The 56,225-nt window shown below is 42.9% G+C and overlaps 1 protein-coding gene across 1 annotated transcript; it reads left to right on the top strand.

The window, feature by feature from the left end:
* The first annotated feature begins 4,421 nt into the window (after positions 1-4,421).
* On the top strand, positions 4,422-54,792 carry LOC134302925 (integrin beta-1-like). Its single transcript, XM_062988184.1, has 16 exons — positions 4,422-4,713; positions 29,580-29,646; positions 30,354-30,439; positions 32,682-32,904; positions 33,183-33,353; positions 35,502-35,740; positions 37,858-38,013; positions 38,102-38,197; positions 39,827-39,916; positions 40,676-40,816; positions 43,185-43,387; positions 44,477-44,715; positions 45,841-46,063; positions 46,144-46,373; positions 47,317-47,483; positions 51,675-54,792. The coding sequence occupies exons 2-16, from the start codon at positions 29,580-29,582 to the stop codon at positions 51,738-51,740; spliced, it is 2,397 nt and encodes a 798-aa protein (XP_062844254.1). The 5' UTR covers positions 4,422-4,713; the 3' UTR covers positions 51,741-54,792.
* The last annotated feature ends 1,433 nt before the right edge of the window (positions 54,793-56,225 follow it).

Below are 56,225 nucleotides of genomic sequence, written 5' to 3'. Positions count from 1 at the left end.
AGACATAGGGTCATACGAAGCACTCAACACCCTCCAGATCTCTAAGTTTTCTCACAGACCATGCTATGTAGCTTTTGCGCAGTAAGGGTGTTGGTAGGTATCGTTGTTTTTTTTTTAATTAGCACTTGGCCGATGAGTCAATAACAGGAAGCTTACCAGACATTCATAGTTCACAAGAAGGGGGTGCTTCGCCAACCCTGAATGCTGCCTCGACAAATGACTTACAAATACGAAAGGAATTAAGGGTCAGAGACCAGGGTCAGACATCTATATGGCACCCATGGAACGATTATAGGGTTCTTGTTTAAGAGCCCAGCTGTTGTGGGACACTATGTTAGTACCAGCTCACTCCCACTAACTCATGCCATTCGAGCTGTGGAATTTGGACGCAGCCTTTGGGTAACTGGCACTGTTCCTCAGACTCTTAGTCTCTTAGTCTTAGCCCCTGTACATTAAACTGGGGTTTGCTCAAAATAAATAGGCCACTAGTATTCAACTTTAGTCTAGACCCATGTTTAGTCTGGACCAACATTCAGCTCTGTTTACATTATTTACTTAGGAACCAGGCGTGATCTCAGAACCAGAATACACGTCTGGAGACACAATGGGAGTAACTGAACCAGGAAATCACATAGATGTATCTATAAACATGTTCCGACTACCAACCATACCAGGGGGACTCACAGCAATAATACAAAGGATTAGAAATGTGATGGTGAAGGAATTAGCAGCTCAATAGTGGGCGATTAGACCCCAGAGTATTTAATGCATTTCCAAGAAAGTTTTAAGGTTGTTTTGCTTGTATTATGGCTAATATACACCGATCAGGCATAACATTATGACCGAAACAGCCCTGACCCATCAAGGCATGGACTCCACTAGACCCCTAAAGGTGTGCTGTAGTATCTGGCACCAAGATGTCAGCAGCAGATCCTTTAACTTCTCGATAAATCCTTTAAGTTGTGAGGACTTGTTTGTCCAGCACATCCCACAGATGCTCGATTGGATTGAGATCTGGGGAATCTGGAGGCCAAGGCAACACCTCAAACTCATTGTTGCTTCGCTTTGTGGCAGGGCGCATCATATATCGTTTCCATGACAGGGTGTACATGGTAGGCAACAATGCTTAAGTAGGTGGTACGTGGCAAAGTAACATCCATATGGATGGCAGGACCCAAGGTTTCCCAGCAGAACACTGCCCAAAGCATCACACTGTCTTGTCGGTTTACCACTGTTCCTTCCTTGGACCACTTTTGATAGATACTGACCACTGCAGACTGGGAACACCCCACAAGAGCTGCAGTTTTGGAGATGCTCTGACCCAGTCGTCAAGCCATCACAACTTGGCCCTTGGTTGAACTCAAATCCTTACGCTTGCCCATTTCTCCTGGTTCTAACACATCAACTTTGAGGATCAAATGTTTACTTGCTGGCTAATAAATCCCTGTCAGAGGTCATAACGTTACACCTAGTCGGTGTATCTTTTTTATTTTTTTCAGCATTTAGCAGACGCTTTTATCCAAAGCGACTTAGTTATGACTGAACACAATTTTGAGCAATTGAGGGTTAAGGGTCTTGCTCAGGGGCCCAACAATGGCAACTTGGCGGTGGTGGGGCTTGAACCGGCAACCTTTTCATTACTAGTCCAGTACCTTAACCACTGAGCTATCACTGCCCTTGAAACTATCACTTCACTGCCCTTGAAACTATCACTTGTATTTTGAAACATTACTAGTAAACATACAACAGTATCATAAAGTGAAAGTCTGTGGGTGTAGCCTGTACTTCCTTTTGAAAGTCATTTTCCAGATGGTGTATTCATGTTACAGGTTAGTCTCTTAGTCCTAAGACATGAACGAACCAGCAGTGAGGTGTAGTAATTTAGCTATATGCTTACATATTAGCTTGAGAAGGATTAAATGTGACCACATTAGTCAGAGCTAGATCAGCAAATGGTCTGACCAAGCTAAGATCACCTAAATGCAAGAAGTACCACAAGCGTTTGGTGTTATTCAGGGTTAGTAGGCTGATCCTTCAGACGGCACTGCATCAAAAAACATCATTCATCAATAGCTAATATGCTGTAACAACATGGGCCAGGGATTACTTTGGCAAACCTTTATCAAGTACTACAATACGCAGTTACGTGCACAAATTCTGCTTAAAACATTACGCGGCGTTAAGTTCTCTGGGCTCAGAGGCATCTGGGATGGACCATCACACACTGAAAATGTGTATTGTGGTCAGATGGATCGATGTCCTAGATTTTTTTTTGGAAGAAATGAGGTGAGGGGCTTTTGTTTTTACAGCACTGTATTATTCACATTAGTGCTGCAAATTTAAAACATAATTTTACACCAGTTGCACCTTAAAAGTAAAAATGCCACCTTGCAAAAAGGGTAAATGTAACAAATCTAGCAGTTTAATTGTCTGCCCATTAGCCGGGTCTACCCTAGAACACAATAACAACCAACCTGGAAGAGTTCGGGCTTCCTCTAAGCAGAATAGTACACATACAAACACAAACAACACACCCTGACAATGGAACTCAAGATCTTAGCAATAATGTAGGTGATGAAGGTAGGTTTGAACATCAGCATATAGACCCCACATGGTGCTTAAGCACCTAGCCCTAGCACCTGGTCATAGATTTGATGTCTGCAGGACCCTCATGGACCCTGGAGCAGGGCCCTTGTGCACATGGTGGGAACACAACCTGGACAGGGGTGTTTCTTCTCACTCATACCCATTTCCCTAGAGGAAAGTGGAGTACCTGTGTAGGGCAGTGGTAACTCAGCGAACTTAGTTAAGCTAATAAACTAAAGTACTGAGCAGTTTCAAGCCCCGATACTGCCCGGTTGCCACAACTGGGTCCCTGAGCCGGGCACATAACCCTTAATTGCTTTCAAAAGCCGCTTGTTACAATTCTGAAACCATAAATCTAACGATTAAAACCCTAGGATACGGTGAGAACATGACAAACTCCTTATCCACCCACATGAGTGACTTGTGGACGGACTCACAAGACGAGGAAGACCTAGAATAAGCTGGATTGAAAACATCACAATGTGGTGACAGACTGCACTGGAGAAAGTTGACCCACGGTGTGGCCAACCATCGCAAAGAGATGACTGTGTATTGTGTAATGACGTGATGTGACTGCATTCAAGTTCCACTTGATTACTGGGCTGTATTCTAAATGTCTCGTTGCTGTTTTTGTAAGTGCACTATGTTTGTACTTTTGCTGCAAATAGTGCGTTTCACAGCAGCTTGAGGTAACAAGTAGTCAAGTCAGATTTATTTGTATAGCGCTTTTTACAGTGGACATTGTGTCAAAGCAACTTTACACAATACACAGACATCCCAAGTCTCCCAGAAATTCCGGGAGTCTCCCGCATATACATAGCGGCTCCCTGATGCCCGCAAGTCAGATCAAATCTCCCGGAATCTAGAATGAGCGGCCAAGAGCGACACATCCGTATTAAATCCGTTATCTGATACACAATCTAGCGCACTGTGTAGGGAACATAAATCAATTGTCTAATAACTAAACTATGTGGGAAACATAATTAATTATGTAATACACTATCTAGTGCACTATGTAAGGAACACAAATCATCATCTAGTTTCTTTCTAGTGCACTATGTAGTGAACATGAATGCGTTATCTAATACACTATCTAGTGCACTATGTAGGGAACATAAATCCGTGATCTGAAATACAATCTAGTGCACTGTGTAGGGAACATAAACCAATTGTCTAATTCACTATCTAGTGCACTACGTATGGAACATAAATTCATATCTAAAATACAATTTAGTGCACTATGTAGGGAACCTAAATCCGTTAACTAATAACGCTACCTAAAGCATTATGTAAGAAACATAAGTCTTATTATCTAGTACACTATCTAGTGCACTAAGTAAGGAACATAATTTTTTTTCTAATATACAATCTAGTGCACTATGTAGGAAACATAAATCTATTATCTTTCACACTATCTAGTGCACTATGTAGTACACATCAATGTGTTTGTGATGCGAACAGTTAGCTTAGTAGCTCAGTTAGCAGCTCCTAAAAGTTCTGTTATCACCCATATACTGGTGTGTGCGAGAGGTTTTTTTTAGCTTTTCTTTCTTTCTTTTTTTTTTTGGGCTTGGGGGGTCCGTAGGTACCTCCCTGAAATGAGTTTTTGCACCTTGGGATGTCTGCAATACAAGACCGACAGACGGAAAAACCTTGCTGAGCAAGCCGAGGCCGACTGAGGCAGGAAAAAGCTCCCTTAACAAGTAGGCTAATATAGCACACTAGTGTATTAAGTGGACAGTTGTATTAGGACGCGCCTGGTTCCCTGTGTGGGCGGAGCTAAGAACCGAGAGGATGGAACTAATGATCCACGTCCTCTAGCCGGGACACAGGCTGTTCATTCACGGCGCAGTTGGATTAGCTGGGCTCGCCGTTTCTCCATTTTTCTTCCCTTTTTGTTTGTTTAATTAAGTCTTTTTATAAACGTCAAGCTGTAATTTGAAGTGGAATGTTAGTTTGTGGTAGTTTTAAAGCGTTTTATGACAACAGTTTCAAGGAACGGGAAACCGTGTGAAGCTCGAGCGCTGAATGAGACTCTGAGGTGATATCAATCCGGGATATTTTAACCCACAAATGTGGCTTTGAAAACGCGGCCAGGTGCTGAGTTGTGTCTGAACACGGTGTGAGGTAAGTTACATTCAATAATTCAATAAATAACGTGTTAAAACACTTGTTACTTGTTACACAGAGCGAGCAGTTTGAGAAACGTTATCCGGTGCTGCAGGCATTTTATAGCTTTTCTATTGTTGGCTGTGGGGTCGAGATAACTTGGGTGCGGTGTTCACTGGACCTCAGAAATAGAAGCACAACTGTTGTCGAGCGTGACGCTCACAAGTGTTAAAACGTTGTTAAATCTTTTGCTCGTTTTATAAAGTGGTATTTATTTGTTGAGGGGTTGATTCAACTGTAGTTTAATAGTTGTTGGTGGTGTTTGAGTGTTGAACAATGCTTTATTTGGTAGTAACTCGCTCTCCAACGTAAATACAACTCGGTCCAAAGGTAACACGCCCCGCTCAGTTATTCATACCCGCGGGCCTCAGGTTTTGTTTGGAAACGTTGGAAGCACCGCTATTACATTTACAAACACATTATTAATCAGGAATATTTGCCATTTTTTAGTTTAATTTACTTTAACTGAAAAATTTCACGGTGGCCCTGAGAGGGTCTCAGTGTAGCTGCATAATATCGCGATACTTGCAGACTGTTTAATAGTAAGTACAATATATCGCGAGATTTAGATTTCACGTTTTGCTAATGATGTACCTAAAGAATAGAAGTTAATTTTTTTATTAATTATAAACTAAACTAATTATTTATTACAATTACACACATTTCATTGTGCATTGTAGTTTGTTTAATTTAAAAAGAACAATTAAAGACAACCAGTGTCCACTTGCTGAACACTGTTACTAGTAACAGTAAGCCATACAGTAAGTCTCACAACTAGGGGTGTAACGATACACTCTACCCATGGTTCACGATACGACTTTTATTCTTTCTCTTTAAAAAATACAATATAATCTTTTATTTACCTAAATAATGAATGCCATTTTATTTCTGTGGTAGGTACAAACTATGCAAAACAAAACTTAAATGAAAATTTAAAACAAATCCCAAATTATATATATATATATATATATATATATATATATATATAAATATATATATATAAATGAATAATACAAATAAAGTAGAGGTGTCCTCACAAATAAATTTGGCTGGAAAATCTTGTACAACTGTGTGGTGACGTCAACCAGGCGAGGTACATAGCGCCAGTGCCCTCTGCTGTTCAATGTTGCACATGAATTACTGATTCAAATCGTGGCACATGTGCACTGATTTTTAACTGCCTTGTGGTGCATCGTTACATCCCTACCACTTCTGCATACCACACTTCCATTTACATGTACGACTGACCCCTTTAGCAGACCATTTTTAAATAGCTAATAACAAGCAATACAATACAACATAAACAAGACACAGGCCCGTTGTATGTCCATAAAGTCACGTATTCTCATGTTACAAACATAATGTGGGCGGTACGGTGGCTAAGTGGGTAGCACCGTCGCCTCACAGCAAGAAGGTCCTGGGTTCGATCCCTAGGTGGGGCGGTCCGGGTCCTTTCTGTGTGGAGTTTGCACGTTCTCCCCGTGTCCGTGTGGGTTTCCTCCGGGTGCTCTGGTTTTCTCCCACAGTCCAAAGACATGCAAGTGAGGTGAACTGAAGACACTAAATTGTCCATGACTGTGTTCGATATAACCTTGTGAACTGATGAACTTTGTGTAATGACATTTCCTGTCATGAATGTAACCAAAGTGTAAAACACGATGTTAAAATCCTAATAAATAAACAAACAAACATAACGTGATACAAGGCTGCGGTTCTTTATTTTCCTGGTTAGAAATTGAAATGGTGAAAGACAGTTAGGTTATGACTTTTATAGAAGGCAGTTGTATCCTAGTGGTTAAGGAATTGGACTAGTAATTGAAAGGTCACTGGTTTAAGCCCCACCACTGCCAGAATGCCACTGTTGGACCCTTGAGCCAAAGCCCTTAACCCTCAATTGCTAAGACAGTATATTGTCACAGTACGCTTTGGATAAAAGCATCTGCTAAAGCACTTACAACTGTGACAAAATATATTGCAAGCAATTGAGCATTAATGGCTTGGCCAGGAGCCCAACAGTGGTAACTTTGTGACGGTGGCACTCAAACCAGCAATCTTCCAGTGAACTGTTCTGTAGTGTGTCGGGAATCGATGCAAATAATACAACAAGATATATTTTGAGCATTGCTGCTCCAGTGGTACACCAGTGCTTCCCAAACTTTTTCTGTAGTGCCCTCCTTTTTCATGCCCCCCCCCCCCCCCCCACACACAGACTCACACATACACACTTTTGCTGCCACTTAGTTTAACTTCTTATTGACGTGATGAATCACATTTACAGTGGAATTATTACAGCTAATACTCATTATGTATCTTAAATTACTGTGTAACTCTCACAAACTTCTCACTTCCATCTTATGCTAGCAGGGCCCCCCATTTCGGGAACCAATGTGCTACGCTGTGCTTTGGTGTGCCCTTGTATTCCCTACACTTTTATTCGGAGGGCATAGTGTAAACGTCGGTGCGTCATGTTGACGGCAATCTTTGACCGTTCTGTTTTCTAAACGTACTAAGAAACCAATAAACCGCAGCCATGTATCACATTATGTTTGTAATATGGGAATAAACAAGATTTTATGGACATACAGCAGATTCGTGTTGTATTGCTTGTTATTAGCTAAGTAAAATTAACAAGCTACATTTGTTATCTGGCGGCTCGTGCAGCCTTCAACCAACTATCATTGGTAGTTCTCAGCAAGGAATAATGAAACATTAGACATAATCCTAACGCAATTCCTCTCGTACCGTTTGCTGCTCTCAGATAATGCACCAGCTGCCTTAACACACAAGATACACAATGACCACTGGGTACATTTTATTGTCAACTTCCTGTGTAGTGATGAACCGTTACTCGCCACTCCCTACTCAGTTTAAAGTTCCCTTCACATCCTGGTACTCAAAATGTTTGTATTCCCTGTGTAGTCGACTTCGCTAGATAGCACCTCTTTACTGTCATGCTTGTACTATTATGCATCAGATTCTACTTGCACTAGTATGAGGTTTATTTTTAAAAACCGTGTCCTATTTTCCATATCTGGAATCCCAAACTGCATGCCTGTTTTGTGTCGTAACTACTGACTCATTCTTCCCTTCCCCCTTAGTTTAGGGTATTCTCTTTCAGCCCTGACTAATTCTATTAGCTCATCAAACAGCACCGCGTTCTTCAACTCAACCCTATTTGACCATATACGTACAAGTGAAGTTAGATGTGGTAACATATTTAATTTGTTTTACTATTTTATTTACGCATTTTCTCTCTTTTTCTTTTAATTCAGAGCAGCCAATTTTAGAGTCTTTCATTGCTGGGGACTCCGATCGCATCCGAGGAGGGTATATTTGCCCACCGACCCCCTCTTATTTACCCGTACTTTGGTGGATTTGCGCATGGGACCAGTCTCACACACGGAGAGTTGCACATTGATCTCCACATTCCTTCATCTCTGTACAGGCGCCTGGGGCTACTGACCAGGGTCCTTACACAGTGTTGAAAACCTCACTCACTTTTTAAAGCTGGTCTTTTCCCACCCAGCAGACTAGTGGCCAGTTTGTCTGCTGCAGGCCTGCTAGGCGGCGCCCATCCGACTTGGAGAGTTCCGAATCCCAGCACTGGTGTGCTAGCAGGATATCCCGCTGCTCCACCTGGGTGCCCCATGTTGTCTTTTTAAGCTTTTAAACACTGAGCACTTGGTCTACTTGAGGCACCTGGGTTGTATGTTCTAGGCTTATCGTTTGCACTTGTGGTGTGGTACAGTGAGCACATTGAAAAAGGTATTGATCACATCTTATCTCCAAACGTGGTTTTGCCCACTGTTGTGGCTGCTTGATTGAAAGCAAGACAGACGTATGTTGTCCAAACAGGTCACACATATAAATGGCGACGCCCTATATATACATGAATTAAGAGCTTTTTTAAATTATTTTTTCCAGTACAGGAAACAGTCAACTGTAGTCTGTGGGTAATGCGTGCACTCTGTACAGCAAAGGTTTAAGTCAGGAAATGTTCTTGTAGGGTGAGCAGAACACACGTATCATGTGGACTGATGGTTTTACACAGACGAATTACGCTTCGTCTTTCATGCTCAGGCTTCTGTCGCTGTTGTAGTTTATTGCGACTGTGGACTGCACAGTGTGTTTATCACTGCTGGAGATACGAGGCTCGTCCCACAGAGACAAATTGTTGTTGTGTAGCTGAACAAACATGGCCGGGAATTCAACTCAGGGGGACAAAAGATTCCCTTTTACAGATGTATCATGTTTCACTGTTCCTTGATCGACTACTAGAGTCTGGGATGCTCATGATGAGTGAGGATAGTGTGCTTAATTCACGACAGACAGACAGACAGACAGATAGATATAGTGCAATGCCTATACAACTAATGCCTTTATTCTAATCCTTATACAGATAGATTGTATACATTCTTTTGTATAGAATAGACTGATAGACATATAGATGGATGGAGTAGATAGACAGACAGACAGATAGATAGATAGATAGAAAAAAGTTTAATAATCCTGAGGGTAATTGTTGTGTTACAACATCAGGAACATAAAGTAAGTTCACTTTTTTAAGCGCACTTTATAATAAATATCATGTGGTTTGGGACACAGCTCCCCAACTGGCTGGCTGAAGCATCCTCTTCTCTGGTCTGTGTGCAGCCTGCTCTGTTCGATTTACTGCACGCACCCATTAAAAACATTCCCCATATTATTAGCCTTTGCTTGGTCAGGTCAGGCACTGTTTTAAACATTTGATTTTATTTATGTTTTACCAACATTCAGGGTCGTGGTGGGTTCAGTTTTTCCTGAAACTCTGTGATCAATGCAGTAACACACACAGACAGAACGGCAAAACGTTGTTGCGCCTCAGTCTTCTCCAGGCGTAGCCAGTTGTGTTTGTATGTAGATGGCCGATAGCACAGCCGGTGGTCGGGAGCTTGGGACCCCAACTGTATTAGGCATTCTTTGTCATTGAAGTGTCCGTGGTGGGGCTTGAACCAGCGACTTTCTGATTACCAGTCCAGTACCTTAACCACTAGGCCTCACTGGTTCAAGCCCTACTACTGCCAGGTTGCTGCTGTTGGGCCCTTGAGCAAGGCCCTTAACCATCGATTGCTCAGACTACTGTAACTAATGTAAGTAGCTTTGGATGGAAAGCGACTTACATTGAAAATGAACATGTAAATCATAACCATTGGCAAGCCCCCCAAAACATTGGTGTAGTGTAATGTGCACTGTATAACGATTTTAAACCTGTGTAGTCGGCCACACCAGAGTAACACCTGATAAAAGGAGAAACCCCTGGACCAGTAAAATCGATAAAACACATCGATCGAATGCCCCAAATACACAAAGCAAAGACAACAAGCACACATGCCTAAAACCACAAACCACACTAGAACAGTTTTAACCTACCTCGCATCCATAAAAAAAAAATCTGACCAAAATATAAAGACAAGATAAAATAGACAGAAACATGATACCAATTTTGCCATTAAATGACATGTGTTAAACATGGGGTTAAAACCTGTGTAGTGTGTAGTTTCCTGTGACTTAGACCTAAGATGCTCAGGGTGTTTGTGTAGTTGCTGGGAAATGCACTGACTAACAGCAACACTCTGTCTCATACCTTTAATACAGCAGCATTAATTACAGTCAGACGCCCTCATCTACTCTGTAATTCTTTTCTGGCTTGACGTCTCAGCTGTATGGTTTCTCGGTTCCATGAATCATTTATCACCCGTTATTTACAGGTCCAGCTGAGTAAGCACTGTATTTTAATTATTAGAATCTGCGAGCTATCCGTACGAGATCATCGAAGTTCCACCACAGAGTTTTGCTATTGCAGTGGTTAAAAAGCCTTGTTCCACCATGTCTGCAGCATTTTTACTTTGTCAAGGTATATGTGCCACTTTTAGTAGAAGTAGAAGAAAACCCAGTTCTCTTACATTACTCTTGTAGGACGGACACGGGTAGGATGCCCAACATGCCCAACCACTTTATAATTTATACCAACTTTACATTACTGGCATTGAGCAAACTTACAGTACTGTGACTATACTGTCTAAGCAATTGAAGGTTAAGGGTCTTGTTTAAGGGCTCAACAGTGGCAGCTTGGCAGTGATGAGGCTTGAACTGGCAACCTTTCAATTACTACTCCAGTACCTTAATCACTAGACTACAACTGCCTTTTACAGTGTATATCAAAGGACATCGTCATATGTTATTATGCTGGTATTTGATTGTATACTGTGAATTCTGTGTTTTATTACTGTTGATGTATGTAACTAGCTACTGAGGTCGTAATTTCCTTTGAGATTAGTAAAGTATCTGTCTAATCTATCTATCTTATCTATCTAATCTACCTATCTATCTTATCTATCTATCTACCTACCTACCTATCTTCCTACCTATCTATCTATCTAATCTTTCTATATCTATCTATCTACCTATCTATCTACCTATCTATCTACCTATCTATCTACCTATCTATCTTATCTATCTATCTTATCTATCTACCTACCTATCTATCTATCTATCTTATCTATCTATCTAATCTTTCTATATCTATCTACCTATCTATCTACCTATCTATCTAATCTTTCTATATCTATCTATCTATCTATCTATCTATCTATCTATCTATCTATCTATCTATCTATCTATCTATCTATCTATCTATCTATCTATCTATCTATCTATCTATCTATCTATGATTGCCAAGCAGTGTTAAAGTACACAAACCTTGCACTACAAGTGTTATATAGAGGTGTGCATTAGGGTTGGGCGGTATTGCCGATTTTCATACCATGTTCAGAAAATACCGCGGTATACGGTATTACCGCGGGGGGGGGGAGAGGTGGGTTGGACAAACTTTACAGTGTAATCACAGTATTCAAATGTTTTATTTAAAAAAAATTAAACAATCAGAACGTCAAACATTGCTTATCCTATCTGATCTATAATAAATATTTCACGCGTAAGTGTAAATGCGTCTCTTTATATATTTTTTTTATTTCTTCGCAGTTCTTATCGGCTGTAATCCACCCATTCAGCTTGGCATCACTAGAAGGAATCAGTCAGTCATAATAAGAGCTGTTTATTGTCGAAATTTAAATCCGAAAACACTTTTAATATCGCAGAGAGCGAGACACACACACACACAGAGAGAGAGAGAGAGCGAGAGCCGTAACCAAGCTACAGAGAGAACATACAGAAAACGAGCACAAATAACTAAGAAATAAATTTGTTTAATTATGTTAAATCTGATTATTTCATGGTGCGTATGTTTTAAAGCAGAAATAAACACAGGCACATCTCTGCACAAGAGAGGATTGTTCTTAAACTTAATGCGATGCAACCACAGCATGTCTCTTCTCTGTAGTTTTTTCTCTTCTTTTAAAATAAATATTTTTTTCTCATTTAAGTGTTGTTTGAATTAGGCCTACATTTTTGGCAAGGTAGCAAAATGTTCATGATTGTTCATCATTGATATTAATATCGGGGCGGTCTTATAGTTTACCCAGTAGCGCTTCCCGAGGAACGAAGAGTCATATTTTTAAACGGCTCTTTAAAAGGAACCAAGCCAAAAGATCCGGCTCCCTTCAAGGAATAATAATTCCCATCACTACAACCAATCAGCGAGCTCCAACTGCCTACCCCTCCCTTTCTGTGGATGCGCGAATGTCTTAAAGTCTCAGTTTTCAAGGTAAACCTGAAGCAGAAATTTGGCGCTTCACATTTTTTAAAATACCGTCAACATTTTTAAATACCGCGGTATACCGTAATACCGTCATACCGCCCAACCCTAGTGTGCATCCCTGACCACATCCGAATTTCGTTGCACTAATTCGGTCTCAGAAGATGTGTTTGAACCCTTGAGGAACTTATAAGAGGTTTTAACACTACTGCACCTACATCCTGTTTTCAAGCGGATGTGTGAAAGTCGTCTCTCATCTCATAAAGGTCGAACTTTACATATAGTGCCATCAATGACAACAAAATAACTTCACAGTGCTCTTTATTATTTATTAGTCAAAAACAGGCTGCGCGTGGTTAAACCTGCACTTGCAACTAGGGACGGTTAACACAGAAATGGATTAAATATGAATAATATCCGAAACATGATAGACAGACAGACAGACTTGAAAGTGGCAAAACAACTATGTTTGAGTTGTTGATTCGGTTTAACGACCCCGTCGTTGTGTGGTGTTAAAAAGTCTGCATTAGGTGGCACATGAAGCAGAGTGATGCTGCTTCAGCCGACAAGCTGAAGTCCTGGGTGTCAAATCACACACTATTTATTATACACTGTACTCAAAATAGTATCCCCATCAGTAGCTGACACACTAGCCCACTATACAGGGTGGGCCATTTATATGGATACACCTAAATAAAATGGGAATGGTTGGTGATATTAACTTCCTGTTTGTGGCACATTAGTATATGGGAGGGGGGAAACTTTTCAAGATGGGTGGTGACCATGGCGGCCATTTTGAAGTCGGCCATTTTGGATCCAACTTTAGTTTTTTCAATGGGAAGAGGGTCATGTGACACATCAAACTTATCGAGAATTTCACAAGAGTTAAAAAGTTGGTTTTAACGTAACTTTATTCTTTCATGAGTTATTTACAAGTTTCCGACCACTTATAAAATGTGTTCAAAGTGCTGCCCATTGTGTTGGATTGTCAATGCAACCCTCTTCTCCCACTCTTCACACACTGAAAGCAACACTGCAGAAGAAATGCTAGCACAGGCTTCCAGTATCCGTAGTTTCAGGTGCTGCACATCTCGTATCTTCACAGCATAGACAATTGCCTTCAGATGACCCCAAAGATAAAAGTCTAAGGGGGTCAGATCGGGAGACCTTGGGGGCCATTCAACTGGCCCACGACGACCAATCCACTTTCCAGGAAACTGTTCATCTAGGAATGCTCAGACCTGACACCCATAATGTGGTGGTGCACCATCTTGCTGGAAAAACTCAGGGAACGTGCCAGCTTCAGTGCATAAAGAGGGAAACACATCATCATGTAGCAATTTCAAATATCCAGTGGCCTTAAGGTTTCCATTGATGAAGAATGGCCCCACTATCTTTGTACCCCATATACCACACCATACCATCAATTTTTGTGTTCCAACAGTCTTGGAGGGATCTATCCAATGTGGGTTAGTGTCAGACCAATAGCGGTGGTTTTGTTTGTTAACTTCACCATTCACATAAAAGTTTGCCTCATCACTGAACAAAATGTTCTGTGTAAACTGAGGGTCCTGTTCCAATTTTTGTTTTGCCCATTCTGCAAATTCAGTGCGCCGATCTGGGTCATCCTCGTTGAGATGCTGCAGCAGCTGGAGTTTGTAAGGGTGCCATTTGTGAGTAGCTAATATCCGCCGAAGGGATGTTCGACTGATGCCACTCTCCAGTGACATGCGGCGAGTGCTACGCTGTGGGCTCTTGCTGAATGAAGCTAGGACAGCCACTGATGTTTCTTCATTAGTTTTCATGCGTCCACATTTTGGCAAATCCAACACTGAACCAGTTTCACGAAACTTGGCAAGCAGTATGCTAACTGTAGCATGGGAGATGGGTGGTCTCGTAGGGTGTCTTGCATTGAAATCTGCTGCAATGACCCGGGTACTGCGTTCACCAGACATCAACACAATTTTTATCCGCTCCTCACGTGTTAACCTCTGCGACATGTCAATGGCTGTAAACAAAGAGAAGCTTGTAAATAACTCATGAAAGAATAAAGTTACGTTAAAACCAAGCACACCATTGTTTTTCTTGTGAAATTCTCAATAAGTTTGATGTCACATGACCCTCTTCCCATTGAAAAAACTAAAGTTGGATCCAAAATGGCCAACTTCAAAATGGCCGCCATGGTCACCACCCATCTTGAAAAGTTTCCCCCCTCCCATATACTAATGTGCCACAAACAGGAAGTTAATATCACCAACCATTCCCATTTTATTTAGCTGTATCCATATAAATGGCCCACCCTGTATAAGTAGATCATGTGGTATTCGGGACACATGGACTCATTTGCTTATGTGCAGCCTGATGTGCGCTACATACAGACAGGCATCAATTTTTTTTGCTCTTGCTTGAATCGCTGATCACTCGTCACCCTGCATTTACGCCCTGTGCGTCATCACCCATAGGCCTAACAAAAAGTACAGCGTACTTTACTGGGTGGTATCTACAGAGCGTATAGAAAAAAGGTATTTGATCACAAATCAGATGTGTTTGTTCTTTGCGCTCGCTGCCATCGATTTGGGGAAGTTTTATACCGTGACTTAAGTTTCTCTTCCATCTCTAGTAGGAACAATTATCTGGGGACCATAACGGAGAGTACAGTTTTACAGCGGCAACAATAATGCACTTATCGTAATGGTGATTGCACATTGCTTCTAATTTGCTCAAAGTTAACTTTTTTGCGATGGGGCGGCACATTGGCTAAGTGGGTAGCACTGTCGCCTCACAGCAAGAAGGTCCTGGGTTCGATCCCCAGATGTGGCGGCCCGGGTCCTTTCTGTGTGGAGTTTGCATGTTCTCCCCGTCTGCGTGGGTTTCCTCCGGGTGCTCCGGTTTCCTCCCACATTCCAAAGACATGCAAGTGAGGTGAATTGGAGATACAAAATTGTCCAAGACTGTTCGAACTACCGTTCCTGTCATGAATGTAACCAAAGTGTAAAACATGACGTTAAAATCCTAATAAACAAACAAACATGCAGGCTCCGCCCACTTAGAGCCACAATGTTCACGCTGCCTCCTGTTGCCAGGTGTTTCGACTCGTTAAGTGAAACGGCTATAATTTTGTGCTATAATAAGATATATAAATCTACCGAGATGTGCTACCAATAGTTTATAATAAGATACGCATCTATCAAGATGTGCTGCCCGTAGTCTAGTTTTAATAAGAATAAATCGATAAAACGTACAAATATTTACCATATCTACAAATCTGTGCCACGGTAATTCTGACAGCTCTGATTAAAAATGAACGGCAGTCGGTCGCTTTGTTACGTGTGCACCTTCACAGTTGATATTGTCCCTTGGTCTTTATTTCTAGTCAGATTAAAGCGCACCCATGTATAAATGTATTTAACAAATAAATTACATAGTTAAAGGTAGACGAATCCGCCGTGGGTCATGTGAACGATGCGTGTTCCAAGCAGTTTACAGCTAAGGTCATGGTTGCTGGATGAGAGGAAGAGCTTGAAAGCCTCACACAGTCTTTAAACCCAGTATATGGGAGCATACCGACAAAATCGTTACAGTATGTAGGCTCTGTAGCATGAGCGAGCCGTATGACCATGGAAATACGTCGAGCATGGTTACACATTTAAAGCAGCATCAGCGTTGTGAGTCGGGAGCCGAGACACAAACACTTGACTGAACAATAATGGGTATTAAGTATTAAATTGATATTAACCCCGCTGTGGTACCATGGTCACCTTTGACATATTCCTAACAATGTGACACATTCACACGTTTTTGTGTCTTTGTTTATTTTTTTGTTTATTTCCCTTTGGGGTCAAATGGACCCATAGTACCTTCTATGTAATAGAGGTATTTTTCTTCTATTTTGAGCTTCTGTGACATGCGCAGTGTAACACCATGGGGAAATGACAGGGTTTGTCGCTCGAAGCTCTACCGTTTTTAGGTTACTTAAGTGACATCGACAGGAACACCAAATTCATCTGTAACTAGTGCAATAAGGTTGCATAAAAGCCAGCAGTAAAAGTTCGGCCTACAGTGATGTAAAATAATCAGAAACTCACACGAAGTGTTGCACAATATCATTTGGATTTTGTAATACTGCTTCTATTTAGGCTATTTGAAAGTTCCTAAGACACATACGCCTCTGTTTGTCGATAGTTAATCTGTCTTCCGCTGCTGGGGATCCCCGATTGCATTCCTTTCTTTTTCACCCATGCATTCTGCACAAGCGGGGTCCTTGCGATAGTCCGGTCATCCCGCCCTAGCAGACACGGTGGCCAATTAGTGTTCGCTGCAGGCACTGCCTATTATGCCCTCTAGATGATTCCCAGCCGACCGGCGGCCATGCCAAGTTTCGAACCGAGACCTACATTGTTAACCTGAACCCTAATGAGTGATTGGCACTTTTGGCTAAGCTCTGCATCCAGCACAAATACCAGATACGCCTTACCTGCCGGCTAAAAACCGTGGTGCTATGCGCCACCAGTTCCAATTTAAAATCTGGTGAAGTTTTAGTGTTTCAACATGCCAGTACCCTTTCTTTACAGAGGTTGCCAAATACTCCAGCTTGTTAAACCTGTCAAGACTAGTGTCCTGGTATCAAGTTAGATTTTCACCATCCTTTGGCGTCTGGAATGCTGTTTAAAAACATCTACTGTTGTTGAAATTGGGGACAGGAAGAACTGACCAGCAATACGAACTGCTCAGTAGGAACATACCCCCTGCATTGTGTTCTGACAGTGTGACTCACTTTCTGTCGTCGCCTTATGACACATTAACAATGGACAGGACGGGAGGGGCCCAGCAGAGTCCGGTGTAGTCGATGGGTCACACTTAGTCCATCACACATCTGTTGACTGACTGCTATAGATATCAAAATCAATAAAGGAGATACACCAATCAACCATAACATCAAAACCACCTCCTTGTTTCTACACTCACTGTTCATTTTATCAGCTCACTTACCATATAGAAGCACTTTGTAGTTCTACAATTACTGACTGTAGTCCATCTGTTTCTCTACATAACTTTTTTAACCTGCTTTCACCCTGTTCTATAATGGTCAGGACCCCCACAGGACCACTACAGGGCAGGTATTATTTAGGTGGTGGATCATTCTATGAGTGGATCAGACACAGCAGCGCTGCTGAAGTTTTTAATTACCGTGTCCACTCACTGTCCACTCTATTAGACACTCCTACCTAGCTGGTCCACCTTGTAGATGTAAAGTCAGAGACAGTCGCGCATCTATTGCTGCTGTTTGAGTTGGTCATCTTCTAGACCTTCATCAGTGGTCACAGGGCGCTGTTGGCTGGATATATTTTTGGTTGGTGGACTATTCTTAATCCAGCTGTGACAGTGAGGTGTATAAAAACTCCATCATACCAGCACAACACACACTAACACACCACCACATTGTCACTGCAGTGCTGAGAATGATCCACCACCTAAATAATACCTGCTCTGTAGTGGTCCTGGGAGAGTCCTGACCATTAAAGAACAGCATGAAGGGAGGCTAAAAAGTATGTAGCGAAACAGATGGACTACAGTCAGTAACTGTAGAACTACAAAGTGCTCCTATATGGTAAGTGGAGCTGATAACATGGACAGTGTGTGTAGAAACAAGGTGGTTTTATGTTATGGTTGATTGGTGTACAGTATATTAAGACTACAAGACTGACTTGATTATAACGCCAGGGCACTAGCTTTATTTAGGGTGCAGTCTGCACACCAAGGTGTGACCCCAGTGCGGAGGATTAGGGTATCCAGTCTTCTGCTTGCTTGACTCATGTCAGGAATTCCAGACAGACCACGGTATGAATGAGTGTTTCCAGACCTGGAAACAAATGTACCCTGTGTACCCACTGCTTTGCTCATCTGAGAAATGAGCTGGAACACGGCGTCTGACTTATTACCATGTCTATAATTTAAAAAAAGCTAGTTCATGTGTCATAAGGGCAGCGGTAGCTCAGTGGTTATGGTGCCTTTTGTTGGTTAGAGTTTGAATCAAGAAGGTCCTGGGTTCAATCCCCAGGCGGGGCGGTCCGGTCCCAGTCCTCTGGGAGCTCCGGTTTCCTCCCACTGTCCAAACATGTCATGACGTGCAGTCAGGTTAATTGGAGACACTGAACTGCCCTATAGGTGAATGGGTGTGTGTATGTGTGTCTGCCCTGCGATGGACTGGCGCCCCATCCAGGGTGTTACTGTGTGCCTTGCGCCCATTGAAAAGCTGGGATAGGCTCCTGCAGAGACCCTAAATTCCAGCCCCACCAAGCAGCCACTGTTGGACCCATGCGCAAAGCTCCAGTGCCATTGTATAATTGTCGAATGGCCCACCCTGTTCTCTGACCCCTGTCTTCCAAAGAATTTCTTAGTACTGTCCATGTCAGTAATCAGAAGGTTGCTGGTTCAAGGCCCTTAACCATCAATTGCTCAAAATGCATTCAGTTATAATTGTAACTTTATTGTTATAATAAACTGACCATGCCTCCCATTGTTCCACCAGTACTAACATGTGCCAATGAGAGAGCCCCACCTCCACCAGATGAGGGCAGGTAGATGAGCTGAGGCTCGTCTGGTTCCAGTTGGACAGTGACGTGATGCCACCTTGGTCATCTCTTTGACGGCGACACTGCTCTCTTCGGAAGTCGCTTTGGATAATAGCGTCTGCTAAATGCTGCAAATATAAATATAGATATAATATGTGCATACTCGACAATAACAGGGCTCAAGCCATCTTCACGAGTATTTTTTCCAAGCTAGTATCATTGTCGGAGTATTTACAAAGTCCCTAACATCTGTATCCTGGAAAGAGAATACATGTGCACGAGGATGTGTATTTTTTTATCTCTAGGTGAGGCTTTTCCTGTGCCATCTCTGTCGACCCCCCAGGTCCTGCTCTTCCTGATCGCCTATCGTCACATATGTGTGTGCGCGCCATCAGAAGTACCGCAGCAGACTTTAATTAAGGAAATGGCTTAGGCGTTTCAAGGGGACGCTTAATTGCATGGGGGGAGGGAGTGGGACCGCCACTTTAGAAGATAGAGATCAGCAGTTTTGTCTGCGTTTTCCCATGGCGGAATTTCTCTTAAAGGAACAAGCATGGAACAGCTCAGTCCTTCCAGTGGATCCACCCGCAGCGAATGCAGTCCGTGTTTAGTCATTGTAATGCAGCGATGATTTCATTACCCCTCCTTCTCTACAGGAAACTGATCTAGTTGCAAATAAGTGCTGCATTTTTGTTATTGATTGAACGCCTTGATTGGTCATACACTTATCAGCCATAACATTAAAACCATTTTATCAGCTCCACTTACCATATAAAAGCAGTTTGTAGGTCTACAATTACTGACTGTAGTCCATCTGTTTCTCTACATGCTTTGTTAGCCCCCTTTCGTGCTGTTCTTCAATGGTCAGGACTCTTCCAGGACCCAGGGCTCTAGACTAACGTTTTGCACTGGTTGCACTGGTGCACCTAACTTTTTTTCTTAGGTGCACCAGCACAAAAGTTAGGTGCACCCAAATTTTCGACCGCATCGCATTTAACACCGCAGTTTTACAGGTTCACTTTTCTTTTTTCTTTTTTTTATCACTGTCCATACAGGCAATATTGACTTGGAAATAACTAACAATCTGGTCAACATGGCCTCGTCTGATGATCTGTTTGCTGCTGCCTGACAATGAAGGGCAGAGGGGAGAGGGGACACTTGGGCAGTGCATTTATCGCGGCATGTAATGTGTTTTATAGATGCATTGTGCTTTTTCAGCCTTTCAATTCGAAATGTATTAGAACCAGTCACAAATATACTATTGCCGGCCACTGTCTTCTTTACAGTTAATTATAGTATTACAGACTAATTATAGCACACTTATAAAAATAATAGAGTAAATGTGTATGTATGTGTGTATATCTATTTATATGTGTGTGTATATTTAAAATTATATGTACAGTGTATCACAAAAGTGAGTACACCCCTCACATTTCTGCAAATATTTCATTATATCTTTTCATGGGACAACACTATAGACATGAAACTTGGATATAACTTAGAGTAGTCAGTGTACAGCTTGTATAGCAGTGTAGATTTACTCTCTTCTGAAAATAACTCAACACACAGCCATTAATGTCTAAATAGCTGGCAACATAAGTGAGTACACCCCACAGTGAACATGTCCAAATTGTGCCCAAATGTGTCGTTGTCCCTCCCTGGTGTCATGTGTCAAGGTCCCAGGTGTAAATGGGGAGCAGGGCTGTTAAATTTGGTGTTTTGGGTACAATTCTCTCATACTGGCCACTGGATATTCAACATGGCACCTCATGGCAAAGAACTCTCTGAGGATGTGAGAAATAGAATTGTTGCTCTCCACAAAGATGGCCTGGGCTATAAGAAGATTGCTAACACCCTGAAACTGAGCTACAGCATGGTGGCCAAGGTCATACAGCGGTTTTCCAGGACAGGTTCCACTCGGAACAGGCTTCGCCAGGGTCGACCAAAGAAGTTGAGTCCATGTGTTCGGCGTCATATCCAGAGGTTGGCTTTAAAAAATAGACACATGAGTGCTGCCAGCATTGCTGCAGAGGTTGAAGACGTGGGAGGTCAGCCTGTCAGTGCTCAGACCATACGCCGCACACTGCATCAACTCGGTCTGCATGGTCGTCATCCCAGAAGGAAGCTGACGCACAAGAAAGCCCGCAAACAGTTCGCTGAAGACAAGCAGTCCAAGAACATGGATTACTGGAATGCCCTGTGGTCTGACGAGGCCAAGATAAACTTGTTTGGCTCAGATGGTGTCCAGCATGTGTGGCGGCGCCCTGGTGAGAAGTACCAAGACAACTGTATCTTGCCTACAGTCAAGCATGGTGGTGGTAGCATCATGGTCTTGGGCTGCATGAGTGTTGCTGGCACTGGGGAGCTGCAGTTCATTGAGGGAAACATGAATTACAACATGTACTGTGACATTCTGAAACAGAGCATGATCCCCTCCCTTCGAAAACTGGGCCTCATGGCAGTTTTCCAACAGGATAACGACCCCAAACACAACCTCCAAGATGACAACTGCCTTGCTGAGGAAGCTGAAGGTAAAGGTGATGGACTAAACCCAATTGAGCACCTGTGGCGCATCCTCAAGTGGAAGGTGGAGGAGTTCAAGGTGTCTAACATCCACCAGCTCCGTGATGTCATCATGGAGGAGTGGAAGAGGATTCCAGTAGCAACCTGTGCAGCTCTGGTGAATTCCATGCCCAGGAGGGTTAAGGCAGTGCTGGATAATAATGGTGGTCACACAAAATATTGACACTTTGGGCACAATTTGGACATGTTCACTGTGGGGTGTATTCACTTATGTTGCCAGCCATTTAGACATTAATGGCTGTGTGTTGAGTTATTTTCAGAAGACAGTAAATCTACACTGCTATACAAGCTGTACACTGACTACTCTAAGTTATATCCAAGTTTCATGTCTATAGTGTTGTCCCATGAAAAGATATAATGAAATATTTGCAGAAATGTGAGGGGTGTACTCACTTTTGTGATACACTGTATATGTTTGTGTGTGTGTTAGTGTAATCTTAAATGCAGTGCATTATATTATCGGCTTTACTGAATCTTTTACACAGATTCCCAAAATCGCTTGCGGTGCACTCACTGCGTATTTTGACTACATGTATTGTAATATATTTTGGTATTTTAGTTATTTTTATATTTTACTTAACGAAAATATTGTCGTGTTTTTACTTTCACTATCGTCGCACTTTACCGCTAGCATTAGCCCCTTGCTACTGTAGAGGGTCGGCTCACCTAGCCGCTGTCCGGTGGGGATGCTGCGGGTATTTTGCTGTGCGGTGGTGGAGGTGTGGGAATAAAGGCACACGACAGGGTCGAGTCACTTTAACTGTTTAGTCAGGACTTAAGTGAGCGTTACGACACTTTACACCGCCGAGCTCCAGAACCCGAACTTCCATCCTGGTGACATCCGGCGAGTCTCATATACAAAACTAAACTTACTGCAGAACATCCGCACGTGTATAAACCTGGTGCTGCATTCTGATTGGCTGAGCTGAATGTCGCTCACATATCACCGCTACAATATTGTCCCGCCCTTCACTATCTCTGATTGGTTTAGACCATGTTATTGGCCTAATGTGTATCTGTTGTTATTTTTTTCTCCCTCGGACGCCTGGTCGCACCGGTGCGACCTGAGATTTTTTTTAGTCACACCATTGAGAAATTAGGTCGCATGTGCGACCAAATTGGTCGCACTCTAGAGCCCTGCCAGGACCACTACAGAGCAGGTATTATTTAGGTGGTGGATCATTCTCAGCACTGCAGTGACAATGACAGGGTGGTGGTGTGTTAGTGTGTGTTCTGCTAGTATGAGTGGATAACACACAGCAATGCTGCTGGAGTTTTTAAATACTGTGTCTCTCACTGTCGACTCTATTAGACACTCCTACCTAGTTGGTTTTAAATACCTCACTGTCACTACTGGACTGAGGATAGTCCACCAACCAAAAAGCGTCCTGTGACCACTGATGAAGGTCTAGAAGATGACCAACTCAAACAGCAGCAATTTAATGAGCGATCGTCTCGGACTTTACATCTACAAGGTGGATTAGAGTGGACAGTGAGTGGACACGGTATTTAAAAACTCCAGCAGCGCTGCTGTCTGATCCACTCATACCAGCACAACACACACTAACACACCACCACCATGTCAGTGTCACTGCAGTGCTGAGAATGATCCACCACCTAAATAATACCTGCTCTGTGGTGGTCCTGTGGGGGTCCTGACCATTGAAGAACAGTGTGAAATGGGGCTAACAAAGCATGCAGAGAAACAGATGGACTACAGTCAGTAATTGTAGAACTACAAAGTGCTTCTATATGGACAGTAAGTGTAGAAACAAGGCAGTGCTTTTAATGTTATGGCTGATTAGTGTATGTATTCTCCAGGCCATCCAGGGAGGATGGAGGTTCCTGCTGAGTCTGGTTCCTCTCAAGGCTGCTTCCTGTAATTTTAAGCTGTCGCCCTTGTCGAACCTGGATCCTGTAACGTTGCTTTGAGACAATGTCTATTGTCAAAAGCGCTGTACAAATAAATTTGACTTTACTTGATGTATGTACATCTACACGTGTTCGGTACAATTAAATTCTATGTCCGAATATACCAGCTTGTTGATTGACACCCCTGGAGCTGTGAGGTTCAAGGACATTGCCTGGCAGGGCCAGGATTCAATCCAGCAATGAATTTATGATATTACAAGCCAAAGCTCTACCAATTGAACTCCCAGTATTGGAGACTATTGGACTACAGGATTTAAGAAAGATCCCCTGAAGAGGACCTTACATATTGTGTTTAGCTCACATTCAGTACCAGGATGAACTATTAAATAGATTATACCCGTAAAAGTGCGCATTAAAACACACACCCGAGGCTGTTTTTTTATTCTCGTGACTCATACACACCCAACTCGTCTCAGGCCTGCCTTTAAACAGCATACCAAGTTGTCTCGGGGACACAAACATGCCGTGATACGTTAATAATGATAGTATCTGTCTCAAAAAACACCCCCTAACCATAAAAAAGTCTGCAATGAGACAAAACAAAGATGTTAACATACGATACAAACACTCACTCACTTTCATAACCGATTATTCAGTCAGAAGGGGGGGGGGGGGGGCGGGGGTGCTGGAGCGCAAGGCACACAGTAACACCCTGGACTGGGCACCACAGTCCATCGCAGGGCAGACACACATACACACACCCATTCACCTATAGGGCAATTCAGTGTCTCCAATGAACCTGACTGCATGTTTTTGGACTACGGGAGGAAACCGGAGCTACCGGAGGAGAACATGCACAGGGAGAACATGCAAACTCCACACAGAAAGGCTTTATTGTCATTTCAGCTCTATACAAGTACATATTGAAACTAACAATTGTATTGTTTTGCACAGAACAAACAGTGCAAAACAATACGATATACACAGTGCAGAGAAAAATACTGTACAATAGTCTAGTCAGTAGACATTGGGGCAGCAAGAAGGTCCTGGGTTCGATCGCCGGGCGGGGCGGTCCGAGTCCTTTCTGTGCGGAGTTTGCATGTTCTCCCCGTGTCTGCTTGGGTTTCCTCCCACAGTCCAAAAACATGCAGTCAGGTCAATTGGAGACACCGAATGGCCCTATAGGCGTGCGTGTCTGCGTGTGTCTGCCTGCCTGCCTGCCTGCCTGCCTGCCCTGCGATGGTCTGGCGCCCCGTCCAGGGTGTTACTGTGTGCCTTGCGCCCATTAAAAAGCTGGGATAGGCTAATTGTCGTGAGTGTTATTGAGCGATTCAATACAATTCACCTCACTCGCATGTCTTTGGTCTGTGGGAGGAAACCGGAGCACCCGGAGGAAACCCACGCAGACACGGGGAGAACATGCAAACTCCACACAGAAAGAGCCCGGACCTCCCCGTCTGGGGATTGAACCCAGGACCTTCTTGCTGTGAAGCGACAGTGCTACCCACTTAGCCAACGTGCTGCCCAGATATTATTATTATTATGTGTGTGTGTGTGGGTGTGAGTGAGTTTTGTGTGTGTCAGTATAGAATAGAATGCCTTTGTCATATATACATATACAGAAAGGGTTAAGGACCTTGCTCAAGGACCCAACAGTGTCTTCATGGCAGAGCTGGGATTCAGTCAATAGCTCAAAGCCCTACAAATGTCCCTACGAGTGTTTGTATGTTCTTGGCTAAACGCATCCCTAATTCACACCTGTGACCCCCTCGAAGCTCAACGAAATATAGTCTTGCTGCCGCAGTCGTGCTAGGACTTGTTTGATGTTTGGAAATTAAAGCTCGGCCAAATTATAGCCGGGAAATACAAATATTGGGTGGGGGGGATTTCACAATCATAATATAAGCGATTTCGCTACCAGCAACGAGGATGTGAAACAACTGCTAGCCGTAACATGTTTTGTGGTTTGTGTGTGTGGTTTTTTTTAATTTTTTTTTATCATGGTGTGGTTGGGTGCTGATATGTGCTGCCTGTAACGCCTGGTTTTGTTGAAAGGAAGTTTTTTTTTTTAGGGGGTTGAAATGTAGGTTCATTTGTACAGGAAGTAGCTGTGCACACAGGAAAGGACTGTTTTTTTTGTACCACTGCTAAAGCACTTGCAGGAAGCGTTGAAGAAAAAGAAGTGCTAATGTGGTGCTGGTTATTTTGATTATATAAAAAGGATTAGGGATGTAACGATACACTCTACCCACAATGCGATGTGATTCACGATACTGGGTTCACGATATGATTTTTTCCAGAGTTTTTTTTTATTTTTAAACAATATTACGTTGAAAACAAATTCCTTTTATTGTTTCACTTAAAAAATAAAATAAAATACTGTATTTGTGCTTATCTTTTATTTATCTAAATTATTAATGCCCTTTTATTTTTGAGGTAGGTACAAACTATGTCAAACAATGCTGCACATGTCCCTTTTTGTGTAAAAAAAAAACTGAAATGAAATAAATCCCACATTAAATAAATAAATAAATAAATAAATAATACAAATAAAGAAAGTACATTTGGGCCCGCTCAGGTGGCGCAGCGGTAAAGTACGCTAGCGCACCAGAGTTGGGGTTTCGAATACATCGTATCGAATCTCAGCTCTGCCTTTCCGACCGGGCTGGGCGGCAGCATGAACAACGATTGGCTGTTGTTTGGGGTTAGAGGGTAAAAAGTCGCATCATAGGTCCTCATAACTGGTGCGACTGTGGCCCCTGCTGGCCAACTGATGGCGCCCGCACAGTGCTGAGGAATAATGCTGATGGGGGTGTGGCCTGCCATACACAGTGCCCGTCAGTGTATGAACTCGACTCGTGCAGGTGAAAAATGCAGACTGTACTGACTGCGTACCGGAGGGGGCAGATGTCAGTTGGGGGGCGTCCTCAGTCAGCGGTGAAGGGTTGAATCAGTATAGAGGACACGCAATCAGGGTAACTGGACACGACTATATTAGGGGAGAAAAATGGGGGGGACGTGGGGGGAAATAGTAAATTTGGCTGGAAAATTCAGAACCTGGCAACCCTGTAGTGACATCGACCAGGCGAGGTGAATAGCGCCAGCACCCTCTGCTGTTTAAAGTAAATATCGATTCATTATACATGTAAACCGATTTGAATTGTTACACATGTGCATCGATTTTTAACCGTCTTGTGGTGCATCGTTACATCCCCAAAAAGACTTGCTTCCACAAGCTTGATCCCAATCAGTCACACTCCTGTTATCATGTTGGACAGTCAATTTCTCATGTGTCCACTTAATTTTGGCCATTAAGTGTATCTAAATTGTGTTCTGACCTCTAACCTCTGTACACCATGTAGTACCTACGCATTTACAGCATTTTTTGACAGTTAACTGTGTACCGTTGCAAGTATGTTTGTTGAGCATGCACAGACGGGGGTGTGAAAGCGGGTGTAGGAGTCAAAAGTCCTGGGACAGCAGACTTGAAACTTCCTGACCAAATATGGGAAAGCCCGAGTCTCTCTCCCTCTTGCTCACATTTTATCATCCTCTCTCTCCTAACCCCAACACCCCCCACCCACTCAATTTTCCTGTGTCTGGGTTGAATGGAATGTGTGTCTGTCAGTAGTTGTGTTGCCTCCAAAAATGTGTTTTTTTTCCGGATAGGATGCACATTTACACCAGTATTTCATGAACGCGAATAGTTTGCCACACAATACATATGATGTATTATGACATATTTCTGTTCATTCCTGTGCTTAATTTTGGAATGAGCTTCATCCAGATCAGGATCTCTGAGTCTGGGTACAGGGCAACAGTCCATCCCAAGAGATTACCCTGCCCCGCCTACTCACATATACCAGGAGATAGAGAAGCCAGTACACCCTCAGGCATGATGGTCAGAAGAAACGCATGGACCAGTCAGACCGAATGCTCTACATAATGGGTCTGTCTGAAAACCGTAGCCTAGTGGTTAGGGTACTGGACTAGTAATCAGAAGGTCACTGGTTCAAGCCCCACCACTGCCAGGTTGCCACTGTTGGGGCCCTTGAGCAAGGCCCTCAACTCACAATTGCTATAGGCAGTTGTAGCCTACTGGTTAAGGTACCGGACTAGTAATCAAAAGGTCACTGCTTCAAGACCCACCACTGGTTGGGCCCTTGAGCAAGGCCTTTAACCTTCAATTGCTTGGACAATATATACTGTTGCTTTGGATTAAAGCGTCCGCTAAATGCCGAAAAATGTAAAACCAAGTGAGCTGCCATGCTGCCTACTGCTTATCTAGGCAGCCGCCTAAGTAGAGAGGATTCTAATAAGACATCTAACTTATAAGGCAGATTATTTAGACGCACTACTTAGGCAGCGGCAATGTCACGGCAGTTTTCACTCACTAAGCTAACACAGTTAGTCTCCGGCCATTCAAACCACCCGCTAGGATGCCAGCTAACATCTCCCTCCGTGTACCGATTGGGATTGCCTTCATTGCTAAGGAAGCATTGGATTCTCCCTCATTATTCAGTCTGATTACCATTTAGAATTAAGGCACCTCATTAGGCAGCAATTTAAGTTATATGAGAATTTAGACATGCCTTCTTCTCATGGAAAGAGCTCACTAGGTTTTCAGACAGACCACCTATTCAGCTGTTGTGAAATCTCCCTCATTTGGTGCGACTGGTCTGACTGGCCTACCATACAGAAGCACTTTGTAGTTCTACAATTACTGACTGTAGTCCATCTGTTTCTGTAGTCCATTCTGTTTTCACTCTGTTTTTCAATGGCCAGGACCCCCACAGGACCACTACAGAGCAGGTATTATTTAGATGGATCATTCTCAGCACTGCAGTGACAATGACATGGTGGTGGTGTGTTAGTGTGTGTTGTTCTGGTATGAGTGGATCAGACACCGCAGCACTGCTGGAGTTTTTAAATACCGTGTCCACTCTATTAGACACTCCTACCTAGTTGGTCCACCTTGTAGATGTAAAGTCAGACACGATCGCTCTTCTATTGCTGCTGTTTGAGTCGGTCATCTTTGAGATCTTCATCAGTGGTCACAGGACGCTGCCCACGGGGCGCTGTTAGATGGATATTTTTGTTTTGTGGACTATTTTCAGTTCAGCAGTGACAGTGAGGTGTGTAAAAACTCCCTCATACCAGCACAACACACACTTAACACACCACCACCATGTCAGTGTCACTGCAGTGCTGAGAATGATCCACCACCCAAGTAATACCTGCTCTGTGGTGGTCCTGTGGGGATCCTGACAAGGCAATGTCAGATTAATGTAAGATACAAAATTAAACCTGAACCGATGAATCATGTGTAACCTGTAAATCAAGATCTTAAAGTTCTAATAACTATATTCATAAGTAAGTACCATGCTCAGTGCAAAATTGAGGTCCAAATGTGAACTAAAAATACGTCAGTAGCATCAGGGCTTTGAAGCACTTCCCATAGAGACCAAACAAACACTAACAAACTCAGAAGCCGGGCTAACACGAACAGGCTGCGTTTGATTGTCGAAGTTCCTCTGTGTTCATTTCTGTCTCTCTGTTTACTCATGGAACATTCTGAAGTCATCTTCCAATTTTAAAATAGGTTTTTTATAACTGAGGACTAAACATTTCTGGTGCTTGACACTCAGATTAGTTCCAAATGAGTCTACATGGATTTATGTAGGATTGTTAATGTTGGTAGGAGTGTAAAAGCTGGTTTCGATCCTAAGGGCGCATTTTACCACCTCCTATCCTGTTCACTGCCTGGATGTCATTGGGCGCAATGCAGTAACACATTCCCAATAGGATGCCAATCTACTGCGGGCCCCCTTCTTCTTTAAACAGTAGCCAATCATGTCTGGATGTAGACACCCGAGCTGTCAGTAGTACCACTAGGGATTCGAATCCTGGATCCCTGCAGTAGTGGGATCTTATTAATGAATGTAAATAAGAACAAAATGATGCTCATATTACCGTACTTTTTGTTAAGCAGTAGGCATGACATAATGATTAAGCTGTTGAATTGTAGTTTTATGTTGTACTTTTATGTTGCTTTGGTTAGAAGTGTGTAAAATTCTGTACATTTTTATTCTGTACTTTTTCAGATGGAGGAGAAGGTGGTGTTGATTGTAGCTCTATTGGCTCTTTTCTCTCTCTGCACAGCTCAACAAGGTGAATTCATAAAACACACACAGTACATCTCATAAAATTGCACTACACACACTCGCACAGAGGTCAGGTAGTGTACTACAAAGAGTAATTCGGGTAAAATCTATTGCAGTGGCTTTTACCCAGGGCATTAAGATGCTAAGCTAAGTGATGAAATGTAGCACACATTATTTTTTGATTGACTAACGTCCTAAGCCAAAGTACTAGCAATTAGAATTTAGCAGAAAGTTTTATTCAAAGCGACTTACTATAATCAAATGGCAGCGGTGGGACTTGAACCCGATTACCAGTGTGGCCATTGTGGACAGTGCTGACCGGTTGAGGCACCAGCAGTGGGGGCGGCTGATCACAGAGAGCAGTGCGTGACTCTCCGCACCCCATGCCTGGCTGGTGAAAAGTAGCTGTTCAGCACCGCTTATGGGGGTGGGGCAGAAAGTTTTATTCAAAGCGACTTACAATGATCAAATGGCGGCGGTGGGGCTTGAACCGACGACCTTCCGTTTACCAGTTAAATACATCAGGACTTGAGGACTGGTGATACAGAAAGTCTGCACTGTAAAGTAAACGTCTGACTGTATGCACACTGCACAATGATGAAGTACTTTGGTTTTGGAATTTGAACTATAACTACTGTAATTGTGTAGGTATCTGAATCTAGTAGTACATAATAAAGGTGTGTGTGTGTGTGTGTGTATATCCCCCGCTTATAGATGGTAATGAGTGCACTAAGGCTTCAGCTCAGTCCTGTGGGGAGTGTATTCAGGTTGGAGAAAAGTGTGGCTGGTGCACAGACGAGGTAAGTCTCCATCGTCTAGCTTGTGTTTGTGTACATATAAATACCCCGCAGGGGTGCATTAAGAAGTATGTTCTTACTCCTCCTGCTCTTATACAATTCTTAGCCAAACTTCTGCACCTATTGCCCTGCCCGGACACTTGGATCCTATGGTACATGACATTTATCTGTCCCAAAATATACTAGTCATAGTAGGAGGCAGAACTTTTAGCCCCCCAAACTGTGGAACCTTCAGCATGTTAAGTGTGAACTAAGAACATGAAATAATACTTTCTAAATTTAACACTTGACTGCTGCTGTTACTGAAGTAATAGACTCATTACTAGCTGAAGAAACAAAATGCTGCTATCTTTATAACAGGAAATGCAGTTGAGCATGCAGCCGAGCACACAGTCATCCAGCATGACCCCAGAAGCTCTGTATCTAAGTGCCTAATACGTACCACATATCATATTCCAATAAAGTAAAGTATTTATGACAGTAAATTGCTATCATGTCTGACAGACAGAAGTGAAATCTCCACCCACGTCCATTTGCACATTTTGCTAATCATCCACCCTAGATACAGGTGCATGTGTGTGCTTTTACAAAATACTAAACCAGTGAACAGGATGTAGGATTACAGAAGTCATGATGTGTAGCGTTTACCCAGTCTTAGTCATGGTTTCCAGACTGCCAAAGGAGCACTCCCGGAACATCTGAACAGCATCACGTTGTTTACCCTGAAAACAAACGCAGGACCTTAAAAGGCAGCAGACGCCTGATTGTATCATTCCTCTCTTTCTTTTTCACACTGAGCTTAACGTCGAGTCAGTGTGTCAAATTCTGTGCGACTCGAACACACAGTGACTCGACTTTCAGTCGCAGCTTTTTTTCTTTTCTTATCCATGTGCTTATGAGCGTATTTATATTTATCCGCCAGTCTCTGCAAATCATTTAAATATTTTTATTTTAATCGCTCTGTCTGGAACGTCTGGGCGTTGTTACAATTCTGAGGCTTTCACCTTGACGACTGATGCCACAGTTATGAGGAACAGACATGTTTGAGATCAGTTCATTAAACTAAACATGCTCCTACACAAAGGGAACCTAGCAAAGGAATTTAGAACATGACACATTTTGTAACAGCTTGCTGCTTCCTAGAACTTAGCAACAACTAGTCACCAAAGCTCCCATGCCGGCGTCTAAAAACAAACTGCAGTCGTCTTTCAAAGTTAGCTGGGGCCAAAGTGGCTAGACGAGAATAGAATTTGCTGCTAACCGAGAGAAACATCCGTGACCTTTATGGTCTACAAGGGAACTGAGAGACATGACACTTTTTTCACCATATCTTGTACACTGATCAGCCATAACATTAAAACCACCTCCTTGTTTCTACACACATTGTCCATTTTATTAGCTCCACTTACCATATAGAAGCACTTTGTAGTTCTACAATTACTGACTGTAGTCCATCTTTAGCCTGCTTTCACCCTGTTCTTCAATGGTCAGGACCACCACAGAGCGGGTATTATTTAGGTGGTGGATCATTCTCAGCACTGCAGTGACACTGACATGATGGTGGTGTGTCCACTCACTGTCCACTCTATTAGACACTCCTACCTAGCTGGTCCACCTTGTAGATGTAAACTCAGAGACGATCACTCATCTATTGCTGCTGTTTTAGTTGGTCATCTTCTAGACCTTCATCAGTGGTCACAGGATGCTGCCCACCAGGGCGCTGTTGGCTGGATGTTTTTGGATGGTGGACTATTCTCAGTCCAGTAGTGACAGTGAGGTATTTAAAAACTCCATCAGCACTGGTGTGTCTGATCCACTCATACCAGCACAACACACACTAACACCACCACCATGTCAGTGTCACTGCAGTGCTGAGAATGATGTCACCTTTAAACTTGGCTTGGGTGGCTCAGTACCCTCACAGCAACAGTGGGTAGCACTGTACCCTCACAGCAAGAAGGTCCTGGGTTCGATACCCACATTCCCTGTGTCTGTGTGGGTTTCCTCCGGTTTCCTCAGACAGTCCAAAGACATAAAAGTGAGGTTAGTTGGAGATACTAAATCGTCCATGACTGTTTGACGTTAAACTTGAACTGATGAATCTTGTGTTACCGGTATTAACCCGTCATGTCATGAATATAACCAAAGTGCCTAAAGCATGACGTTAAAATCCTAATAAATAAATTAGGCTTGACTTGAGGCTAAAAGTGTTCTGCACTGACCAAGTAATTTTTTGTGTCCGCAGGCCTTTTTGAAGGAGGGCGAATCCAAGTCCACACGCTGCGATGAGATTGAGGCTCTGGCCAAGAAAGGCTGTCCTGCTATTAAGGTGGAAAACCCCAGAGGGATGGTCATAATAGATCAGAACAAACCTGTGACGAACCGCAAGAAAGACGTGGCCGAGAAGCTCAAAGCTGACCAGATTACTCAGGTTCAGCCCCAGAAGCTGAAGCTCAAGCTCAGATCAGGTATGTTTGTGTTATGTTCTGTTGTTAACTATTACTGCAACGATCACCTCTGTTGTAACACCGGTCAGAGGAGAAGGACAAGTTACCAAAAGTTTGTGGACATCCTGATACTTTACCTAACAACCTGTGACCTGCAATGACCTGTGCTAGCCCACTACCACTGGGATCCAGGGTTCAAATCCCAGGTGGTGCTATGATTGGCTATGCCTGTGGCGTTTGGAGGTAGGCCTTGAGATGAATTAGCATACAGTATATTTATTGGTTTCATTTCATTTCAGGCGAGCCTCAGAAGTTCAACTTGAAGTTCAAAAGGGCCGAGGATTACCCCATTGACCTGTACTACCTGATGGACCTCAGCTTTTCCATGAAAGACGATTTGGAGAACGTGAAGAATTTGGGAACGGACCTGATGCGCGAGATGCAGAGCGTCACATCTGACTTCAGGATAGGTAGGTTTTCCAAAAGGGTACTAACAGTGGGTGCCTTCATTGTGGGTGCCACAGTTACAGCCGCATCCTTTATCATTCAGCATATTTAAGACATGGACAAACTGCACCAGCAAAGTACAACAAGAATAAACGGACACATTACAGGATGGGTACCAAATACCGTGGGAACCACAAAATTCCCAGAACAGAACACGGATGAGCCAAAACAGTGAAGCCACCCTCCACGTTTGCATTCGACAGGAACTATGGCACTGTCAAGATATGATCACTCACATTTTTAATCTACCTTGCAAATATAATATAGCCTAAATAAAAGACAAGATAAAATAAGCAGACCGAAGCATAATACCTATTTTTACACGCGTGTAAAAAATACACGCGTGTAAGCAAAGCATTAAATTCCTAATAAAAAAGGCCTGAGTAACTTTTCTAAGGGTCAAATTGTTATGGACAGACAAATGAGACGAACTATCTCTGAAAAAGCAAGGGGTGCTTACAGGCCAGGGTAAGTACCCACTGTCAATGGACTAAGGAATGGACAAGCCACAAGCTGTCAACAGATTGTTGGGCGGCCAAGACTTGTTGATGCCAAATCCTTGGGTGTATGAGGCTGCATAATCAACAGCCGATGTTAACTGTCCATGTTTAAAGCACCTACGATGCGAAGTGTGAAATGACAGCAACTGTATCACATTGCGTGCTGCACAACTCGGTCTAGTTTAAACCTGTGTCTGCTTTCATTTAATTTATAATATAGGATATTTTCATATTAAATAGCTATCTAGCTTTATTATAAATAATGAGCCGTTCTTGAAACCAGTAACAACAAATTACATGGCATCAACTCAAACATACAAACACAGCCAGTGGTGTATAGGGCACACAGGGCTCACCCACACTTTTCTGTTAGGAGGAGAGGTGGCACCCATATTCCACGCCTTTCATGCTAACAATAAAGCATGTTCTCCTACAACTCCCTAGTTTGAGTGAAATAAGAAAATGGCTCTATTTAGCAGATTAACTGAAAAAATGAAACTGAAAAATAAAACTACAATAATTAAAATGAAAAATAAAACTAAAATTATTAAAATAAAAAATCAAACTTTAATAATTAAACTAAAAAAACTAATAATTCAACTGAAAAATAAAACTACAATAATTAAAATGAAAAATAAAACTATAATAATTAAACTAAACAAATTATTAATTTAACCGAAAAATAAAACTAAAATAATTAAAATAAAACTATAATAATGAAACTAAAAAAACCTAATAATTTAACTAAAACTAAAACTAAAATAAAACTATAATAATTAAACAACCTAATTTAATTAAAAATAAAAATAAAATAATTAAAATAAAACTATAATAATTAAACTAAACAACCTAATTTAACTAAAAATAAAACAAATAAGCAAAGCATTAAATTCCTAATAAAAAAAGGCCTGAGTGACTTTTTTTCAAGGGTCAAATTGTTATGGACAGACGAATGAGACGAACTATCTCTGAAAAAGCAAGGGGTGCTTACAGGCCAGGGTAAGTACCCACTGTCAGTGGACTAACAACAGATTGTTTTAAAATACATTTTTAAAAGAGTTATAATAAAGTACTGGGATTAGGATTCCTCATGTAGAGACTAAACGCTAGACTGGCACCTCTCAACACAGACCCATCCGACTAGCTATCTAAATAAGTAATAAGCTGAAATGACCATGTAGCATGAGCCAAGTGTGAGTGCCCAGTATGTGTAAGTTGGTGTTTTGTTTGAGTGGAATAAGAAACTGGTTCTATTCAGCAGACCATTTGGGAGAAATTGAAATTCCTTCACTCATGTAGAGACTGAACACTAGACTGGCACCTCTCAACACGGACCCCTTTGAACCAGATGCATGTTCTGTAAATAGCCATAGATGCTACCATGACGTTAAATTCAACTGACTAGCTATCTAAATAAGTAACGGGCTAAAAAAAAAAAAAACAAGTAGCATTAGCCAGACGTGAGTTCACAGTATATATAAGTTGGTGTTTTGTTTGGTAATAATAAATTCAAATCTCTAGATTGTGTACACATGCATTTTCATTTGCTCTAATTAGTCGAATCAGCCTCATTCTGATCGTTCTGGCTTGTCTTGGTTTGGCTTTTCTCAGGCTTCGGATCATTCGTGGAGAAAACGGTGATGCCCTACATCAGTACAACCCCAGCCAAGCTGCTGAACCCCTGCAGCTCCGATCAGAACTGCACCAGCCCTTTCAGCTACAAGAACGTTCTGAGTTTGACCGACAACGGCAAACAGTTCAACACTCTGGTCAGCCAGCAGCACATCTCTGGAAACCTGGACTCACCAGAGGGAGGCTTCGATGCCATCATGCAAGTCGCTGTGTGTGGGGTAAGTGGGTTCGAAAAAAGCTACGCAGATTATGCTAATACGCATGCTTTGTTGGTCAAATTCTAATTTGATGGTGTAGTGACTTGTTGTCATTGGCCTAGACGGTTTCATCCCAGCGTTTTAAACATGGTCTCCACTACAGCTCTGTGTACAAACTAGAAATAGAAATGCGTTCAGGTGGCACAGCGGTCTATTACTCTAGCAAACCACTGCTGAGGTCAGGGTTTGAATCCCAGCGGGCGTCTGCAGAGACAGAGAATTGGCTATGTCTCTTAGGGGTAATTGGTTAACCAAAGCCTTGTGATGGATTGGTGAGGGGAGGTCAGGTGACCAAAGCCAACCTTTATTATGGATTCATCAAATTTCCCATCAGCAAGAAGTCCTAAACATTTGTTTGGAGTCAATACTTTATCATCCTTGCTAAAAGTGTAAGAATAATATTATAACCCATGTCTAGGGTAGCCAAGAATATTTTTTTTTTCGAATGTGGGGGTGTCTACAAAAAAAAAGGTTCAGACCGCTGCAATAATGTACGAAACCTTAGCTTTGTCTTGGATAGCCATCCTCCCTTGACCATTACTCTATGAAAGCTACTCAGACTCTTCTCGTCCAGACTTTGGTCATTTTGAGGCTGGATTACTCCCCCTTGCAACTGATTCGAAATGCAGCTGTCTGCCTGGTTTGTCAATCAGCTCAAATGCTGGCACATCACCCCAAAGCTTTCTGTTGCTGCCTGCGTTCACTTTAAAACAATGATTCGTGTCTAGAAATCCAGAATGGACCGGCACTGTTGGGCCCCTGAGCAAGGCTCTTAACTCTTGGATACCCTGTTTTGGATATGTTGTATGCAGGGGCGATTTAATGCATGGGCTTACCTGGGCTTCAGCCCAGGGGCCCCGAATAATTGGGGGCCTCGGATTGGCTGTTCTATTTTTTATTTATTTTGTTAGTTATTTTGGTTAATAAGAATGGGGAAGCTTACAAACCAATGATTTTGTAAAGCATTTACACGTTAGTCATATTTCTGACTGTTGATTGGCCAGATAAACGAGCTGCTGTAATTCTGATTGGTGGTTTCAGTCAAGCAACGTGAACGTTAGAGCTAGTACGTGAGTGACATTCAGCTCAGCCAATCAGAATGCAGCACCAGGTTTATACATGTGCGTTTGGACGTTCTGCAGTTAGTTTTGTATATGAGACTCGCCTTATGGTCCCAGCATGGAAGTTGGGGTTGTGGAACTAGGCGGTGTAAAGTGCTGTAACGCTCATTGAAGTCCTGACTAAACAGTTAAAGTGACTACCCTGTTGTGTGCCTTTATTCCCACACCTCCACCACCGCACAGCAAAAGACCCATGCATCCCCACCGGACAGCAACTAGGTGAGCCAACCCTCTACAGTAGCAAGTTGCTAATGCTAGCGTTAAAGTGCCGCGATAGCGAAAGTAAAAACACGACAATATTTTGGTTAAGTAAAATATAAAAATAACTAAAAGACCATGAAATATTAGAATACATGTAATCACACTACACAGTGAGTGCACAGCAAGGGATTTTGGGAATCTGTGTAATATATATGTAATCACACTACACAGTGAGTGCACAGGAAGGGATTTTGGGAATCTGTGTTATATATACAGTATATACTGTATATATACAGGCAGGTTAAATCGCCTCTGGTTGTATGTATTGTAGTAACGGGACATATTTCATATTTCTTATACTTCTGCATTTGTTTGTTCTTACATCATCGTCGATGGGGATGTCTAAGCACTTTTGCCCTTTTTCTCTGGCCTCGCTGACCCTGTTCTCGCAGTGGCACACATCACTCTTTCAGGAGGACAGAGACTAAGAAGGAGCAGATAACGATACAGTTATTGGAAAAAACACCTACTAGAACTGCATTGGAATGTTATGGAAAATACACAAAATAACCAAAACCAGACACCCAAACATTATTTTAGAATCATTTATATGACGTTGATTTCCCTGTTTGCTGGAGGAAGGAACTCATTGTCTGTACAGCACCCAGGTGGTGGAATGAACTTCCTTTCTGTTCAAACAGCTGAGTAATCTCTAACCATCTTTTAGAGCACCATTGTTTTGTTTTGTTTTTTCAGGACCAGATTGGTTGGAGGAACGTCACCCGCCTGCTGGTGTTTTCCACCGACGCCGGCTTCCACTTCGCTGGAGACGGCAAACTAGGAGGCATCGTGCTTCCAAACGACGGCCGATGCCACCTCAAGGACAACATGTACACCATGAGCCATTACTATGTAAGTGCTGTGATCCAGACCCAAGGCATCCACACACTCTTTATCTCTCACACAATAATATGCTTATGCTATGTCTCTGTCGTTGTAGGACTACCCCTCCATAGCTCACCTTGTGCAGAAATTGAGTGACAACAACATTCAGACCATTTTTGCCGTGACTGAAGAGTTCCAGCCTGTCTATAAGGTAATCTTTAAATGCATGTGTGATTTACTTTAGTTTAAGCAAATATCTAACAATGTTATTAGATATCTGAAAACAATCTTAAAACAGGACAGAAGCCTCCAGGAATCAATAATGAGACCAATGATTACAGTTCGATATAGATATAGTCTATTATCAAACAACCATTAGCAAGCAAAATACGATAACTGGCTATTCAGCACATAAGTGACCATAATAATACTGTAGGGATGTCCCGATCCGATCTCAAAGATCGGGATCGGGGCCGATCAAGGCATTTTTTAACTGATCGGAATCGGCTTTACTAAACCCGATCCTAATCCCGATCTTTTGTTTTACGTCAGCATGTCCGCTGTGTGGAAATAGTTTGAATTGGAAAGTGAATCACGTCCAACAGTGAAGTGTAATGTCTGCAATGCGAGCGTTTCACGAGGCGGTGGGAGCAGAGCTGCGTTCATTACTGTAGAATTTTACTATTTATATGGTGTGAGAGTCAAGGATCACTCCGGTTTACAAAACAACGTAGTGATGCACTCGTTTAATAAAGAAATAAATACACGGTATATTCACATATTGTCGGGAGCATAACACTTTATTAACTTCTTCTGTTACGGTACCGAATAGCAGACAACTAGAGTCAAGCACGCCAGTCCATGCACTATGGAAGCCCCAAAGGATCAAAACACACTCACTTCGCATAGAAACGTCCATCAAACCACTGTCACAATACAAGCACTTTAAGCACTACAAGCACTTTAAAAACTTTCTTTCCTTCATAACAAAAGAGCCTTTCCATTTTATTTTGGTATTCAGGTTTTACTGTAATGCTTTTAAGTAACCTTTTTTCTTATATTCAAGTTAAGCTGCTACACAGATTTTTGTTCATTTTTAGTGTATCACTGCATTAAACAGATTTTTTTTTTCTTCGAATGTAAAGTTTAAAGTAAAACTGTAATTATCTCACTCATTTTGATTGATTTTGTAAAAATACAAAAACATTAAGCCAATAGCTTGGATGCAGCATTTTTCCCTTCAGCACTGCAGAGCTATTTAGTTGTTAAACATATACATTGGATTAATTTGAATAACTGTAATGTACTTGAAGTGTGCACTGTGTGAACAGTATTATCTAGTTCTTATCTAGACAATATCTAGAAAATACAAGTATCGGTTTGAGACTTGGTATCGGATCGGGATCAAAATTAATAATCGTGATCGGTATCGGGAACAAAAAAACGTGATCGGGACATCCCTAATACTGAGCAAGGCAGCATATAGCAAAAAGTATAATAAAAAGAACGGCCTCACCAATCAGCTCTTTATCATCCTGCCACCTCTTGGACTTGGCTCTTGCAGTCTTGGCAGGAGCTCAGTCAATCAGGAAAAATCCTGGCAGCACGTCTGCTCCACAGTTGAACTTTAGCCCAGTCGAGGAACGACCCTGCTTTTATACTAAACTGATCTATGTCTGCTCCAGCAGAACAGTTGCACAAGTTTTATAAGTAACATCTGTGTCAATATGTAAAAAAAAAAAACTAAATAGGCCACTTAAATAGAAGTGAACTAATGACCAATGAAATTTATGCACATCAGCAAACCGGTCAAATCTGTTTGGTTCTTCTGTGTATGTAGGAGCTTAAAAATCTCATCCCGAAGTCTGCTGTGGGAACGCTGTCTGCAAACTCCAGCAACGTGATCAAGCTTATTATCGATGCCTATAACGTAAGTATACCTGCTACTAAACATGAGCCGAAAAAATGGGTCACACAGAAATATTATAATCATTAAATAAACTTGTATGCGAACAAGTATATGTATAGAGGGATTAAGATGCATTGTGTTGGACCGAGGGGCAGGGAATTTAAAATAAAATATCTATAGAATGGAAAATAAGTGTGAATCCTGAGCTTTTTTTGCTGCAATGAGAAGTTGCTTCCACTTAGTGGTGATTAAGGACAATAACACCCGAACAGTATTGGGGATTTAATTGCTCTTGCATCTCTAGCGATCTAAAATTATTCATTCTTTCTGGAAGGTTCGGTAATATATGACCCACGGACCGGTACCAGTCCGCGGCCCGGTGGTTGGGAAACACTGATTTAAAGCACAACTCTATTGGTATCAAAACTGGCAGTTTAGACAAATGGGTCTGTGTTGCAATGCCAGGATGCCGCCAGATTAGCAGAGACGCACTAAGGATCTCGGTCCAACGCCAACCTGTTTAAGCTCCAGTGATAAATAATCTACACTGCTGGTTGCTCCCAACTTTGGAATCAATCGGAACACCAACCCAGAGCCAGGCCTTATGGCCCAACATAAGTGGACGTCAATCCCTGAATTTAAGTCCTAATCGAGAAGGCTGAAAATGGGGGGAAAACCGTCACAGAAACACTACTAAACGTGATTCTTGAATGTCTGGTGTCCACAAACTTGCGGTTATTTGATATTTTCTATTAACTGTAACTATGTGCTTCTTCTTAGTCTCTGTCCTCCGAGGTGATTTTGGAGCACAGCAAGCCGCCTGAGGGAGTGACCATCTCGTACGTGTCCCACTGCAAGAACGGGGTCAGCGAGACCGGAGAAAAGGGGCGAAAGTGCTCAAACATCTCCATCGGCGATGAGGTAAAAACAAACGCTGTCCCATTATTTTCATTTTTTCTTTTAATTTGTCACGTCTGCATTTTAATAATGTTACAGTGCAAACAATTGAGGGTAAGGAGCCTTGCTTAGGGCCCCAACAGTAGCAACTTGGTGGTAGTAGTAGGGCTTGGACTAGTGACCTTCTAATTACTAATCCAGTACCTAAACCACTGCCTTATTCAGTGACTTAAATTCTGATTCAACTATAGTTAAGAAAGGTTTGTGGTAACATATGCTAGCCCATCAGTGCTGAGATTTCAAGCTTTCAAGCTGGAACCTCAGCTCTTCTATCGGCCGACCAGGCATTTACCCAGACACAGGATTGGCTGTTTGTCTGTAAGGGGCGGGACAATGAATGACCCGGGTTTCCTCATAACTTTTGCAATTACGACCTCTGCTGGCTGATCGATAGCGCCTACTCAATGAGACCGAGGATAGAAGAGATCGGTGTGTGACACTTTGTGCGTGATGCGGATCTCCATATGAACCTGTCTTGTGCAGGTTAAAAGATGTGGTCAGTACTGAACACGTGTCATGGGGGCGTGTGATGGTTGCAACAGTAGAGGCGATTTACGATCTGTTAACTGGACACATGTGCAGCATACAGTGTATCACAAAAGTGAGTACACCCCTCACATTTCTGCAAATATTTTATTATATCTTTTCATGGGACAACACTATAGACATGAAACTTGGATATAACTTAGAGTAGTCAGTGTACAACTTGTATAGCAGTGTAGATTTACTGTCTTCTGAAAATAACTCAACACAGCCATTAATGTCTAAATAGCTGGCAACATAAGTGAGTACACCCCACAGTGAACATGTCCAAATTGTGCCCAAAGTGTCAATATTTTGTGTGACCACCATTATTATCCAGCACTGCCTTAACCCTCCTGGGCATGGAATTCACCAGAGCTGCACAGGTTGCTACTGGAATCCTCTTCCACTCCTCCATGATGACATCACGGAGCTGGTGGATGTTAGACACCTTGAACTCCTCCACCTTCCACTTGAGGATGCGCCACAGGTGCTCAATTGGGTTTAGTCCATCACCTTTACCTTCAGCTTCCTCAGCAAGGCAGTTGTCATCTTGGAGGTTGTGTTTGGGGTCGTTATCCTGTTGGAAAACTGCCATGAGGCCCAGTTTTCGAAGGGAGGGGATCATGCTCTGTTTCAGAATGTCACAGTACATGTTGGAATTCATGTTTCCCTCAATGAACTGCAGCTCCCCAGTGCCAGCAACACTCATGCAGCCCAAGACCATGATGCTACCACCACCATGCTTGACTGTAGGCAAGATACAGTTGTCTTGGTACTTCTCACCAGGGTGCCGCCACACATGCTGGACACCTGAGCCAAACAAGTTTATCTTGGTCTCGTCAGACCACAGGGCATTCCAGTAATCCATGTTCTTGGACTGCTTGTCTTCAGCAAACTGTTTGCTGGCTTTCTTGTGCGTCAGCTTCCTTCTGGGATGACGACCATGCAGACCGAGTTGATGCAGTGTGCGGCACATGGTCTGAGCACTGACAGGCTGACCTCCCACGTCTTCAACCTCTGCAGCAATGCTGGCAGCACTCATGTGTCTATTTTTTAAAGCCAACCTCTGGATATGACGCCGAACACGTGGACTCAACTTCTTTGGTCGACCCTGGCGAAGCCTGTTCTGAGTGGAACCTGTCCTGGAAAACCGCTGTATGACCTTGGCCACCATGCTGTAGCTCAGTTTCAGGGTGTTAGCAATCTTCTTATAGCCCAGGCCATCTTTGTGGAGAGCAACAATTCTATTTCTCACATCCTCAGAGAGTTCTTTGCTATGAGGTGCCATGTTGAATATCCAGTGGCCAGTATGAGAGAATTGTACCCAAAACACCAAATTTAACAGCCCTGCTCCCCATTTACACCTGGGACCTTGACACATGACACCAGGGAGGGACAACGACACATTTGGGCACAATTTGGACATGTTCACTGTGGGGTGTACTCACTTATGTTGCCAGCCATTTAGACATTAATGGCTGTGTGTTGAGTTATTTTCAGAAGACAGTAAATCTACACTGCTATACAAGCTGTACACTGACTACTCTTAAGTTATATCCAAGTTTCATGTCTATAGTGTTGTCCCATGAAAAGATGTAATGAAATATTTGCAGAAATGTGAGGGGTGTACTCACTTTTGCGATACACTGTATATGATGTTTTAATGTCAATTTTTTATTAGCAACAGATGGTTTATTTTATTTTATTAAAACACAAGGGTACTGATATTTTCAACCATGTGCTGTGTCACATGTCTACAACACAAAAGAAATCCAACACATACAGACCATTCCCTTTTTTCATTCAGGTGACTTTTGACATATCCGTCACGGCTAAAGGCTGTCCGTCTCAGGGCAAACCGGAAACGATAAAGATCAAACCCCTGGGCTTCAACGAGGAGGTGGTGATCGAACTGAGCTTCATCTGCGAGTGCCAATGTCAGCAAGGTGGCATCCCCAGCAGTCCAGACTGTCACTTCGGTAACGGAACCCTCGAGTGTGGAGCGTGCAGGTAAGCGAGGAAGCGCTCTGATTAGTTTTTTTATGCATTTTTCTCCCCATTTTTCTCCCGATTTAGCACACTCAATTCTTGTCTTCCGCTACTGAGAGACACCAGATCGCATCCAAGGAGAGCACGCTGCCGACCACGCCTTTTTCACATGTGTACAGCCCTGCACGGACATCTCTTCTGCCAATCAGGGTCCTTACACAGCGTATGAAGACCCACCACCCACACATAGTCCAATGAAGTATCTGCTGCAGGCACTGCCAATTATGCCCGCCAAAACCGGGGAGTTCAGAAACTGTGCTGGTGAGCTAGCGGAATGTCCCGCTGTGCCACCTGGGCGCCCCGATTAGCTTTTTAATAGTCTGCTCAATTATTTGTTTGAGCTTACTTTGACTTAGGTTTCCTCCAACAGTCCAAAGATGTGCAAGTGAGGTGAATTGGAGATACTAAATTGTCCATGACTGTGTTTGACAATAAACTGATGACATTGAACTGATGAATCTTGTGTGACCAGTAATAACCTGTCCTGTCATGAACGTAAACAAGGTGTGTAAAACATGACGGTAAAATCCTAATAAAATAAAGCACAGCTCTATTGGACTCTGGAGCAGTTAATATCAAAATTGGCATTAAATGGGTCTGGATGAGTGGCAATCTAGACAGCTGGCTGCTTTCAACAGCATTAGTGGATGTAAATCCTTGCATTTATGTCCTAATTAAGAGGGCCGTTCAGCAAATAGGGAGATGTTACAATCCTAATAAATACATAAATAATCAGCTATCAAGTTGTAATGTGAAGTGTGCAAGATTTGCAAGACTTGAGCCCCCAAATTCTGTAAAGACACCAAACCAATCTGTATTCATGTGCAAGAATTGGGAGATCCAATCAAGACTGGCCTATCAGAGATTGGGGAGACTACACTACTAATAATGGGAGTGCTCATTTCCCCGGCCACAAAGGATTCCTGGCACCACACGTCACCATTGTTTGTCTAGTCACATTCATTGTCTTATTACTACATTATTTGTTTGGTGAGGCCACTCTGACCCATTTTGCTTAACATAGAACAACGCTGTCCTTTCCTCTCTCAGGTGTAACGAGGGCCGGATCGGAAGGGTCTGCGAGTGCAGCAAAGACGACGTCAGGGCAGAGGATCTGGACGCCAACTGCCGCTTGGGAAACGGCACGGACATATGCAGCAACAACGGAGACTGCATCTGCGGGACCTGCGAGTGCAAGAAGAGAGACAACCCGGAGGAGCGCTACGACGGGAAGTTCTGCCAGTGCGACAACTTCAACTGCGACCGATCCAACAATAAACTCTGCGGAGGTGAGACTGCACAGATCTGTCTGTATTCCTTTATCACTTGTCAGCGGGTTAACAGGGGCCCTAATTAACCACCTTCTATCTTACGGCCAGTGCTGCTGACCTGTAGGTCATAGGTCGTTTCTACACTCACTGTCCATTTTATCAGCTCCACTTACCATATAGGAGCACTTTGTAGTACGACAATTACTGCCTGTAGACCATCTGTTTCTCTGCATGCTTTGTTAGCCCACTTTTATGCTGTTCTTCAATGGTCAGGACCCCAATGGACCACCACAGAGCAGGTATTATTTAGGTGTTGGATCATTCTCAGCACTGCAGTGACACTGACATGGTGGTGGTGTGTTAGTGTGTGTTGTGCTGGTATGAGTGGATCAGACACAGCAGCACTTCTGGAGTTTTTAAATACCGTGTCCACTCACTGTCCACTCTACATAGTCTTAGTTGGTCTATCTTGTAGATGTAAAGTCAAAGACGATCGCTCATCTATTGCTGCTGTTTGAGTTGGTCATCTTCTAGACCTTCATCAGTGGTCACAGGACGCTGCACACGGGGTGCTGTTGGCTGGATGTTTTTGGTTGGTGGACTATTCTCAGTCCAGCAGTGACGGTGAGGGGTTTAAAAAGTTCACCAGTGCTGCTGTGTCTGATCCACTCATACCAGCACAACACACACTAACACACCACCACCATGTCAGTGTCACGGCAATGCTGAGAATGATCCACCACCTAAATAATACATGCTCTGTGGTGGTCCTGACCATTGAGGAACGGCTAACAAAGCATGCAGAGAAATAGATGGACTACAGTCAGTAATTGTAGAACTACAAAGTGCTTCTATATGGGTAAGTGGAGCTGATAAAATAGACAGTGAGTGTAGAAACAAGGAGGCGGTTTTAATGTTATAGTTGATCGGTGTATGATTGGTGAAAAGATGTGGACAATACAGCACACGGCTGGCCTGTGGTTGAAACTTTACATATTCATCTATAAATCATTACTGCTGGTTAATACTGGTCAGTGTTCAGGAGGTGTGTCCACTGTGTTGCTATTTATTTGGATTTTAGTGGGTGGGCGAAACATTTTTGGTTAATGAAACGTTTCATTTCTCCATTTCTGTTTCTAACAGGTCACGGTCGGTGCGTGTGCAGGGTATGCGAGTGCGACGCGAACTACACCGGCAGCGCGTGCGACTGTCCCCTGGACACGCAGCCCTGCGTGGCCGCCAACGGGCAGATCTGCAACGGCCGCGGCACCTGCGAGTGCGGCGTGTGCAAATGCACCGATACTAAGTTCCAGGGCCCCACCTGTGAAATGTGCCCTACCTGTCCCGGAGTTTGTACCGAGCACAAGTGAGTGCAGAAATATTAATTAACACTTAACACCATTCTGGATAAAGTGCAGTCTGTTAGTCACCCCGCGCTCTGTGCAGGTCCTGCGTGGAATGCCGCGCCTTCAAAACCGGCGAGTTGAAAGACAAGTGCGAGGAGAAATGCAACTACTTCGAGCTGATTAAGGTGAAAGAAAAGCAGGATCTTCCACAGCCGACCAGCCAGCCCTACCTCACTACCTGCAAAGAGCGGGATGCCAACGACTGCTGGTTCTTCTTCGTTTACACCTCCAAGAACAACAACGTCACTGTTTATGTGGCTGAGACTTTAGGTACGTAAAGCTGGGGGAGGGGCTGATTATTCCCCAAGTCTGTGCAGGCGCCATCAATCAGCCAGCAGAAGTCGTAATTGCACCAGTTATGAGGAACCCTGGTACGACTTACCCACCCTGTGAACAACAGCCAATCGTTGTTCATGTGGCCGCCCAGCCAGATGGCAGAGCTGAGATTCGTATTTTTATGCCACTGTTTAATCCTGGTCAGGGTTGCGATTGGTCCAGTTTCCTTTGACTCACCCTGGACAGGATGCCAATCTATGGCACCAATCCCCTCATTCATGGCCAGTCATGTCTGTAAGTAGACAACCGACCGCCTGATAGCACCGCTGGGGATTAAAAAGCGTAATTTAGCACACCAGCGCCGAGATTTCGGTTCGAAACTCGTCATTGCTACCGGTCAGCTGGGCGCCATCTAGTGGGCATGATTGGCAGTGCTTGCAGCAGACACTGATTGGCTACTATTTCTGCTAGGGCGGGATGACCAGACTATGTGGATGGGGTCTTTAAACGCTGTGTAAGGACCCTGATTAGCAGATAGAGAGGCGCCTGTGCAGAAAGCATGGGTGAAAAAGGGCTGTGCGCAGGTCGGAGGAGGCGTGAGCAGCAATATACCCACCTCGACTGCAATCAGGGATCTCCCAGCAGCGGAAGATAAATTGACTACGCTAAATCGGGAGAAAATGCATAAATAAAAGTGTAATTTGCATTTTTTTAAATTTATGTTATAGATGTTTTGGTAAAACATTGTTTAGGTAGGTCCGGACTAACTTGGAACACATCAGCCTCTCTTTTTTAAAAACGTGCACTGATGCATACAGATTTCTGATTGACTGAATATCAGCAGTAGATCGTATTTGCACCAGCTAGGCTCTCAAGTGCACAGTATCATACACATAATGCCATAGTTACGCTAATTACTTAATAAATGTGTTTTCAGAATGCCCCGCCGGCCCTGACATAATTCCCATCGTAGCAGGCTTGGTCGCAGGCATCGTTCTGATCGGTCTGGCCCTGCTTCTCATCTGGAAACTTCTCATGATCATTCATGACCGCCGAGAGTTTGCAAAGTTCGAGAAAGAGAAGAACAATGCCAAGTGGGATACGGTATGTATATACGTCGCTTCACAGCAAGAAGGTCGTGGGTTCGAATCCCAGATGGAGCGGGCCGTGTATTTTCTGTGTGGAGTTGGCATGTTCTCCCCGTGTCTGAGTGATTGAGTCAGTCAGTCAGTGAGAGGTGAGTCAGTGAGAGGTGAGTCAGTGAGAGGTGAGTCAGTGAGAGGTGAGTCAGTGAGAGAGTCTGAGTGTGAGTCACTGAGTGAGTCAGTCAGTGAGAGGTGAGTGAGTCAGTGAGTGAATCAGTGAGAGGTGAGTGATTCAGTGAGAGGTGAGCCAGTGAGTGTATCAGTGAGAGGTGAGTGAGTGAGTCAGTGTCTCAGTGAGTGAGTCAGTCAGTGAGAGGTGAGTGAGTCTGAGAGTCACTGAGTGAGTGAGTCAGTCAGTGAGAGGTGAGTGAGTCAGTGAGTGAGTCAGTGTCTCAGTGAGTGAGTCAGTGTCTCAGTGAGTGAGTCAGTGTCTCAGTGAGTCAGTCAGTGAGAGGTGAGTGAGTTAGTGAGTGAGAGGTGAGTCAGCGAATGAGTCAGTGAGCAGTGAGTGAGTCACTCAGTGAGCGGTGAGTCAGTCAGTGAGAGGTGAGTGAGAGAGAGTCTGAGTGAGTCAGCGAGAGGTCACTCCGCGAATGAGTCAGTGAGAGGTTAGTCACTCAATGAGCGGTGAGGGAGTCATTTCCACCTGGACTGTCCTTTCTTTGTCCAGTTATGAAAACCCATGGAGGTCATTACAGAATAATTTATTTAAATCATTTTATCAAACTGCTATATTCTTCTATAATTCTTTTTCATTCCGTTTCATTGTTTCTTTTTCATTCTGATTTTTCCACTTCGTATTTCTTTGTTTGTTTGTTTTTCCATTACTGTCATATTTCATCCTGTCTTTTAAATCTGCTCTTATTTCCTTCAGCAAGAGAATCCCATTTACCGAAGCCCCATTAATAAATTCCACAACCCGAGTTACGGATGCAAAGGCGGGGCGCTCTAAGCCAGAGTCTGTACTTTCTCAACATTGTCTGTGTTTGCATGGTTTTCTTCCTGCTCTGACTTTCTGCTAACGGGTTTGGTCTGATCACCTATTTACTAACACCGAGAACTGAAAAAGAAGTTTAGAGTGTGTAGGGTAGGATGTTAAAACACTGCCTAATAGGCAGCCTGCTAAGGTATTTGATATACACATACCTAGCATGCTATGCCTATTATAATGTAAATGTATACACCAAACCTTGTTGCGAATGACACCCATTACCACTACAGAGAGATGCACATATGCATATATACATATACATCGAGTCAAATACAGGGATCTCTGCATGTATGCCTGTGAGTTTGCCGAATGTTGGTTTTGATTCTTTTACTGTTTGACGCAACAAGGTCATTTTACTTATTGAGAATACTGGTTACCATGACGACCATTTTTTTTTTTTTTTTTTTTGGCTTAACAGCAGGCAACAAATGTTGTTACATTCATGATACTGTTGTTTTTTAGCTTAGGAACATTTGCCAATATTATGGGTACAGAGGTCTTACTCAGTGTATATCTGCATACACTGACCAGGCATAACATAATGACCACTGACAGGTGACGTGAATAACACTGATTATCTCTTCATCACGGCACCTGTTAGAGGGTGGGATATATCAGGCAGCAAGTGAACATTTTATCCTCAAGGTTGATGTGTAGGAAGCAGGAAAAATGACAAGGGCCAAACTGTGACGGCTAGACGACTGGGTCAGAGCACCTCCAAAACTGCAGTCTGCAGTGGTCTATCAAAAGTGGTCCAAGGAAGGAACAGTGGTAAACCAGCAAGAGGGTCATGGGCAGCCAAGGCTCATTGATGCGGAGCGAAGGCTGGCCCGTGTGGTTCCATCCAACAGACGAGCTTTCTTTCAGTTTTGCTCGCACCCGTTTATTAGTGTGACAACTGTTTGTTTTACAAGTTTAATTAGTTCTGTTTGGTTCATAAAATGGTTCATAATTAGCGTGAAATGAAAAGCTACGTAGTAAAAGATGATGTTCTCGCCAACAACAAACAGGAAGTCAAGATCACATAGCAGAATTTCACACTTGAATGTCAGTCTGTGGTCAGTCAGTTCCGTTATTTGTCTGTTCTTTTATTATTCTGTTCCTATATGCGGTAACATTGTGCTGTTTGATTCAACTGGATGAAAACATTTCACTCGTAGCGCTTTTCCACCAATAGAACTCTGGTTCTTGAACCGGTTCTGTTCAGGTTTCTTCGAACCTTGGTGTTTTGTAGAGAACCGACCTGCGTTTCCACCAGTTTTTGGGAACCAAGTCTGCGTCATGAACGGTGGGCGTTACACAACGAAAGTAAAGAGTAGTACCGTGATGGTGGAGCGTGTAGATTATCTGTGAGCATTTGTGCTGCTGTTACAGATGTTCGTTTTTATACAAAAAGCATTGATCAGCTATTGGCAGAGGTGGAAAGAGTACTAAAATATTGTACTTAAGTAAAAGTACTATTACTTTAATAAATTTTTACTTAAGTACGAGTAAAATTACTAGTCTAAAAATCTACTCAAGTAAAAAGTAACTCGTTTAAAATGTACTCGGAGTAAACGTTACTTAGTTACTTTTATAGCAGGAGGGCGTGTCTCCTGCGTAATGCAAACAGGACAATTGGATATAAATCTCACAATAGTTAAAATATAATAGGAAAAAAACATGATGATACAACATTTAAAACATTTAGGGATGTGTAATGTGTCATTTTAGTCCCATATAACTTTTTCAAACTGTATAACCACTAGTGATGTGTCGTAGAATGATTCGATTCTATTGAACGGCCCTTTAAAATGAAACAAAGGAACCGAGTCGCGCTTCTGGGAGTCGTTTTATGTATATATATATATACACGGCTCTTTAAAAGGAACCGAGCCAAAAGATCCGACTCCCCATCGCAGAATTCACTGCAGCAGTTTCCCAGACGCGATTTTTAGTTTTTTTTTTTTTTAAGTTTAGTTTTTTTACTCAGTAACGGATGTTATTTAAAATGTAGCGAATTACAATTCTTAATACAAAACATACTTAAGTAAAAGTAAAATTACAGGCTGTAAAATCTACTTTAAAAAGTACAAGTACACAAAAAAACTACTCAATTACAGTAACGCGATAAGTAGACAGTATCGGTGATAAGAAGACGTTGACGTGTTTGTTTGCAGTTGTTCTTTTTTTTAGTTTATTGACGTGAGAAGCGTTTTGCGCTTCGCTTTCACCGCGAGACTCTGTGTAAATAGGCGATTTGCTCGGCTTGAGCGATAAAACATCACTAAAGTTCCATGGCATGAACATCCATCTGTGTGAAATAACCTCATGTATCTGTGTTTGACTGGATTTACTTCACGTGTGGTGTTTATGCAGCTCGGGGTTCTGAATCCGCAAAAAGCTTCACCTAAATAAAGCGTAACGTGGTTGAATGTACTAAAAGTACGACACAGAAACACTAAACATCTCTCCGTTATTACTGGTTATAAGCGCTCTGTACTGCCCAAATTCATTGGTCGTTGTTTTAGTACAACAAGCCACATTACGCTGTATTTTTCACGTTAAGCGGTGTTCGTATTGTCCGGGTCACTTTTACCACGTCATATCACTCAAAATGTAATCGGGTGAAACACGGTTTTGCAGTTTCTCAAACCTCGAAACTGTGACACGCCCACAGATGACGTCACGGTTCGGGCTGAAAAATCGAGTATTCTGTGGTCCCAGATTAGAACGCTAGTTCGCCGTATGGAACCTCTTTTTTCAGTGGGAACACGCGGAACCGGTTCAAAATCAAGGTCGGGAACCGGAACAGAACCGGAACCGCATCGGTGGAAAAGGGGTGTCAGACCATTGTTGGAGATAGGGAGTGTTTTGTTACGTCTCGAGCTGTTTTAAGAACGGTAACGAGACTGAATAGGGAAGTAACCTCCCTAAGCAGTCCCTGTTCAGCTTACAGAGCATCTTGATGTACTAACAAGTCCCAGACTGCACCTCCTCCCTGTCGTGATTGTTTGATTGTCCTCCGAGGGGGATTTCTCACCCCGGTTACACCAGTTTTAACCAGTCGTTCAAAGACGAATGAACATTCAGTGTGCTGTGCGGTTGCCTAATCTACAAACCAGCTTCACATTCGTTGTGTCTAAACTGATCTGTTTGTTTTTCTTGTTTTCTTTTCAGGGTGAGAATCCAATCTATAAGAGCGCCGTCACTACAGTCGTCAATCCCAAATACGAGGGGAAGTAAAGGACGAGCGTTCGGTCTGAAACACTGTATGCAAAAGAGGAGGTGGTGTGCTTCGTTTTTCGTTAGGTTTTCTTTTTTTTTATCACTTTGTTGTTGTTAGCTGTGCGTTCTCCACTTGCATTACAGTACGTGTCTGTATTTCTATGCATTGTGTACAGTGTGTTTAAACGTGTTACTTCATCAAGGATTTTAAAGCAGAATGTTTTAATTCTTTTGTTAGTTTTTTTAATATACACAGTATATATTTTTATTGTTGCCGCAGGACTGGCTTTGCTCTATAAAGTGACAGTTGTGCCTTTTTGATAAGAGCCTGTTTTATGTTTTTCAGTTCTGATCCTGAATTTTATTTCATTCATTTATTTTAAGGCCGCTCAGGTGGCGCAGCGTTTGAGTTTGGGGTTTCGAATACATCTTATCGAATCTCAGCTCTGCCTTTCCGACCGGGCCGGGCGGCAGCATGAAGAACGATTGGCTGTTGTTCAGGGTTAGAGGGTAAAAAAGTCGGATCGCAGGTCCTCATAACTGGTGCGACTGCGGCCCCTGCTGGCCGACTGATGGCGCCCGCACAGGGCTGAGGAATAATGCCGATGGGGGTGTGGCCCTCCGTACACAGTGCCCGTAGGTGTATGGACTCATGTAGGTGAAGGTGAAAAATGCAGTCTGTACTGACTGTATGTGCCGGAGGGGGCGTATGTCAGTTGAGAGGCGTCCTCAGTCAGCGGTGAAGGGTCGGATCAGTATAGAGGACGCAATCAGGGTAATTGGACACGACTACACTGGGGGATAAAAATTTGGGGTCAGGACTTGAAAGAAACTAATCGACTAAGGCGATCAGGTCAAGTCAGGTTGAGAAATGGAGAAATCCAGTCATGAAGAGCCTTGGCTGCAAATCACGCCTTAAAACCCGACGACGATCACTAATAGTTTTGTGATTCGTAGGTGACGCTCTTCATCACGCATGTAGCATGTAGCTGGCCACTGGGAGGGCGTGTGTGGTGCTGTGTTTTTTAAGGACCCCCCAACCCTATGTATATAAACCTAGAGCTGATCAGCCCTAATAAAGGTTGTTTTGGGGATGTTTTTTTTCTTTCTATCAAATTGTATTCAGTTCACAAATGCGTTTACAATGCACGCTCCCTGCTTGTGCTGGCCGGGAAGCACCTCCAACTCCGAATCAAGTACCCCATCCGACCTGACTGTTCTGTATACAGAGTGCTTTGCTATGCCTTCTGGGAGGCACCTCAACCAGACAGCAAAGGATCGGGATTGAAACCCTGTCGACCTCCCTCCCTAAGACACATCCAGTTGTGCCTGCCTCTGTGCATTTTTGGGCTAGCGTATTTGCCCACTACTTTAGTGCCTGTAATGGCCATTCATGTCCCATTCAAGTGGTACAGCGACCTTTAGTTCCCAGTTCGTGATTGGTCACAGGGCTGGGAAGGATTCAGATTGAGCAATCAGTAATCAGATAGTGTTCCACGACAAGTTGCAAGCCATGTGACGAGCAACAGCCAATACGCATGCAAGAGGAAATTTAAGTGACGGAGAGTATCTGATTCTGATGTGTAGGGAGTGTGCAAAAGAAAAAGACCCTTAGGTGTTCCATTTTGGCGTGTTCAGGTCTACGTTCGGGAGCTTTCGGACCGCTTTCTATGCACGTTATTACAGTCTCACCTGTGTTTTCTATATGTTGTGTTTTGATCAAGTGCGATTCCCTAGGTGTAGGCGATGGCTAGGAGTATAATTGGCATTTGCTTACATATACACTGATCAGCCATAACATTAAAACCACCTACTTGTTTCTACACACACTGTCCATTTTATCAGCTCCACTTACCATATAGAAGTACTTGTTGTTCTACAATTACTGATTGTTTCTCTGCATGCTTTGTTAGCCCCCTTTCATGCTGTTCTTCAATGGTCAGGACTCTCCCAGGATCACTACAGAGCAGGTATTATTTAGGTGGTGGATGATTCTCAGCACTGCAGTGACACTGACATGGTGGTGGTGTGTTAGTGTGTGTTGTGCTGGTATGAGTGGAGTTTTTAAATACCGTGTCCACTCTATTAGACACTCCTACCTAATTGGTCCACCTTGTAGATGTAAAGTCAGAGACGATCTCTCATCTATTGCTGCTGTTTGAGTCGGTCATCTTCTAGACCTTCATCAGTGGTCACAGGACGCTGCCCATGGGGCGCTGTTGGGTGGATATTTTTGGTTGGTGGACTGTTCTCAGTCCAGCAGGGACAGCATTGCTGTGTCTGATCCACTCATACCAGCACAACACACACTAACACACTACCACCATATGGTGTCAGTGTCACTGCAGTGCTGGGAATGATCCACCACTTAAATAATACCTGCTCTGTAGTGGTACTGGGAGAGAGCATGAAATAGGGCTAACAAAGCATGCAGAGAAACAGACTTAATACAGTCAGTAATTGTAGAACTTCAAAGTGCTTCTATATGGTAAGTGGATGTTATGGCTGATCAGTGCATTCACATATAGAATTCTTGTGCCCAAACAATCAAAACACTGGTGCCATCTCAGGGCTGATCAACCAGTTAATTTAAAGAACGTTTTCAGAATGTTTTAAAGCATGACTAGGAGCGTGACGATCTATAGAAATAGTATTACAATATTTGCTTGACGATTCAAGTCTCAAACTCAGGTTTCCAAATCCTCTAGATCCCCTCGATCACGAAAGCCAAATATTTACCGCTCACTGTGCTAATACGTATGTTGTTTTTCTAAGCCAAGTCAGTTTCCTAAAGCTTACTCGATTTATAACCAACTTTTCATTTCCTGTGTTTCGTCGATCACGGTCACTCCCAGAACACGAGTTGTAAGGTGCTGTCGGATTATGTCGCTGAAAATCACTGTTAACGGGAACGACTTGTAACTCGTGCTGCCTTTAATAATGCTGTTCATTATACGTCTCACAGACTGCTTTTTTCTTTTTTTCTTTTGATATTTTTTTGCATCATGCACACGCTCACAATCTTTTGTTTCGAACGTTATTTATTAAAATAAAGAACCAAAAAAGAGAATTGTGCACGTTGTTTTGTTTTGTTCACCTTTGAAATGTATTTGTTTCATTAAACAATTACATTATTTAACTGTTAAGACCAAACCTTGAAAAGACACTGCCACGACACAAAGTTCTACTGGATCCAAAGACGCTGCAGCCGTCCAATCTCGGACCAGCCAGAAATTCTGAAGGAGAACGTTTTTCCTGTCAGTTTGAGACCTAAAGCTCAAGCGTCGTTGGGTTACAAAGAAGGAACAAAGGTTTTGAAGGGGTTTGGAGTTGCAGAGTCAAAGTCCTGACCCCACTGAGATGCTCTGGCAAAACCTTAAATTGGCACTTTGTGCTCGAAAACACTCCAAGGTAGACAGAATTCTGTGCAAACAGTATTCCCTGATGGCTGTGGCCTCTTTCAGCAGGATGATGCATCCTGCCACAAAGCAACAATGGTTCAGGAATGGTTTGAGGAGCTCAACAACGAGTTTGAGGTGTTGACTTGGCCTCCACATTACCCAGATCTCAATCCAATCGAGCATCTGTGGGATGTGCTGGACAAACAAGTCTGATCCATGGAGGCCCCACCTCACAACTTACAGGAGTTAAAGGATCTGCTGCTGACATCTTGGTGCCAGATACCACAGCACACCTTCAGGGGTCTAGTGGAGTCCTCGACAGGTCAGGGTTGTTTCGACAGCAAAAGGGGAACCAACACAATATTAGGCAGGTGGGATGGATGGATGGCCTACTATTGCACCTACTTCCAGTGACTGAACCTCCTGCCATCCACACTTTAATAACAAACCCTGTGTAATTTAAAGGTATTAGCAACACAGTGGGGACAAATGGTTTGGAATTTGAGATTATCTTTAGTCACGATTGTTGACGGTACCTTTAAGGCAGGTACACAAAAGATAAGGAAAGGTTTAGCCACAAGCGTTAAAAAATGCACACAGCCTGCTTACACGGTGCCTGGACTGGTTCAACATACCACAGCGAGAGGCGCTCGGCGAGGACAAGTTCAAACCTGGGCGCAGGTTGGTGACAAGGCAGTGCAAATAGGAAGAATGTAGGCGGGGCCAGGGGTAGAAAGAAAGGTTGATAGCTGGGTGCTTTCACCAGAAATGTGCAGCTGAATGAAGTGATCCTTAAATGAAATGTTATTTACCTTGGTGGAATAAATGTTATGAACTTATTTTAGGTTTATTTGCACGTCAAGTGTTGAGCACCTTCGATACTCCAGGGCTTGAAGGTAAGTAACTTGACTAATAATGGAAAGATGTTGGATGTTGTTGGAAATTGGGTGTTTTGTCTCAATACAGCAGGTTTACATTGATTGTTAATAAGTAGTCACATGATTTGTAAATTTTTCCTCTTTGCTTTCTAAAAACACACTATAATCTTCACAAATTCCCACAGTTTGAACACATATCTCTAAACTGCCTTTAAATGGTCCAA

The sequence above is a fragment of the Trichomycterus rosablanca genome, chromosome 25 (genome assembly GCF_030014385.1).
Source record: "Trichomycterus rosablanca isolate fTriRos1 chromosome 25, fTriRos1.hap1, whole genome shotgun sequence".
NCBI lineage: Eukaryota > Metazoa > Chordata > Actinopteri > Siluriformes > Trichomycteridae > Trichomycterus > Trichomycterus rosablanca.
This window is presented reverse-complemented; position numbering and strand designations above follow the sequence as displayed.

Excerpts from the sequence above, each read along its gene's own strand:
- LOC134302925 (XM_062988184.1), top strand. The coding sequence starts at position 29,580 with ATGGAGGAGAAGGTGGTGTTGATTGTAGCTCTATTGGCTCTTTTCTCT. Across the intron at positions 38,014-38,101 it reads ACACCATGAGCCATTACTAT|GACTACCCCTCCATAGCTCA; the intron begins GTAAGTGCTGTG and ends CTGTCGTTGTAG. Across the intron at positions 46,374-47,316 it reads TTATGTGGCTGAGACTTTAG|AATGCCCCGCCGGCCCTGAC; the intron begins GTACGTAAAGCT and ends ATGTGTTTTCAG.